Genomic DNA, 72,089 nt, shown 5'->3' on the forward strand with positions numbered 1-72,089 from the left:
TATTTTTCTTTTTTTATATTATTTTGCCATTGAATTGAAATTCTCCGTGCCACTTTCGATCCCTTTCAATCTACCACTGCAGTGGTTTTATAGAAGGTCAGACATCGACACAAACAGTATAAAAACTTCCCCCTTGTAATTTTGGCTGAGTCATTCAGCCAACAAGGCAAAATGACCAATTACTGTTCCCGGAGATATCGGTAGGCCTAGATTTCAAAACTGTGATTAAATTTAGCGATTTTGTGAAGTTTTAACGTTTTATATGAACACACCATTCATTTTGCTGATTCACTGTACACTATTCCTCCCTGTTTGATTAGATACTAATAAAGGAAACCAACACTTTCCTAGTGGCTACATTTTCACTTTAGCAGATGTTTTCTTTAGCAGATGTAGAAATACTTCATACCAGTCTGGTATCCTCCTAAACAGCAGAAGTATCAGGGTTCGTCTTGCAGAATAAAGACAAAATGATTCATCATAATGTTGTGTTCAATATTCCAAAATGAGACAATGGTTGTCCAGCCTCCAAACAGATCTATACGCAAATCTTCAATCTAAACAGACAAAGCAAAGATAAGGAAACATAAACACAGCCCTAACATGATGCAGAGTATCATGTCTATAATCATTGTGGGCTTCTTTAAGAATGGACAGCATGACCCTGAATCAACAGTGTTCATTACAGTAACTAGAGAGTCAAAACTCACTGTCTCAGGGACAAATCCACACAGACAGAGGATCCAATATCCACAGCAGACAACATCTGAATACTGTCTACTGAATACTACTGAAATGCTTTGCAGTATATTGATATACGTTTTAATTACTGGGTGGTCTGACAATCACACTGGAGTTAGATCTTTTGTACAAGTTTTATACTGTATTGAATTATTGCCAAAGAAACCCGTCGTATCTATGTAGGACAGTGCAGTTTAGCCTCCCATTGTTCATGTAGGTGTAGTGTTCTATATTTATAGGCTTGTTCAGCGGTTCATTATTAGAGGTTATTTATCATAGAAAAAAGAGAGAAATACTTTGTGCATAAATTATGTGTGACATTTCCCCTACTTCATCCTTGAGTGAAGTAGCAAAGTCTCCAAACCATTTGTCCCTGTTAGTCAAGATTACTAGATATACTTACAGTTCAGACTTCATCTGGGAAGATTGAAATATTACTGCAGCAAATACATTTCTTTGTAGTTAAATTTCAATGTTTGGTCCTTTTAATTAGGAGATTTTTAAATGTCAGTATTCATTTTGTAATTGTTCTCCATCACACCTGCATTCCATAATAATTACGCACTCAACGAGTCTCTAATGTTGGCACACTACAGCTTTGATAGAGCGGAAGAGACCAGATAAACTGAAAATGCCACATTAGCATTAAGCTAAATTCACAGAGAACATATATTGTAGTAACAGTAGAGACCTGACTGAATATGTTCTTATAAAACTTAGTCTAACCGCATTGTCAGTGTGTGGCAGTAAACCTGTTTCATACCGTAGACGACCTGCTATTCTTTTTACATTTTGTATGACATGGAAGGGGGTCCTTCATAAATCTATATGTGTCTGTTTTTCTGATGCCACTTTACCTCCATTTGTTGACACTAGTGAAGGGCTATATCAGAGGCTTACTTTGTGGTTTTTCCAAATGTTGTCAAGCTAGGACAATTGCAAAGCAATTCTGGCCATGCAAGGACAGGGTTTGAAAGGTGCCATTATCGCGTCCAATAAACAACAGCAATTATGTATAATTTCATGTCTTGCCAATGGTGTTGAGACTGAAAAGCATATAAACAAGGTGAGGTGGAAGGAAAAGGGATTTTCTTATTTATACTCTATATGGGATTTTAGCTTTGTCTTGATATTGTCTCAAAGAGGAGGCACACAATCAGCAACTAACCAGTTGCTTCTACTGAAATATCCCTGGCTCTCCAGTACTGAAAACAAGAGAGTAGGTGATTGATATACTGATCACTGGGTACTGTAGGCCTGGACATGGACATGCCATTTGGAGAAATAGACAGGATGGCAAGAGAGCTCCAAAATGTAATTGCAACATCTTGAAACTACATTTGATTAGTAAATTTGAGTATTGCTATATTTGGAACTTTGACAGAATACAACACATATAGGGAGACGACTATCAGGACCATACTCTACAGAAGTGTAGAATATAGCTTTTCACATTGTGAGAGTAATGGTGAAGACAGCAGGTTTACATGCACCCGTTTTGGACATGGACACAATATGGCCACTAAACGGAACAAGTTTCACAACTTTCGCTTCAACATTTCAAACATAATGCGGGAAATTTGCATTAAACCTATTTCTCAGATGTGCGTGTGTGTGTGTGTGTGTGTGTGTGTGATGGTCAAGTGTGAGCAGTTATTTGTTGTACACTGCCTATGGGTGAAAAGGAGGCACTGTATATCACTCCATGTACAGCATCTCTATATATCCTCACATCAGTCGTCATCACACCAACAGCACAGTTGGGCCGGTTCATACAACTCGCCCGATGCCTTAGTCCAAAAAGAGAACACCTCTTTGGCTTAGTGAGAGCTTAATCACAGAAGTGAACTGTGAACAAATTCTAACATACTTCACGTCATGTCCTTTCTACTGTGGGATGTTCAAAAGCCCGATACAAAAAAAATAAAATAATACATTTTTATAACATACCAACAGCTGTATAGAAAGTAACATACAATCAACTAGCAATCATTTACAGACAAAACTAAACTAAAATCTTTTAATTGTATAACACATGCTCTATATAAGAATGAAATCCCCTGATAATACCTGAGCCTGAGTTTGTTTCCGGAGTGAAAGCAGGTTGTCGCATCTAAACCTCTATACCCCCATGTTTCCTGTAACACTCTACTAAAAGGTTAAACACAATAAGAATACACAATAAAAATACCCCCATGTTTCCTGTAACACTCTACTAAAAGGTTAAACACCATAAAAATACAGTAAAATATGTACAATACTTTAGCTTCATCAACAGTATCTTATTTTCTATCTTAAATCACAATACACTTCTGCTGGCCTTCTTTCAGATGTGTATTAAAGTGACACCTTCTAAAAGTATTACTGCAAAGGTGTCTGCAAGTTTTCTCAAGTATAGATATGTGTGTGTCTGTGTGTGTGTGTGTGTGTGTGTGTGTGTGTGTGTGTGTGTGTGTGTGTGTGTGTGTGTGTGTGTGTGTGTGTGTAAAAGATTTGAGCATACAATCAATTTTTATATGATTCGTCTGAGGATACTGCTGATTTAAAAAAAAAAAAAAAAAAAGATTTAAGCCACATTATATACTATAGCACCACCAGGTGGCTCCAACAACGAATTGCATCTGAAGGAGTCTATAGCCAGACTGTACAGTACACGGGGGCATGGGGTGCGCCTATGCAGTACTGGCGACTCTGTTCCACCGGGCAGAACTGCTGTAGGTCAAACTAAGCCAGTGCGCGATAAATATAACATATTATATCCACCAAGGCCCACATATGTCTACTGTACTATATCAAGTTGACTTGGGGGCTTTTGGCCCTGACTGGCCTTGGTGTTGGCCGCTCCACCCAGTAGAGGCCCCGGCGGAGCAGCAATTCTAAAGGCCGACTGCCGTTGACGAGGGAAGGGGGCGTGTGGCCCCACGGTAAGGTGAAGCGGGCGGGTTAAGGAGCACGAAGCGGTCGTGGTGAGGAGAGGCCCCCTGGCCCCGTGCAGCGGCGGACAAAACTGGACAACGGGCAGAGCTCGAACGGTTGGACTGTGGACGCTAGGCCTTCACAACTTCTATGAGGGATATAGATAAATAACATATAGATATAGTGGGAACACATTTACATGCATTTATACTCAAGAATTTGGATTAAATTAGATTATTATTACTGTTATACATATATAACCATTTAATCCATACATCTATATCATACATTTCCCTCGCTTTTAATTGTCTCAGCAAGAGACGTGCCGCTTGACAATAATGTGCAAAAGGACATAGAGTACCGACCTCCGTGTTGTCGCGCAGCACAATTATAGTTCAGAAAACAAACATGTTTTTTTGTCCCGCTTTCGGGCTATCACCGGCAACCCGTGTTTTCCAATTGCTCCCTTGATGCCCAATTAACTTTCTCGCATGGCAGTATGAGTGTTTCACACCGCGCAAGTGTTGCAAATCGGTCTCCCACCCCCACACACCCACCCCCCCGCTCACACAGCTCATCGCGCGTCTTCGCGTATGCTTCCTTCACACTCACAATGTGCATTTGATTAAATAAGGCTTTTTATTTTTTATTTTTTTTTATCTTAATCAGCTAATGATTGACTACCTGTTGATGACGACCGGGTGAGGTCCGGTGCCTGGTGATCGGTGAGAGAACAGCGGCGGGTTCCCATAGATACGTCCCAACAGATGAGCTCCCGTGAGACTCAGCCCTACGTCGTGGGGAAACTACAGAGAGCCATTTGGCTTTTGCCGTCACCTGCTGCGCGGCGGGCAACTCGGCACCGTTTCCGTTGGAGCGGATCGAGACTCAGCAAAACTGAGGCTGCGGGTAGTGGCCGTTTGTGACACTTGGATCACAACAACAGTTACATGCTCGTGGTTCTGCTTTTATTCATTTACCTCCTACTCAACCTGAGAGTAGCATTTGGCCCTGGGCGCTTTTCTATGCAAACCACTGACCTCCTCGAACATCTGCGTGCCGCGTTCAGCTCCACTCGACCCTACACGTTTGCCCAGGATGGACCAGCTCTAATGTCATTATAATGGCCAGTAAGCTTTTGTCTCGCAGTTGGGATCAGCCTGTTGCAAGTTTATTATAAGAAAGATCTCCCTCCGCCGCGCGCCAGCCCTGCTGTTCCGCGCAAGGATGAGCTCGCAGAAGCCAAACTTCCTGGCACAGCCGGTCGTCAAGAACATTTTCATGTTCCGGAACGGTGATCCGTATTATGAGGCGCGTCGGATAGTGATAAACCAAAAGAGGGTGTCCAACTTTGAGACTTTGCTGAGAGAGGTGACCGGCGGGATACAAGCCCCGTTTGGAGCGGTGAGAAACATCTACACACCGAGAGGAGGCCACAAGGTGGACTGTTTGGAGAGCCTGCGGAGCGGGGAGCAGTACGTCGCCGCTGGGAGGGAGAGATTCAAAAAGCTGGAGTAAGACTAAATTACAGTTTGCCCTAATGATAACTACTTTCAAATGGCTTTCGCGCAGCTCTAAGTATAATGCAACAATGCGTAAATGCCGGCCTGCTAAGTTTTAAAATGCAACTGTGGCTGTTCCAGCAGTGGACTACTGCCCGCATGGGAAGCGTGCTGGTCAGTTGTGATTACTGTCAACTGTACCTAATTAAAATCTCAGCTGAACCATATTGCACACACTGACTGGGCTCCACAGTCAATGTTGTCGACCGGCCGCTGTCCTCATGCAGTACATAAAATCAGGCACTAATGGTCAGACCTGTTAACTGAGCCATGGTCGCGAAGTTTATGTGACTCAACAGTTTTGCACCAATGCCGAGTCACAGCATGAGGCAGAGGAGCTCAGCCCTGTAGAGAAGTGCGCTGTGCCGCGGCTTAAAAAAAGGTGGACTTATACAGCAGGTAATGAGATTTGTGCAGTCAGTTATTTATAGATTGCAGTGGTGAAGCATTTGAGTGCGCTGTGAATGGTTAACTTAGGCATTCACTTCACTTTATGTTTTATTTGCAGTTACCTAACGATTGGCTCCAGGAAGAGAAGGATGCTGCAGAGTCTTCCAGTGCAGGTAAGAAGAAAAGCTTGCTCTCGTTCAGTTTTTCAGAAAGTTCTTTCTGTCATAAAGTTAGTCCCGAAAGGTAAGTTCCTGTGGAATGCAATAAAATGCCTGAGCTCTACTTGCTCTGTTTGCTCTCTATGGAGCGCAGTACCTGTGGCTGTGTTGTGCAGCAGTGCCAGCAGCAGCAATTGCTGTGCCTGCAATTCCCAGTCATTCTGATCTTTGGCATCACATGAACACAGTCTGCAGAGATGGAACCTGTTTTTTTCTTAGTTTCCAGCCGTGCTAGTTTTTTGAGGGCTTACTAGCCACATGAGAATGAATACCTTAATCACGGACACATTGTTTAAATTGCTTTTATTTTCTTGCCTTAGTTTTCTTGCCCTTCAGCTGCTATGTTTTCCAGGCAGGGTTTCAGACACAATAGCCTTACTCGATCCAGCTCTTCAACATCTGAAACTGCCACGACATGCAAGATACATAAGGATTTGGGGACATCACCTCTGCACTCTTGCCCCCACCCGCAGTGTAAAGGTTTTAGAAAGATCATTGAAGCAACGTGTACTGTTTAGCATTCCTCCCTATTGTTCTCTGTGAGGAATCACTTTGTTGTTGTCTCAATGGCCATGAATTATTAATTTATGGATCATAGTCATCCCTCCTTTCAATGCATCTTTAATCACCAGCTATGAAGTCACAGCCAAAACAAGAGCAGCTTAAAGTCAGGCTCGTCTATTTTAAAAGTCAACTGCAGGTCGTCTTTCCAAATGAGAGGGTTTTTTTTATATTCTGTGGAGGGCACAGATATGTGTACCATACCTAATATACCAAACCTTATTAACTCCATCCACACTTTATAGGGACAGTATGGCAAAAAAACCCCAAATAGGTGCTAATTATAGCCAGAGAAAAAAATGCATCACACAAGGTCTTCGTCAGGATACTCGATACTAAAAGTGTGCAGCCCATTTTTTTCTTTGTCTTTTTGCACCCTTTGTGCACCCTGCCCCGCATCAACATGTTAACCGTACAAGCAGAATCATGAATTACTCTCTGTGCTGTTGATTTTGTCTTATCACCCACCAGCAAGAGGCTTTTCCATCACAGATAACCTCAAAGACGTGTTGCTGCTGATGTGATTGGCGAGCATAAAAAGAACCAATCAATTTTACAAGGACCCTGCTTCCTCCTCCTTATGCCTCGTGCTGATTGCGTTGTTTAATGATGAGAACTCTTACCTGCTAGATGCTTGGCAAGTTTGTTTCCTGCCTGTATTGATTTTAGGGCAGTTATAGGATGGACCAATGAAATTTTTTGGTCACTACCTTTGGTGTACCGTTCCGTATGTGACTCATTTTGACCACAGGGCAGGATCCACCTTCTGACAATAGTCCTTAATACACAAAAATGCTTCCAATTTGCACACAGTAGATCTTCTGTTGTTTTTACATCTCCCTTTCACCTTGAAATTGACGTTTGTGTTGCTCTATGTTTGATTGGATATGCTTTAGAGGACCCACTTCAAGGGGTCCTCAAACCTGCTGGTTTTCATAAACAGTGATGTAAGTATACCAAGTGAGTGTTTAAATCAAATCAAAATTGGTCATAGAGATTTCCGCCAGCAGTCAAGATGTAGTACCTTGTTATACAGAAAATCCTAACGTCAGAAACAAAGATCACTTATTTTACTTATGAACTTTGCTGAATCTAGCATCTGCCCTCTGTGGATGGAATCAAGTGGGTGTGAGGTGTCAAGTTTATGAGCTGTATTGAAAGTAAAAATCGTTTCCTTGGGTTTCGGTTTTCGGCTAAAGGTGCAATGGGTTTGATCATTTGAGTTATTAAAGCTGTGTAAGCTTAGCATCACTCAGTGATGCTGTTGCTGACACTGAAAACGGGTTGAGTGCGCTGATAAAAATAATTTTCAACGGAAAAACAAATCTAGCACAATGTAGTAGCTCCCTAGAGACTGATTCGTGCCTCACATTCCTCCTGGTTGGACTGGTTAACAGCAGTGTGGTTTATACTAGTCTCTGTGCTTTGTAGCATACATAAAAGGCAAATGGTTCAAATGGAAGTGGAATTACATTTTGATTATTTCAGCAATTATGTGAATTTAAATGCATTTTAATGTTTTATCATATCTGTTATTTGTACAGTTTTTAGCCAGAGACAAGGGGCTTAAACTCAATAAAACGAGCTTGACCTTATGCAGGGTAGCTGCTATACCTCTGAATATGTCTTACAGCTTGTTTTATGAAGCACATTTTGTAATTCTACTTTTGGCCTTCAAACCACCGTTACCAGGGTGCACTCACAGATCCCAGAGGACTTTTAATATGCCTCCTCCTTTATCTCTTTATCTCACAGTATCCAAATCTCAATCAGGTGTTGTGGGACAGGACTGGCAGGGCTCACACTTTGCAACCTCACAAACTCAAAGGATTACAGAGGGATCCTTCTTTTGCCGTCACAGATATGAGAGACATATTCTTTCTTGTGTACGATAGCTCTTTTCCCTTTGTTTTAGGGGTAAAAGCTTTTGATGTCACACAAGCATGTTTTCTTGGACTGTTAACTGAAATTTCTCACAGCGAAAGGAGAGAAAAAAATACCAAAACAAATTTAAAAAGTGAATGGATTTAAAAACAAGTGTAAGAGTATACATAACATTGTCTACAATAAACGGATAACGCTACATCAAACTGCTGCTACCCTTCGTGGCTCTGATTCTTAAAGCACTCCCGGCTCTAGGGGATGCACGATATTAGCCCCGTTGACTGACCTGACATGGGCAGCTATATTAAGGAGATGGAGTTAGCTTAAAGGTTGTCCTCACCAACTGGTATATCAATACTGACTCCAGTCTTAGCCTTGGCCCCTAACGCAAAAGTACCTAACGTTTGCACAGGTCTGTTTTCCTGTTGCTCCCCTGGGAAACAAGAGCTGTCCCTTAAATCCCGACTTAACAAACTTTCAAAGCATTGATAGATTCATGACATATTTCATTCTTTCTCATCCCTCTTTTCCAGGCCAAACCACTGCCACAGAATCGAATTATTGTGTCAGCTCGATTCCTGAAACCCATCAAGGAGCCATGTACAATATTGTAAGTTCAAGTTCCCCTATTTTCCACTATTTACACCATTTTTCCACAATCCTAACCTATTAATTTTTCCTGCAGAGTTTTTACATTCACTTATATATACTATATACAGATTATACAATAATGTAACTGTCTTTGACTGTGTACCCAAGTGGGAAATAATGTGACAGACTGCCGATTCCTGATGTCATAGGGAGACACTTGAACTCAGAGGGATTCCCTTCACCATGGAGAACCCTCAGTGTCACTGTTAAAAGCCACTTTCAGCTTGTGTATTTTCTTCACTTAGTGTGGTAGCAAATGGCGATGTCTTAAACCCCGCAATGAGGCTGTTGATCCACCAGAGGATGCTGGGCCAGTTTGAGAGAATACTAGAGATGATCACAGAGAAGATGGGTTTGAGAGTCCTGGGGGGTGTTCGAAGGTACCATTTAAAAAAAAGTGCACACACTTAACATAAGGACTGTATTTTTTTCTACCCACATTATGATATGTCTATACTTGATAGCAAAATAAATCAAGAACAATACATAACAAAACCTTCAGAATTCCACCTTATTCCATTACAACAGATTACCTCATATGATTTTCTAGCACCTTGCTGCATTAATTTGCATATAAATGAAAAAGAATTTTCATGAAACTGCATCAAGTCCTTTATGTTAACGTAGAATTTCACTTGTTGTATGTAATACACACATACACACACACAGTATATACATATATATAGACATATAGACAAAATAATATGCTTTTTAGTGGATCATCTAAATTAATAAATGACCACATGATGATTATGGGAGGGCATTCAGCAATTTAAATCCATCTTGTTCTGACTAACTGGTACAAATACATGATGGAAACCGTGGGGCTTTTGACTCTCTTTGTGTGTTCTAGTCTCTGCACATATGAAGGCCACCAGGTGACGGATGGGAATCAGCTGGAGAGCGGTCAGCTTTATGTGGCTGTGGGAAGAGAAAAGTTTAAGAAGCTGTCCTACAGTGACCTACTCTTCGCTAAACCAAGAGGGACAAGGAGGGTCAATGGGTAAGCACCACACTACAGAAAATATACTGGAGTAACGTTTCTGAAGACTGACATTTTGCCTGTCATAATAACCTGTGCCTTTGTAGCTTTGAAATTTCCAATGTCTTCCCATGCTTACAGTATCTGCACTCACACCTATCCTGCAATACAGACACGAAAACCTCAAACTGATATAGACGCCTGAAATTTAGCATGTAAGTAGATCCTGCATGAAACTAGCAGCGGTCCATTTTGTGCTTATGTCTTCTTCTAAACTGACTACACTCTTTAAACAGTTACTTTATGTTAAACAAGGTATCTCAAATTATTAATGTAACATACAGTAAACAACACTGACCAATGATACCCATCGTTAGGACCTATCAGTATGTAGAGTCTTGATTTCTTCATCAAGAGTTTTGGAAATTTAAAAGTGGAATGCTATGGCTACGAGAGATGGTTCTTGGAGACCGTTCAGTTTGTGTTTGTACAGCACGGTAACTAACTAATCCTCCAGGGCTAATATCTTCTTTCAAATCTCCTGAAAGCTACATCCCTTAGCTCCAAATATTACTTTCAAGATGAGTAATTTGTGAATGAATAAAAGTCAGAAAAAATAAATAAAAATCAGGACAAACATTTATAATGTTTACTGTTGTTCATGCACATATTGAACGCAAAGCTACGTAAGTAGTTTTTCAGATTTGAAAATCTTGCATCTACATAATATGCTTTTTCATATTACAAGTATTTGGTAGATTAGAGCATTGCTGATTAATCAAATATTACACAGTATAGTGTTTAAACCCCACAATTATCAATCAACCCTCCAATTTTTCCTTTTCAGAAGGCCTTAAGTTGTACTGGGGTTTACAAAATTACATGGCTTATTTCAGGTGCATGTGCTAATGAATTAAGTGTTGTAAGGGAGGCTTTTCATATCATGTATTTATGTAAATTACCTCTTTCTGTCTGTTTTGTCTACAGAATGAAAGCTTACTCTCTTCCACCTATCTACAGATATTCCAAGCAAAATGGAAATGTAAGAATTGCATGCTTTTTGCATGAAATATTTAGATGATCAAGATTTGAATTTAATGTTTCACAAAGCCTTAAAGCAGAGCTGAGAACAGTGTTTCCCCAAGTTTTTTTTTTTAGCTGCGGTCCCTTTGTGCATGCATCCACAAGTGCATGACGCTGGACCCGTATTCAGATGCATTGGTGGAGGAATACCTTAAAACAGCCTTGTTATGTGTATGGTAATTTACCAGGATCTTTGAAGGGCTCTAGAGGCCCAGATAGTTGTAGTAATATTATTTTATTGAACATAAATAGAAATAGATTTAAAAAAACTTAATGAGCCAGTCTTTCAGACTCATCTGGAAATTCAGATATAATTTGACTAACAAGATAAGTGTACAGGACAAAATTGCAACAGTTTACTGTTTGTTTGTACCTTTTTGAAGTTGGTCTCTCACACGATGAGGGAATTAATAACACCAGTTTGAGATGTTTGTGCACAGTTGTGCAGGCAAAATAAACTTTTTTGCTTCATCAATCAGTGCTCAATGGACATTTGAGAATGTTTACTTTGTTTAACTCAATTGTGTACTTATGTTATATTTCTACTACTTTTGCCAAAGAAGTAAGCCAAGTAAAAAAAATTACGGTAGGGGAGATAGGTATGTCTACCTTTTAGCACTGGCCCAAAATGAACAACCGAGTATTTTATATTGGTATTTTTTGCAAGTTCCATACAAATTTAGTTTACACTGGTACATACTGCCTCCAGGAAATAGCATATGCCCACACTCTAAGTCCATCACTGACAACAGCTCTGGCCTTCTCCTGCCTACTCGCCTTTTAAATGTTTCCAAACTGACTGCGAGCCATATAATTGAAAGTGTTACAACCCGAAATAGTGCTACAAACTCACTTAACTACTGTGTAGAGGTTAAGCTTTAAACAGTGCAGGTACTTACTGACTGACACGTTTTCTCCTCGGGACTTAGTTTAGCTGTGTGCACTAGCTGCTGTGACTGTTCAGTGCTACAAACCCGTACAAACTTTACAAACATGACTCGACCCGGCTGATGCTGATGCCAGCTCTCTTACAGACTCACTGCCCTCAACACTTCCGGAACGTGTAGAACTGCAGTCCGTATGCCGGGAAATACCGAAGAGACCGCTTGGAAGCTTTGGGGCTCACATGATATGTTCATGTACCAAAGTCAGACAGTAGACTCAGTGCTTGTTAGCCTGATTTCCTGCTGCCTGCACTCTCTGGCCTGAAAGGTGCACATCAACCAAAACAGGAAAACTCAAAATACTTGAAATACTCAATTACATTTACGTTCCTTCGATCCATACCAAGGGAAAAAAACAGGCTGCACAATATTGTAGAATATACACAAAGTAGTTACAGGGAGTGGGTTTTTTTTCGATCATGTAGTTGTTTTAAGTTAATGAGGGATAGCTATAAAAAGAAAGATAGGAACACAGTTGCCAGTCTTCAAGTGTTAAAACTTAGCCAAGGTAAACAGATCATTATTTGGGCCTGTTTTATGAATACTTCATACACTTCATTCATACTTCATTCATTTCCTCAGCCCGAGCCACTATAAATAACAACATAAATATTGTAAGCACTCGCTCATGTCAAAATGCCGGGGCCATGAGCTTTAGATAAACAGATGCATCAAAGTTAAACAAATTGATTTCAATAGGAAGATGTTCCTGATATTTTATACATTCTCTTCTTATTTCATACTGTAGATAACTTTATTATTGGTCATGGCTTTCACAAGTCTCTCATCAACTGACTAGACTTCCATTTCCCCCAGATTAAGTCCACAGTTCAGTGCAGTGATAGCGGCGATCGAGACTCCAAGGCCTACCTTCCCAGCCACAACAGAAACCACAAGGAACACCTGTCCTCCATTGTCAGAGAAATCTCTCAGGCCAGACTCATCTCCCTCAGGAAGAAGAGGAGCGGGCAAGGAATGACCTTCAGCATCTCTGACAATGGTAACGTAGGGGGAAATAGAACAGTATGAAAAGGAATTGAACAAAATGCATATAAACCTCCTCCATGGGGCTCAACAGCACCATATTCAAAGACAGAAGAGTGTGTTTTTTGGTTTTTTTTTAGTATTTAGGAGAGATTTGTTGAAAAACCCAGCAGTGGTTTATTTCTGTAGGAGCTCTGCTTTAATTAGCTGACTTGCTTATCTCCCTATTGTCATTTATATTAGCAAAGGATAATAATAGGGAGGTATGTATGTTCTATATTAGTAATACAATTATAATAAACAATATTCATAAAATTTACTTCTTGCAGCTCTTTACTAGTCACCCCCGAAAAGGATGTGATAGATGGGATGTGTGGACATTTTCAAAAGGGGCTACTGAAGTAAAAAGAGTTAAAAACATAAGTTTATCTGTGACACACTGTAATCTGCCACAAGCTGTTGTACCGTGGCTGCCACTGAGTATCAAGCCCATGTGATTCTAACATTTATCATCACTGTTTTCTGTTAGTAATTGTCTATATGCATTATACGGAATCTGTGCAGAGTGAGCTTGTGTGTGTGTGTGTGTGTGTGTGTGTGTGTGTGTGTGTGTGTGTGTGTGTGTGTGTGTGCGTGCGTGCGTGCGTGCGTGCGTGCGTGCGTGCGTGCGTGCGTGCGTGTGTGTGTGTGTGTGTGTGTGTGTGTGTGTGTGTGTGTGTGTGTGTGTGTGTGTGTGTGTGTGTGAGTGTGCGTGTTTGTGTGTGTGTGTGTGTGTGTGTGTGTGTGTGTTTATGTGTGCCTTTGCGCATGATAAATTGAATATCCTTGTGGGTCTCTGCATACGTGTGTGATTGCATGTGCCAGTGCAATTCAGGACATGAGTGCCTGGCTTGAAAGATATTCCCTCTAATACACTGACATTTAGTAATAGGTACCTGGCCTTTGAATGTATTTATGTCTGAATTGCCACACTCATAAATAATTACTATAACATGTGGCACAAACAGGGCTATATAGCCTACAGTTAGGAGTATAAGATGTAGTGACATATGATGTAATGCATGGTCTGTGAAATCTTATGTAACCTGCTCCATTCTTAAATGCCCACATAGTGGCACTGTTGCTCTTCAGGAAATATAACAAGAAAAAACTGAAAGTAGGTCTAGTATGATGACATTAACCACTGTTACAAGAAACACATTACGTCAACTTCTGGGCTTATGATCAGTCTGTTATAATATCCTGCAGAAACTCTGTACCTTCAGTTAAACTTTACTTTTGTGCCTTGTGGCAGCTGGCCCTCCTCCCAACTAACAGATATTTTTCCAGGAATGGCATATGCATTGTAGACAATGACAATGGAAAAGGGAATTGAGAGCATTTTTTTCTAATTTTTTAATGAAAGTTTTACAGGAATTTGTGCCTAGATTTTCTGTAGACTGCTGCTGACCTTAATGTAACTCCTACTGCGGTATGAACCACATTACGTCATCTTGTGGCTCATGATAGATGTTGCCTGTTTTCTCCACTGGCAGGAGAGTTGACAGCAGAAGCCCAAAGGAGCATGGAGAATTGTGTCTATGGTTCAGGGGAGCTGGCATTTTGCATCAAAAGAGAGGAATAAGGAATGTGTGTGTGTGTGTGTGTCTGTGTGTGTGTGTGTGTTTGTTCTGCCTTTGTCTGTGCGTGCATGTGTGCGTGTGAGATCCATAATGTCACCCTCAGAATCCTCTGTACATCAGATTGTGTGGCATGTCGTATTATTGGCACAGAAAACCATGTTGCGTTATTGGTCCCCTTGGGTGACATTGACCAAAGATTAAATTAACAGACAGACAGCTCGGAAAACAAGATCAGGCATTAGACAAGATCGTTTGAATGACTCAGAGAGCATATCACAGTCTCATGCGCCCTCCACTGTTTGACTGAGTATGTCAGTTACTTTGTCTCTGTCCATGGTGCTGAGCAGATTTTATATAAGATACAGTAGGTTGGGGTTTCTCAAAGGCATCTTTACTCTTTTTATCCGTTGCCTTTTGCCAGAGAAAATCCATGCTGAGATGTTATTTGTTCATTTCGAAAGTAAACATGAGCTGAAATTATAGCTGCTCATTGGCTTACCGCAAACCAATTAGTTCTATGCCCATTAGCATTTCCTGGAGCAGGTACGTTAAGTATAGTGGACTTTTTTGACCAGTTTGGCTTTTCAGTAGGAACATAGTGTTCATATTACCTCTGTTTAGTGATTCACAGCAGAGCAGAGGTGTTTTTGGTGTTATTTTCCCCTCGGGAAAATCCTGCCCTGGCTGGGTATGAAGTAAACACATCCCGTTCTGCTGCCAAAAGGAACACAGCCAAAAAAATTGGCAGCGGCTTTGGAAAGAACACAGCATGAAACCCACACTTCAGATCTCTGGTGTGCTGGAACATTAGAATGAAAACAAAATATATTTATAAAGGTGTCATGTCATTATAAATGTATTTGTGAGAGAGGGACGGGGTAGGAAGAGATAGAGAGATGTGCAGAGAGGAGAAAACAGACAAGTGAGACAGAGTGACCCCGTAACTTGAGATTCGGCCTCTGTTCTGTGCTGACTCTGTTGTGCCAGGAAGGTTAGTTTTTGCGTGTGATACTATGTGTGTGTGTTGGTGCGCCAGTCCCCATTATTCACTGTCTATCAGCTGCTGGTAGCCAGACTGAGGATGACTACAGTAGTTTCTGTCTGGTGTATTGTAAAGCTTCTGACTTTTCTGCTTCATCAGAGTGAACACAGCGGAGAGTGACAGCGAAGACAAGGGGGAGGCAGTGTGACAAGTCATGCAGCAAAGGTCACAGAATGAATTTGAACTTACTATAACAGAGACATTTGGCTTAAAAGACTTAACCAACAAGACACATTGCCTGTCGTACGCTTCACCCAACAGAGTTATACTTTATAGTAGCTCTTTTAAATTGGGTAAAATTAATGGTACAGTTTGGCCACCGTTAGCTTTTTTTCCTTCAAAAACACATTCATGTTCAGTGTGTAACCAACTAGCAGTTGTTGATAACCTCAAAATAGAATTAGGATGTTTGTCAGTGTTCTTTTTCTTAAAGGGCCTTTCTGGTCAGTTCAGTTGTATGGCTCCCTTGAGAGGAGAGGAGAGAAGAAGTAAAGAGAGCACCAGGAATGGGAAAAAGGGAGAAGAATAAAAGATAGGAGGAAGAAGAAAAAATGTGTCTGGACAGGTGTGGTGAGAGAGGAGGCAAAGAGAAGGGATGATAAAAGAGAAGGTTAAAGAAGACGGAATAAAAGGTTGAGATGATGAAGGGAAGAGAACATTATCAGGAAGCAGAAGAGAAGGAAAAAAAAGAACACAGCTTGAATCAAATAGTGAATATGATGAATTGGGGGTAAAGAAAGGCACAGAGAGACATTGAAGGGTAGAGGGATGGGTGGGGTTTGGATAATTGCCTTTCATTTGGATAATCTCTTCATTTAGAGTCATCGAAGCAGAATTTGACTGTCTGCCCCTTGCTGGGGCCAAATTGCTGTTCGAAAAATCAACAACTGAACCTTGTACGTCAGGAAGGAAGGACGGGCAGAAAGGTATGGACAAGAGGAGAGAGAGGAAAGGCAATGAGAGAGGGAGAGAAGAGGGTCTGCTGACAGAGAGGGAAGTGTGTCTACTGATTAGCTGGACTCTTACATGGGTTGTACATGTCTCTGTGCTTGCATTGAAGAGGCACTGCACACTTAAACATGTTTTTTGAGCTGTAAACTAAATGACATGACTGTACTGTGATGAAATACATCAGCGCTGGTGTTGATGTTGACATTTCTTACCCAAGTTGTAAAAGCCGGCATTTCATGGGTTAAAAATGGCTCAACACACCATCTATTGTTTTGAATCATCCTGAACCTTGCAAGACCAATGCTGAAATAGAGTCAACCATTTGGGACATCTTTGCCTCATGAAATTTATATCAAGAAAAAGAAAAGAATGTTTACGCCGTCTAATCATAGATGGGCGGCCCATCACCTCCCCCAACACCTGTCCGTGAGTGGGCGTCTGTGAGACTGCGCTCATTTTCATATATATATGTACGTGTATATATACTGATCGAGACTCAACATTCACAGAAGTTAACGCTATTTTTTGCTAACCCTCCGCTAAGTATTTTTCAATTTTGGTGCAATGGTTCAAACTTGTGCTTTTGATGGCCGTAGAAGCATCAGCGGTCTGCATACTTGCCCTTCAGACCCTCATATGGCTCGGCAGTGGTTGCAGACAGCAGCAGGTCCCTCGATAGCAACGCACTGCTATATACATTTGCAACTGGTGTTTTTCATGCTCAGCCCTGAAGCTCCGGTTTTGGGCATTAATGGGGCTGGAGCCAGCAGCTCGAATTGATATTGCTCAGGACCACCGTGGTCCTCCACACGCAATGTCCGCTTCAAGGGATTCTGGAGTGGAAAAGACCTCCACTTCCAAAGAGCCCTCTAGCATAGGTGCCTTGCAGACACTGACAAACTCCCGCGTCACACACATCCATACACCCCCCCATTAGCCCCTTGCCCACTTTTTAGCATTTTGCTAAATTATGGTGTGGGTACATTTTAATGAGGGGGCACACTATCGTCAGCTTTTGAATTTGCAAAAATTATGTGTGTTCTTTTCAGGTCTACCCCGGCCAAGAGTTACAGTACTGATATAAGACATACAAGTGCTGCTTTTAAATATATGAGTTTGTTCAATGGAAGAAAATTCTAGCTAAACAAAATCATTTCACGCTCTTTGATGCTATGGGAAATTCTTTGAAAAATTCCTTGCAGTCTCAGCAGCCCGGAACCCAGTGACACTCTAAAACTGGCTGCTTCAGAGAGTCTATAAGTAGTACCTGTTTATAGTCAGTTTTAGCATTGAAATCTCAAGGGCATCCATGTTACACAAAACCTCATGTGAATAGCCTCTTACTTCCTTTTCATGTACTACGCCACATCTTTGAATGTACTGTAGCAGGAGCAGACTCAATTTATGATACATGACAGATCCACATTATGTCTGTTCCTATTATTTTCCTTGAAGGGGCTTTGAATTGAAGTAAAGAAAGTTTTAAGTTGAAGTATTTTTCAGGAAAAAAAAATAATTAAAAAAAATCAAAATGGAAATGCTCTTGGTCTTATTTACAAGTTGAATGTGAAAAAAATGGAGATTGTTGCATACGTGCGAGTGTGTGTGTGTGTGTGTGTGTGTGTGTGTGTGTGTGTGTGTGTGTGTGTGTGTGTGTGTGTGTGTGTGTCTGTGTGTGTTTATGTGTGCCTTTGCACATGCACAAGTCATCCAGCCAGATCAACATTCTGCCTCCGGTGTCATAAAATGTGCTGCTGCCTTGGGGAATTAGCCCTGTTAGCATATGTTTCTATAATGCCTGTCAGCGTGAAATAGGGTTCAAAACAGCCTTGGGAGGCAGGAGACATGTACACAAAGAGGCAGCGTGTCTTTATTCGTGTGCCTGTGTCAAAAAAAGAGGCTAAGCAGCAAAGGATGAGAGATGGCAATATTTAAAAGAAGTTTTTTTTTCCCTTGCCAAGTTCTTGGAAAGTGTGGTTTGTGAGCACTGTTTAATGTATTTATGTGTGTGTTATGCGCGTGCCTGTGTTTCCGCGCATTTACGCACAGGCTCGTATGCCACATCTCAGACATGACCATCCTTCCCTATCCCTCCTTCATTCTTCCTCTCCTTTCATCTCCCCATTTTCACTGCGGCAGAAAAAGGTTCGTCATGACCCTTTGATGCAGGATTACTGGATTAAAGAGCAGGGTAGCTGTACTAATCTGTCACATTAATCTGTTAACAAGAGTTTCAGCGGTGACATACAACAGCGCCAGCTATGACATAAGGTTAGGGTAATGTGTGACACTTTCAATGACATAAACTTTCTTAATGTCTGTCACTTCTAATCTAGCCTGCTTTGCACGTTAGGGCCTTTTTGAGGTTGAGCTTGTAGACGTGCATCTGAAGTAGTTGTGATAGGAGCATCAGCATCTGCAGGATTTGTATCAGCCTGAGACACTGAAACAACTTTGACATACAGCCTAAATGGCATGAGTAAATATGACGTTTGTGGAGATCTGAAGTTTAGGGCATCTGAAGCTGCTGTGTTGCCAAAGCAAAATGCTCTGTGTCCATCATTTAATGCGCTCACACATGCATTTTCAAAAGTTTTTGTCCAAATAATGTACTTTAGGGGGTCAAAGACAACATGAAAACATATTGCGCAGGATGTACATCACATCGGCAAAATACAAAATTTAGACGATAAATGAGAATTATTTCACAGAGGCCGTCATAGAACTTGAATTATAAGAAAAAAATATTACTTTCAGTGTATCTTGGAATTAATAATCAAATACCAAACCATTTCAATGATAGCAAAGTTATTGGTTAGTAAGACTTTAGAACATCAAATAGCTGCATATAGCTGCATTTTAGAGAATGCAGTCTGTGTGTGTGTCTGTGTGTGTTGAGAAGAAAGAAAAATCCAATTTCAATATCTGTTCCTATTACACTGATCAGACAGAAGCCATTTGGAATAAAACCTTCATGTAATGGACACACTGGATGGTACAGTTTCAGGCAACTTTGAGAAAAGTGAGAGAGGACAAATTCCATGAATTATTAAAATATTTAACCGAAGCCATGACCTTTATAAATATTACTCGGCCTGTCTGACTGCAAAATGGTTAAGCAGAGCTTTGCTCTGATTTAATGTCAAAGCTATTTAAGATGGGGGCTGCACATAAGAGGCATTTTCTACACGAATGAAAAGGTTCCCTCTAGGGATAATGTATGGTGTTTTTTTTATATGCATACATCTCGGACACAAACCCAAATGTAAAGGATGTTATACACCAGAATTACTTTACACAATACATTTCATATGCTTATGATGATATTTTAGTCCTAACCACAGTTTCCATCAGGCTAATTGATTTTGATTGAGCTTTTAAAGGGACACTCCAGGAATTTAACATTTCACTTCCATAATGTTGGGGGACTCGAGGCAGATTAAAAAAAAAAAAAATTAAAAATGGAGGGATAAACTCAAAAGCAGCAGAAGCTGAGATATCATGACTTTTAGTTTGTAGAATGGGTCAAGCTCCAGAAAGTCTGGATCTGACATTTCCCATAATGCACTTCAGTAGCATCTGTCATTATAAAAAGCTTCCTTTTTACAGGCTAAATAGTCCTCCTTGTCATAAGTAAATTGAACTTCATGTGTAAAATTGATGGTGTACCCCTTCGATAGAATTGTTGTGCCTTTTGAGTCACGAAGTCATCATTTACAAAGCAATAACATTACAACTATGATCTGTTGGATATGTTGTTCTATAATGTGGTGGATTGTTGACTGTAAACTTTTTGCACACTTGTTGTTGTGTTTGTATGATGTAAGAGAATGTAATGACTGCGGTATGTTTAAAGCTATGAATTACATGAAAATATACTGTGTCTATGCATGAGAGAGAGAGAGAGAGAGAGACAGCAACAGATGAACGAGCAAAGTATACAGTCATCAGATTTTATTTTAAGCAGCTGGACCCGTTTCTCTATTTCACATCACTATAAACTCAATACCAACTGGGCCTCTCTCGTGGTAGCTGGCCATACAGTCATTAAATGTTTTAACAGGATCTTGGTCAGTGACTGGAGCACACTTGCTGAGTGGCAACATTTCATAATTGCCATTTAGAGTTACTGCCCGTGTTGTTTTACACCCCACGGTATGTGCTGACTGGAGTAAATCAGCTGGATGTATATAAGCAATATACTGTACTGTATGGTGATATGCAGGGAGTCTTGAGTAGAGTGATTTAGGTGCATAAAGTAGTGTGTCAAGGCTTGAGTGTTTATTTAACACTACAGAGCTAATCCACTGAAAGTAGAATTGGCTTGTGGAGGCCATGTCAACAATTTTTTTCCATGCTTTGGTTTAAAAGCATAAATGCACTGTGTATTAAAACGGTGATTTGGATTTGTTAGAGCAGCAACCTCTGCCATTTAGAAATTGATTTTTCAGAAGTGGTTCTGAAAGAATAAAGATTCTGCTCTTGTGCAGCCAGAAAAAAACAAAAAACGAAAAAAACCCTCACTATTGACCATGACATCCAAAGCATTTCCAGGAAAATGTCTTTTTTAATATGCTTGTAACTCAGATGTCAGCCTGTCAGAGGTAATAACGCCTGAGTGTCTCATGGTGCATATTGACTACAAAAGGGATGCATTAACAATTGTGTATTCCATTAGGCTGTGGTAATAGAGCTTGATTTTTTTCAGCATTCCTTTCCATTCAAGGAATACATTGGCAAAAAACCCACTATGATTAACCTACTGTGGATGTTGGGTGGTAAATAAACTTTGCATAGTAAACGCTGGAAACATTTTTCAGATGATTTTCTTATAAGCAGTGCACTAAGTGCAATAAATACAGAACAGGGGAATACCAATTGTTTGCCATTATTTCATGTTTTGTTATTTTTATAAGATTTTCAGTAAACTTTCTCCCTAATATGGTTTTCTTGTCGTGTCTCAACTCTAGGGAAAGCTTTATTCAGTTCAGTAGGTTTTCCCAGAAGTGTCACAGCTCTGAAGACATCTTCTAATCCTAGAAAAATGACATAACAGATTCTAGAGAAACTAGAATAAATGGTTTGCACAGCATTAAAACAGCAGGTTTCTCCAGCACAGTGACTTCACGGCCGTTAAAAGCATCGTACATCCTCAATGAACCAATCATGGTTCAATTTCCAATGAAAAAAAAATGTATTCTTGAACTTGTCTGCCATGGATTTCCTGTGGAGTCAAGAACTTGATTGCACTGTATGGCTTTTACACAGAAATGCTTCCTGGAGGGGTGCAAAAGCTTTTAGACAGGATATTAGACTCCACAAATCTCTGTGAGGCATGGCTGCCCAGTCCAACTCTGCAGTGGAGATACAAGAAAACACTGATATAATGCGCATCGTCTCTTTTGCCATTAGAATTGCATGTTCTTGATAAACAAATATGGTGATAAAATATACAATGTGGTTCTTTTATTTTATCCAACGAACGAAAAGCTTTATGCACATAAAGCAATTGTCCAACTCCCTGTTGAGTTTAAACTCATTGTTAAAAAGTCTGTAAACAAGAGATGATTGGTAACACTCCCTTATATCCTGTGGAAGAAATTGGAGGATGGACCTGTTTGCTTACTCTGTGCCAGGACCTTAATAGAAAAACCTTCCATTGGAGTTTGTTGACAATGTAGTTCGGGCTCAGGGCTCAGCTGAGGACAGGGAACCACAGGGGGTTGTTTCTTTCTGCGATACATGTTGTTTTATTAATTAAGTTGATTGATATAATCCTTACATATTTAATGGAATAGTATGTACATCATTATACCTGGTGTAAATTTCACCCTGGATTCCCCCAGTGTGTTAGGGTTACTAGAAGTGGATGAGCACATCAAATGGAAAAACAGATCAAAGACATCCTGCACCATGTTACTGTATGCATGAATCTGAGGTGTTGAGACAGAAATCACAAAAGTCCTGTTTTTTCTTTTATAAGGGAGTCTCCTAAAACTAAAATCCTGCAGAGAGGCAGAATGTATGTGTGTGTGTGTGTGTGTGTGTGTGTGTGTGTGTGTGTGTGTGTGTGTGTGTGTGTGTGTGTGTGTGTTGTGCACGGTCAAAGAGAGAGTTGCTTGTTGAGGAGTGAGAGGTTATAATAGTTTACTACCTGCTATCACTTCATCTTCAGTTGTGTTTTATTACATTTCCCTAAAACACCAGTCATTTGTAACCTTAGCTTTCATAAGAATGGCAGCGAGAGCCATTTATGTGAGTAATTATACCCGCTTACCATTGCATCCTTGTTTTACCTCACACTGATGGATGACATATAGCATTACCTCAGAAATCTGGGTGTGCTCTGTCCGTGTTTTTGCGCCAATAATGCATAAGTCGAAAGAGGGAATGTGTGTGTGTGTGTGTGTGTGTGTGTGTGTGTGTGTGTGTGTGTGTGTGTGTGTGTGTGGGTGTGTGTGTGTGGGATGTTTGCCTGATTATGACGGAAGAAAGAGACAGACACATTTCATACACACTTGCACACACATACACAAAACTGTCCAACCAATTGTATTTACCAGAACCCAAATCTACTGGATTTAATGATGAGCAGGAAGGGGAGATTCTAAATATTGTATTTAATTTGATTTAGCATTTTCATGAGCCTGTACCTCGTCCTCAAATCGCATTAAGATGTTTAGAGTTGTAGGGGCTCATCCACTGCTTACTGCTTATACCTAATCGTTCAGCCCTCTCTGTTAATGAATGCAGGCGATTTCCATAAAATATTCTTAAAGAGGTCCGTTGTTATTACCCTAACGTTTCATCTCCTACCATAGCTAAACTTCAATCAGTTTTGCATTTGAAATGCATTAAATGTCTCCATAAACTCTTCTAATCTCTACCCGAGTCATTTTTCTTCTTTAACTGGTATGTGTAGAAAGGGAAACTAATATTAAAGACATTAATTACACTGCCCCCCCCCTTATGCCGCTTATTTCTGATTAGAAATTTCAGTCTCATCCAGTGTTTCAAAACAAGTGTGTAATTATGTTGTTTATCGGAGCGTATAGTTGTATTCCTCTTATGATGTTTAGGGTTAATTACTCCAAGGCCTTTGATGCACATGCTCACATGAAAAGTGAAAATCCCCGTATTAATTTTGTACTCCAACTCTCTGCCTTGCTTAGCTGATTACGTCAATAGAAATGAGTGTGTAGTGGGTATTGAGTATGACGTCTTCATTTAAAAACCAGGATTCACAATATCCCTTTGCAGCTGTATAGACCGTAGGTGATGACAGGGGGCCAGTGGAAGATATTTCCCATAGCGAAAACTAATGTTGGACTATTTCTTTTTTTTTTTTTTTTTTTTGCTGCCATGCAACTAGCTTTAAATACTTAGTCTGCCTCACACATTGTGTGTTGGGCAGAATATTCTTGACAGTAGCTTGCAACTTGCAACATAAACACCAGCGCCGGAACCTCTTTAATAGATCTGGTTTGTGTGTGGGTATGTGCAATAAAAGCAATGGTTAGGGTAGAACAACCTCTACCTGTGGTGATAATGAGGATGATTCCTGTGGTGGTGATAGTAGTAATGATGATCTAATTTGAAATTTGTATTCTGAATCATCTTATTACAACCAATGTTTACTGTCTCTCTCTGGCACACATCCATTGTCTGGGGAAGTTGTTTACATCCCTGAAAAAAATATGGGTGCTTTTGCCCTTTACCACCAGGTGTCACTGTTGTGCTGTGTTTGTTTAAGCCCGAAAACACAGCTGCTGAATAAAAGCTGTATAATTTCAACAAGTCACTTACTGGAGGATGATTAAAAGCTCCCTTATTTATAGGAGAGGTTTTATGGATTCCTGAAATGATGTAATGGGATCTGAGTGAGGGATTCAGGTTTTAGGGTCTTGAAAAGTAGTCAGCACATGAAGGAATATTTAACCTGTTTAAATTAATAAGGGATGAAAAACAAACTGATGTGGACACGCTTTAAATTCATCAGAAATAACCAGCATATAGCCTATTTGTGATTTTTAAAAATATATATATTTTTCATGGACATACACAGTGCAGTGTATTCTGCTCTATGTAGTTGTGTTGAGCCTCTTGAAAACAGAATGTCATTCAATGAATCAAAATATTATTCATGTCTTTGATTCGATTCATATGATAAAATTACCCCTTCTGCCTCTTTTTTTTCTGATTTGGCTCAGACAAGTCTACTTGCGCCTGTGCGAGACAGAATAAATGTCTCATATTTACACAAGGATCACACCTATCACTTTACCTTCAAATTATATTGCCCCTGACAAGCCCATTCAAGACACAATAAAACACATTAGGATCAAAAGCACAATGAAACATATTTTGAATTATTATTACTATTTTTTTTACTTTAAAGAAACAGCCAACTTTCTGTAAAATCATTCTCACTTAATTGTTATGCTCAGTGCACCCAGTTAAAAGTTCCCCCCCATGTATTTCCAGATGACCAGGAATCAAAGGCTGATGATGGAAACAGTGACAACAAAACCCATGAAGACCAGCCAGCTGAAGAGGTATAAACATAAGTTAGTGTACATAATAGACTGTTGCAGGAACCAACAATGACGACTTTATAAAGAGACATAGCTATGCATTCTTTTTGATGTGACCTATCATTAGGGGGCACAGCATAATGTTGCTGCCATACTGTTGTTTGGTTCTTTGTCACATGCTCAAGTGCCTGTTTTTTTTCTCCACTACTTGTTGCATATTGATTGACATTCAACAAAAAGGTTCTTGAAAAAAATAAATAATGCTGCACTTGATTTGTAAGAGCTCATGACTCTACAGCGCTGTCACTCAATTTTAGGAAAGTTTGGGTCACATGAAGAATTATTGTAAACAATCCAATTATACTGTACGTATATCTGTTAAAATATTTAGAGCTACAAGTTGTTCGTTTGGTATTATTCCGTTACAGAAACCTGCAGATGATGATGCAAAAGCCACAGAGGCAAATGGTGAAAAGGCAGGAGAGCAGGAGGAGGCTACTGCTGAAAACACCACAGAAGAAGACACTTCCACCTGCAAAGAAGAGAAGGAGGAAAAGCAGGACACAACCGGTGAAAAAGAGGGAGGGGAAGAGAAGAAGGAAAATGAAGAGCCAAGTAATGAAAAAGAGAATGAGGCAACAGCAGGACCTGAGGAGAAAGAGGAGGTGGTAAAAGAAGAAGTGAAGGAGGAGGTCATGGATGAGAGTAAGGAGGAAGTTAAGAGTGAGGAGCAGGAGTCCAGCAGTAGCAACATTGATAAGAGCCAGGACAATAAAGAGCAAGAGGATGGAAGCCATACATTTTCTGAGAGTGAAAAGGATGAACAGGGTGAAAATACAGAAGAAGAGAAGCAAGATAAAGACAGTGGAAAGGGGGAGAAAAACAGTGAAGACCAAAATAACGATGTAGACTCAAAGGAGGAACAGAAAGAGACAGAAAACAGCAATGAGCCAGAGAAGACTCAGTCAGATAACGAGACAAAAGACAATGATAACAGCAGATGTAATAGTAGCAACAGTAACCAGGAGGAAGATATGAGCAAAACAAAAGAGGGAGCTCCCAAAGAGTCAGGGGAAGAGGAGAGAAAGGTGAATGGAGAGGTCAGTGGAGAAGATGATGAGGTGGAATGTGAAGCAGAGCTGGACATGAAGGAGAAAAATTCAGCCAGTCGCAAAGATACCACAGCAAGTGGAAAGAAAGGGGAGGAGGCTGATAAAGAGAATCAAGATAACAGCAAGAAAGAGAAGGATTAGGAAAGAAAGACAAAATGTCAAAGATATTGGATGAGCAGTACTAAAAACAGGAAGCAATACTTATTTACAATACAATGTAAAAATACAGAAGGTGGCAGAGCAGATTCACAGAAAGCAAACAACACTTGATTGCACTCAGAGATATTTACTAGATGGCCTTATAGAAGTTGCACTGAAAAAAAATCATTACACAAGCAAGCAAGTAATTTGCCAAGCAAGTCAGAGAATCTTTGAATGGTTGACTGCTAAATGATGCTAAGTACAAAAACATCAAAATTTCGGGTTTATATTCAAACGCTATTCATCAAAACATTATCCATGTCTAAGAGACAAATCAAATAGAAGCTATAATATATATAGACACACACACATATATATATATATAATTATTATTTATTTTTTTCCCCAATAATACATACTGTTAGCTATTGGGCTGCTTTATTGTCTCAGTATAAACTTTGAGCTGCTAGTTTTGAAAGATCATTTTTGTATGTATGGAAGTTTTGTCTATTTCCCAAAGTAAGCGATGCAAATGAGCTTTTTAAGTGAGTACAATAAGCTATATGTAATGCTGTTTGTGTCTGAATGTTGATCTAAATTGCATGATAATGAACTCTTCTCTGTAGACCTATTCCAAATCATAATCCTTCCTTATTTAGTCATTATGTCTCATGAATATTTGTTTATTTGTATTTATCTTCTACCAAATAAATAAATAAATAAATAAGGAAATTACAGTTAGGGACCTTTAAAACATGCTTTATTGTAACAGACTTTTCTGCCTTTTCCCTTAATCCCTTTCAATTCATTATAAAATGACTCTACTCAAATTTGTCAATAAATAAATGAATAAAAATACTTCAGCTCAATCTAATGTATGCAATATGGATGCAAGGTAAGTATTTATGTTTGCTTTAGTGAAGGGAAAATGTTTAATGCTTCTTGGGTAAGTTTTTTACCATGTTTTCACCATGTTTCTCTCATGCTCAGCTCATCTCTCGTATTCTTCTCAGCTGGTCTTTCCATGCATACCAGTAATTTGTTGAACTGCATAAAAGCATGAACAACTTTTGTGTGATATGATAAAGTATGCACAAAAAATTAAGTGCTTACAATAATATTTTGACACAGCGTTTTTCAAAATCAAAAAATTTCAGGCCAAATATACGTATATTAGGCGGAATTTCATCAGGTACTTTCACAGTAAAATATTTGGCTCTACTTATCGTCCCAATTAACGTTATTATAATTGCGTTAACCATTAGTTTTTTTGGCCTGCAATCTTAATTTAAGGAACCTAGATGCAAATGTTAGCAAGTAAGTCTCGAGTCCTCAAAAGCTTTAATCATGGGAGAAAGGCAGGTGAAAGAAGATTTAGAATGGGATGTAGCTTACACTCTTCAAGTTCATTCAGTCATTTCACCTCTCTGTTTTCCCATGAAACAAGGTTTTATAAAGCAACTATGAACTGCCTCCCACAGGCAGGAAACTATAGTCTGAATTGTGGTCTATTTCAGTGTCTATGATGGCCCCACTGCTCTGTGATCCCTGCAGCTGCTCCAGTTGGGATTCATGCAGTCAATGTGTTTGTGAGTCACCATCCCACGAGAGAGGGAGAACATGGGTGAGAGCGAGACTGAGGCAGAAGGAGAGAGCAGAGAGCAAGAGATGCAGCGAAAGGCAGAGGAGGCGGGGGCCTGTGTGTGCGTGAGTCATGCAGCCTGACTGGTTGGGGTGATGATCCTCAAGGTGCTATTTTTGGAGTTACCATCAATTCTCTCTTATCTCCTCCACTGGCCCCTTGCAGTGTGTGTGTGTGTGTGTGTGTGTGTGTGTGTGTGTGCACGTGCGCGTGTGTTAGTTAATAAGGCCCTGAATAGCACGGACACTCTTCTGCACTTCCCCTACCTAAATGACTCTCCTGATTGATTACAAGCTCCTACACAGTGTAATGAAGGCTTAGTATGTTGGGAAACCACTGACAGTTTGGAATCTTTTATTAATGAAAACCAAATCATTTAATTACTCATTTTCTCTCTGTGAAGAGGATATGCTATCTTTAATAACAAAAAAGACCCTGCTTAGACATGTACAGTTTATTGAACTAACACTATCTCAGATACTTAAAAAATTAAAAGCAGATAAAAAGTGTCAGTTGTTGGGGAAATTCAAAACAGCAAAGCAGTGATTTTACAAGGGGGAAAAGGCTAAAAAAGTAGGGAAGTACAAGAATAAAAGTACATAAAAAAACGAGGACTATTCTCTATAAAAATACTCATTTGGGCCATTCAGCTTAATGGCCCATGTGATGTTCTAAGTATCATTAGCTATAAAGTATAATCAATCATGAAAGTATCATTCTGAAAGTATATAATGTGTGTACAACTTCAGTGGGGATGGGGAAATCATTTTTCTGTCTTTTTGCTATTGACAGTTTAGGGAGTATGTTTTGATATAAGGATACACAGAATCTTCACACATTTTGGGCTGTGGATATTTCAGTTTTATATTGTTCTTTGAAAAATAGACATAATTTATAGACATTAATATATATTTGTTCTTTATCCAATCCAACCTTCATGAGTACAGTATACTGTTTTATTTACTGGGAGAATCTACTGTTACATCTGGAGACAATTAAAGATAAAATCAGAGGAAATTCGATCAACAGTAGGGGAGCATCTGTCAGATTCAGAGCAGAAGTTGGATTGTAATGAAGAACTCAACTTTGGTCAATTAAAGGATAAAAATAAAATCACAATTCACAGCATGTAACTATAAGTCATCACATTTATTGACCACTTACTAAAGTTCTGACCACACTGGAGGATTTGTTTATAGGAGCTTGTTTTTTCTTCTTGTACTGAGGGTTTGCAGCTTAACAGTGGTTGAGAAAGTTCCTTTAAAATGTCTTAATTATTCCTATGTTGTTCTTCCTAGTTATAGCTATTTGTTTATGTTGAATCTGAGACCAAATGTGTTGAAATGAGATTGCAGAATTTTTTAAAGTAAAAAAAGAGAGACAATAAAGAGGAAAGAGCAGGTTGTGAGAATGATATTAAAAGGTCAACTTACATGGACATAACCAGCACAGTAATTCGTTATTTTATACAGTAAGTATCCAGTATTGTTGCTGCATGGATTTGATGAGAATACATTGTTTGGAAGGACTTGCTGCATTGATGCACAGTAGGAATCATGTAGCTTGATGGTACTTGGACAGTAACTACCACTGTAACCCTGTTCTAACCAAGCATAGTAGGTTGTATCTCTGTGTAATTAATTCAAAAGATAAAAAAAAAAGAAAAAAAAACAACAATTTAAAGTGGCATGGTCACAATATTTAAAAATACTGTATATTAATGATACATTTAGACAAAAAGTTTTAAAAAGCAGCAAAACATGACCGTTAACAGCTTATTGTGCTTCTAAGTTACAGTTTCAGTATGTAAGCTTGAGCTTGTGCCAAGCTTGTATAGAATTAAAAAAAAAAAAAACCTTCTTGATATAACGGCTGTTTCACATATAGTGTGCAAGTCAAAATGCAACTTGTAAAAATCTTTGATGAAGCAACATTTCACCATTTCTACAGTATCACATACTGTATATTGTTCAGCATCCATGAATCCTCACAGACTGAAAATAATGAGAGCTGTCAAACGCGATGTAGCTAATGTGAGCTCACTGGAGAACTGAAAACGCTCTCTTCATCCCCCTGTTATGCAACATATCTGTCCTGTTGTTTGTCCCTCTCCCGGCACCCTTGTATCTCCATTTAGACACTCAGCACCTGCACATTTATTTATTTTTTACCAACTCATGACTAGTAAGTGACGACATCTGCATTCAAAGTATTGCAAAAATGTGCATGTTTCATTGGATAGGTGTTTGTTTACATGCCTCCTTTTCTCATACGGAGAGAAGGAGACACAGAAAGGATGAGCATAGGTAATGAAGTATTTAGGAAAACAACATTTTTTTTCAAAGATAGAAGGCATGATGAATGCCTTATTTATCTGCCTTTATTTATGTATCTGCTCTAAATGTTCTGTCTGGCTCAATGTGCCTTTCGTCAGTCTGTCTGGTCTCGTCTATCGATCCTGTCTGAAGATTTACTGACGAAGACAAGGTCAGAGCCTTACAAGACAGAAGAAAAAATGTCAGTGTGAAATGTACCCTTAAGGTATGTTCCTGTTTGTTTGTGTCTAATTTGTTCGGATGATGTGTGAACTTCTAGCAAAAGAACTGTCAAGACTGTCTCTTGGCTTGTTGTTGCATGTAAACAGTACTTACAAGAAGTATTCACAAGCTAAAGCACACGTATTCATGTTGTGTGGTTGTGATTGACAGCTCTGGCAGTCAGTGTAGGGATGAGCTGCATATACATGTACACACAGTACACACAAAGTATTCTGTTATACAAACACACATCCTCTGATGTTCTTTTAGACACCACGCAGGCATAATGGTTGTTGTGTTCAGAGCTTCTTTTGATCATTTCTGTGAATGGGGCCCAATCACCTATAACTTCAAACAACACTGCATCTGCTGCTTTACACCCTCCAGCAGTAACACCCTTCTTTCTCGCAAAATGTGAATCCTCTCGACAGAAAATTGCTCTGTGGAAAATAAGATGATGTTGTTCAGCAGCTGTGTTCTCTTGATTTGTTTCCGTGGTTTGTGAATACGTCGGTTTCATACAAGTGATGTTCAAAAACAAAAGCAAAAAACAAAAGCAAATAAAAAATTAAATTTTGTTCAACTATATCAACCCTGCACTTATACAACCCTCAATGTCAAACACAGCAAATAAAGATGAAGAACCAATACTATCAGACATGTAAGCTGACCTTTCAAAAGAGAAAATGCACATGTATTTCGACATACACACATGTGTACGCACTCACACGCGGTCTGCTCTCTAATCAATCCTCGTACACACTTCTTCACTTTATGCCCTCATCTGGACTTCCGTCAGGTTTCTGACTTTGTGGTTGCTGGCTGGATGTTCTGGACCTTGGAAAGTGTGACTGGCACCTTTCCCTCTCCGGGGGTGGGTGCTCTCATTATGGGGGTACCTATGACAAAAGCAGTTCTGCTATGTGGGACACTCATACAAAACACAAGGAGTATAGTATAGAAGTAAAAAGTGCCAACAAACAAAAAAAGAAACCTTTCATTTACTCTACTTACTGTTTGGCAAATGTAAATTTCAACATTTAATCCATATTGTGTTATAATAAGACAGAGCAGAATGAAACCTTACCAACTGTGGCGTGCAGATCTGCCAGCCTCTCCTTAAACTTCTGCTGCAGATACAATTCTTCTTTGGAGTAGCTTTTGGCAAAGGCAGACAGCAGGAGGCCCACAGCCATGGAAGTTCCTCCCACGCAGAACAGCACAGCACCAGTCAGTTTACAGACATCCAGGGCGCGGTTGAAACTGACAGCGTGGCTGTTCAAGAAAAAGTCCGTAGCTTAGAGCTTCAGTTAGAAGTCTAACATCAATTTTTGTGCAACTAATAACCGTGAACCTGAGAAATCTAAACACTGAAACCAAAAAGTAACCTGGTGGAAAACTGTTTTTCACCTTTTTTTACTATACTTTCCAGGATTAGAGTGCTGAGTTTGGGTTTACAATCTTTGCAAAGTTACTCCAGTTTCATTCTAGTTTAGGCAGAAATAACGGCTTTCATTCAGTGTGTGATCAAAGACTTTCATAATGGCTACACTTATATAGAACCTACAGTCTACTGTATGTCCCACTAAAACCCCATATTCTTCATGATGATCAAGTCTTGGAGGCCAATGAATGCAACTACAGCACAGATTACAGCTGACGATTGAATACATTTTAAAATTAAACTTTTAATCAACAATATTGTTCCTATACCTGTCAACAAAAAGGAGATCATCCTCGCCAAATGCCTCGATCCTGGCCGGAGTGGCATAACCCACCAAAACAACGATTAGGCCTGTGAACAAGATCAGGGCGCCAAACGCGAGACAGACCTGGACGAGAAAAGAGGTTGCAGGATAAAAGAGAGACTGTGTTGTTCTGTATCACAGAACCCAAATCAGATCATCGCTTGCAGTCTCTTGCGATTGCAGTGTGATAATAACAGCAGGTAAGATGTGGTTTTGTTTGAGCAATCTGAAGGTTAACCTCACCTTCCAGAGTAAAGAGCTCCACCTGCTAGGCGATCTCTGAATCTGAAAATCTTCATCACGTTCCCAGATAGAAGCTGTGCACTCCTCATAAAACTGGATAAGGGATCAAAGAGACGTTTTTATTACATTTCAAATACAGAAACTGAAAACCACAAGAGATAAAGATCTAAAACCCCAAGTTTCAAAAAGAAACAGTCAAGTGATTACGAAATGAGACTGTGAAGATGAAGGGTTTGTGTTAGAGAATTGTTGATATTTGTAGAAGGATGCCCTATACTTTTTTTTGTATGAGTATATATGTGTGTGTGTCTGTGTTGTACCTGGTGTAGGTAGGAGCGGACCCCATACTGCTGGTAGTTCCCACTGGCTTGAGCCTGCTCACCATACTCCGACCCACAGATCTCTGAGCATGAAGTCATCCTTCACATCTGTCTACCTGCTTGAGGACACACACGTGCACACACACACACACACACACACACACACACACACACACACACACACACACAGGCATGAATGCATGACTGCACACTTGCTTTGAGAAGCCACCTACCCGATTTGCGGACAAAGTCTGCATAAAACATGTACATACACATATACTGTACATTTAAACATTCATACACACAAGCATGTACCCTCACACACAGTGCCAGGGAGTTATGTAACATGGTACTGAAGGCAATGGTGGATCAGTACATTGAGATTAATGATGCATTCTCCTTGTCTGCAATTATGAAATAAACCATGAAACATTACATCGATCCTCCTCTTTAGATTCAATATTGTGTTGGCTGAATACAGAGTGCTGACACACACAGAATTAACCTTCTTTTTTCTCTTTTCATATTGTGTTCCATGTAAAAATCAAAACCTATTTTTGTGCTGTGCATCCGAAATTAGGCGATATATTTAGTATATTGCAGTTTGCACGTTTTCGTAGAAGATGCAAATTAAAGACATGCTGTGTAAGGTTTACCGTGCTTTTTGTTTTACATGACATATAAAAACAGCTTTTCCATTTACAATCACAGAACAAATATAACAACAGCAATAACTATTGTAATTTATAGGTTCTGTAAACATAAAACTATTCCTTGATGGGTCAGTAACCTGCAGTAGAAACTCATTTACCCAAACTTAATTGTTACCGTTCTCTTTGTTTTTTTTTCTTTAAAAGTAACCCTTGCATCTTCATTAAAAAAAAATGAAAAGACAAGTAAACATCTGCTCTTGGAAATGTTTTTTACAATTCCCTCAGTACCAAAAATCCAGATGCATTACACAGCTCAATGCCTCTAAAAAAACACAGAACTATGTTTCAAGTTTATGGCAGCTAGCACTAAATCTCAACTGCTGTTTCTGTTTCACCACAACAGAAATAGACTGGGGAAAAGAAGTGGGAATAAAATATTGATCCTAGTGTTGGCAATATTTCTTGGAAATGCTAAAAGAAGTAAAGGGGCAAGACATACATCCCAGTAACACATTATTTTATAATATATTATGGTTCCACAGCAGCAGTTTTGTGCTCTCCTGATACATGTGACAAATGGACAACAAAATACCCTTTAAACAAAACCAGTGGCTTAATTGTCTTTGTGATTCACCAGGGTAGGTATGTAAATCAACTAGATCTACTGTAGAGGGTGATGTAATGTTAAATAAAGTAGCAACGGTTACACACCACCTGTTCCAGGCTTGTATCTAAAAACACTATTAAACTAAACAGGAAACTAGTTATGCAATTGCATGTAGGTGAGTATTAGACTAAACAGTATTAGTGCAATTCTCTGATGCAAGGTGTTCAGTAATAATGTTACATAAAAGGGTTTTGTGTCACATGGGAGGACATTTCAGGGAGCCTATACACAAAAGAACATCTTGAACCTCCAGACCATATTGCCATTAATGTCATTACACAACTCGTGTGTTGCAAGAGAGGCAGTACTTTGTAGGCCCAAGTATCAATTAATCTATAAAGGCTTTGCCGATGGTCTTTGCCATCTGTCTGACATACAACACCCCCAATTCTTAGGACTGATCTATTTCACTGGATTGATCAAATGTCAATCAGCACAAAGGTAAAATCATCGGGGATTATAATTTTCATGTCAGCAGGGCACAGCCAGTATGTCGTCGTTGAATTATACACCCCCTGTCTTTGCCGCCTGAAAGTCCTTATAGATGTTCAGGCTATAAAGATGAGGAGATGGAGAGCATCTCGCCTCTGGAAATGACTAAACATGAATTCAGACAGGGTACTATGGTAAATGACATATTTTCAGTCAGTGAAAGGCTGCGCTTGAGATGAGACATGATGTTCCCTGGTACGTCATGTTAATCCTATTACTGTTTAATTTGTACCTGCTGACAACTCTCATGAACATCTGGCTCCTCCCAGATGTTGTGAAGTCTCTCTGTGCCCATATCTGCATATATCCCAGAAAGTTTAAATATTCATCATCCAGCCATATAATCAAAAATTAAAATATGGAATTATGAGAGATTGATGATCTCCATCGAGGCCTAATCTCTTAAAACTGGCTACTTTTTTTCATTATAAGAATTGAATTTACAATTGCAGGTTTGTCAAACAACAATTAACTGACTTTGGTTTGCACTGAATTGATTCCTGCCCTTGACCTTAGGAGGCCCAGGACACAGCCATGCAACCCACCTAAAGGGTTAAACCCGACGTACACACAGGGGTATTTGCTTGACTGAATAAGAATCAGCTGTGGCTAGATCAAAACATCATTACCAAAACGAGCTGTGAAAATCGTGAAATACTAATTTCAGATAAGCTAACAGCTGACAGATGTACCGCCTGATTCTTGTAAGGTCATTTTCGTTCTTAGCCGGTCACATCCTCTTGTATTTTGACATTTTCCCCCCCCAGCCCACAACACCCAAGACCAGCTGTAACTGAAATGAAACCAAACCTCCCAAATCCAACCAACTACACAAACCTCGATCTGGCTTGGCCCAAATAAAAACTAGGTTTCGAAAAATAAGACCCGGAATACGTCGACACAGGCATCGAGATGGACATGTCAACGCTCAGAAGGTGCACTAACCCTGCCTACAGCCGGGAGCTGGCCGCGGTGCTGAACGCCATTATTGCCATCCGGCTCTCATCCCCGCAGGAAAACACACAGACGTAACATGTGACGCCAGTCTGGAGACAGATTTCATCCGTTCGTCCTCCCAACCCCCCACGAGACGCCGACGGACACCCAGCACGTTTTTCCAATTGAACTCAGAGAGGTGGACTTTGTATTAGAGCCTTTTGACTAAACCAGGTCGACTGACGTCCTGACCACCTGGAAATAATTCAGTATCTGGGAAAAAAAAAGACACCTACAGGTCCAAGTGTTATGGTAAAGTTTTATTTTTATTTGATTATGATGCCGACGCCCGAGACGCTTATAAATTACTATAGACATTATCGAATTTGGTAAAAGGTGATAAAACAGGTGGAAAAAAGTTTACAACAAAGGTTTGTTCGACATTATTCCCTACATGGAAGCTACTTCCAGATGTGCAAGCTGATACCGTGTGCACGGATGACACCGTTGTGAGAATCGTTGCAGGAAATGGGAATCTCTGGCAAGTTATTTACAGGAGCAACAGCCAAAAGCAGCCGCCATAGGGTCCGAAATATTAAAAAGAAAATCATTCAAATCGCCATTTACCTGTCATAACCAGCCCGGAGAGTGATCGCTCGCTGCTGTTCCCTCAGCCGGGTCCCATCACTCTACGGTCACCTCTCTCTCTCTCTCTCTCTCTCTCTCTCTCTCTCTCCTTCCTTCGATGATTCAGATTTTCACGCTGTCTACTGCGCAAGCGTCACATCCATGACAATATATTATGATTCAATGGCGGATATAAATAACCAGGCAGGAAGGATGGAAGTACTAGCTGAACAGGAGGATATTCATTCAAGATTCAACAGTCACTGACGGATTAACGGCTGAATGAATTCACGTATGGATAAAATAGTATAGATAGATAGACAGATATATAGATAGATAGATGGACAATTAAGTCGTACATGTTTCTATAGGAACAGAGGGCACTCCGGTCCCCAAACTAAAACATGCATTGTGTACCAATATGTGCACACGTGTACACACAGATATGCATTCAACTAAACCCACATGCTGCAAAAAAACGTAAATATGAAATGGCACAGTCACCGGCTGAAAATACAGTGAAGTGTACATAAAGCCAGCCTCAGTGCGATGCCATACCACCTACAGAAACACAAATGAAGACCTGCAGTGAACAAAGTCAGAGGAGAAACACGGCCATACGTCCAAGTCCACAGCAGGTACACAATAGTGCAAAACATACACACATACATGTGTTCTCTCTCTCTCTTTCTCTCTCTCTCTCTCACACACACACACACACCATTTTCCAGAATTCCAGTAGCATTCCACGACACTCTATTTTTAGCACTGTCAGTGACGCACACTGTTGAAGACAGTGTTAGTCACCATCTCAGTGCTCCTCTTGAAGAAGGTATGACCTAAAGAAACAAACCACATCACAACTCAAATGTGAACACTGTTCAGAAAGGAAAGGGAACGCGTTTGCTGCTCAGTCAAAGTCGTTTTCATGATTTATTCATCAAGTCATCACCTCAGACTGAAAGAGACTTTTCACGGTTTTTAAAAATCTTTAAAAAAAAAAAAAAAAATGTAGGAACTGCAGCACCACATGTTAACAAAATTAGTTACTTCTTTACATTGATAGTGGCAAGCCAGCAGGGTTTTGATGCATTGTGCATTAGTTTGCAACTGTCAAATAATTTAATATTTCAAGAAAAAAATCCTCTACCCACATAGAGTAGCGCTGGCCGTAAGGTAAGGCAGGAATTTATCACTCTATACTGCCCAAAGGAATACCTGGAATTCACTATAAGCAGTTCAGTTTTAGAAATTGTTTGATAATATCTTCAGGAACATATTGGCTTCTTTTGACTCTGTCTTTTGAATTTAAGCCACTTCAATAGGGCTGGGATTCATTACCAGTCCCATCACTATTCCCCGCTCTGAGGTTGTGACAATGTGTGTGACAGCTAAAATAAGTGAGTCCCACTTGCACTGAGGCAACATCAGTCAACATTTATTAATTTTCAGTGGCTGTTAAGAGAGAGGAAATATTCCAGGATGAGAGATATGCAACCCCAAAATAGATAAATAGATTTAGGAAGCAGAACAGACTGGTAAAGTTCATCTTTACTTGGTCAGTCTAGGTAGAATATATATGTATATATGTATATAGTAGAGGTTAATATTATTGTATATATAAATGCTGAGGCAAGACACTCAGGACTGACAGCTGGTGAGCAGGTGTGAAATGGCAGGTAGGTCTGCCTTGGCAGGCAAATCGGGAGTGGTTAGTATGCAAAAAACATTAGCAGGAAAGGGAAGACAGAGAGAGCTGTCGCCATGACAGTGATCTCAGGGACACTCCTGAGGTGAGATGCTGCTATGTCTCAAAGGAGAGGTTTTGTTCCTTTGTGCTCCAAATGAGCATTTAATTTCACCTGCATGAGGACAGGTGCAGCAACATGTTGTGTTGCTTTGTAAATTTGTTTATTAGGTACTTGAGATTAAATGAAAATGATATATCTCTAAGTTACATTATTATATATTTTGTGTATATTAGTAATGAGTATGAGAGTTTGCAGTCATGGGTCTTCAATAAGTTGCTTTTTGAGGTGTAAGGTTAAATGAGGGAAACTGAATTTACTGTAAGTGTATAATTCATTTTTTTCATTTGTTATATTTTCTAAATAACATATGACGACTTTGACCTTTCCATGACTTATGATAAGCCCAGACCCCTGTATTATAATAAAGTTAGACTAATGTCATTGGTGAGTGTACAATGACCCTGCATCTCACCCTACTTGCAATTACTTGAGTGGGATGTACATATTTATTGTACTGCCTATGAGCCACATGCAGATGATGATATATTCAGGTGTTAAATCAAAATAGGCCTATTTGAGACATGAACCTGTAACATATTTCAGAGCTCTTGTGTCTTATTGTTTCTTGAGTGGTTTTGTAGCGTATTTTTAGACAGCCAAGAATACCTCTCACAGCATTCTTTTAACTAACAATTGTAGACACATTGCATGCATTCCTGTGTTAAATCACAAAAAAAGTATAGCACGCACATATCACATACAAATACAACTGAAAATGTTTTTTTCACTGAGGCCTTTGCATCTTACATTCACAGCTGTTGTTGTTGCTTGTTTGGTGCCAAATTTACATATTAAGAAAAAAAAAGGAAAGTAAAAAATGTAGACAAACACTCTATAGTAAAATTAATGTTCAGCACCAGACTATTTAGTGTAAATAAGTTTCTTAAGTGCACCAGTGGTCATTAATTATATGTTGTAAAGCACTACTGGAAGCCCAATTCTTCATGTAGATTAAGGGCATGGGTTTAAATTACCTCAAACATTAGTGACTTTGTTTGTGAGAACTGCCTTCAGGGCAGAGGCCAGAGAGAAAAAAATGGACCTTCACTGTCCTATTTTTAAGAAATATTAGATGCAATTAAGTACAAGAAATGGAAGCCTGTGAATGCCCTATGTTTAATAATAGGTGGGTTCATGTCTATTTATTATTGTTTAACTACAATCTCTGTACTTCCACATCACAAAATGATTTTTGATGAAATTGTGAATGTGCCATCGCACTGCAGCATACTAATGCACTTTTGTTTGGAAGAAAATGTAATCTCTCTCTCTCTTTTTTCGCTCTCACTCTGTGTACAAGCAGAGCATCTCCGAGCAGAGAGAGGTGGTTTCTATGGCAACGTGAAAAGGTCACCTTCAGGAAGTTCTCTGTTAGCGTGTGCAGAATGCCAGTTGGATAATCAAGCTTCCTGTAATGACTGATAAGAGACCATAGCTCATTAGAGAGAAAGAGAGAGATGGGGTTGGGGGGATCGGGAGAGATTATTAGTCATAGAGCAAAGAAACAATAGAGCATTTATACTAATTTTATGCCACACTTACACCCCGTGTGTACGCGTGAATGTGTTTGGCTCACAGTTTGCTCTCCCATGCTACATAATTAGCTAAATTCCTGGCAGGATTCTTACTTTATTCTAAAGTGATACAAATCTGTATAGTAGAGGTAGCAAAGCAACCAGGCAGAAATGACTATAACTTTGACCTAAGTAACTAAGTGTTCACTGTTCCCTCTGATTCAGGTTAATGGTGATACTGTAGGTAAGCGGCAAACCTGATAGCTAATGACGGGAATAAAAATTATTTTGCAAACTAATCCGCAAAAATGTCTGTGGTCTCATGTCTCACAGTGCCATCTGCCCTCTCCCTGAATATGTATTTTTATAAAGTACAGCTTTATGTCTATTTAATCATGACTAAAAAGAAGCATAACCTTGGTTTCCATATGCATCTGTGATAGAATTTTTTTCATTACTGTCTTGGAATAAGGTATGGGTTTAATCCAAGTCTGTTGTCATTAATTTTCTTTTATTGTTTGCTGTAGGCTACTATTTGGATTACGTATGGGCATGGTTCCTTTAACTATGTGTGTGTCTAAGTTAAAACGTATTATTAAGCCTTCTCCCTGAGATTCGGTCCATCAGAGAATAAAAACAATTACTACAAACACCCACCGAATCCATGATCATAAAAGTGTACAGGCTCAAGCTACCTTGGCAGATTGTGGTATGAAACCCTGCTAGTGAAGCATTTAAAACATCATATTTTGCCACAAACCATTAATTTCATAAAACAGTACGTTGAAGTGGTATTGATCTTAAAATTCTTAATATTACACTGATATTTTTAATTATTTAAACAGATCTGTTTGTAAAATTGCTTACATTTTCTCCCCAATTCACTGAGAAGTATCTTCTTAAGATTTTGTGTTCTCTGATAATGGACTCAATAGGCACGGTATTATGCCAGCAGTGATGCTGCCATAAATTAGATTAACTGATAAATCATTCAAGGAGCTCAACACAGCACATTATTTGCTATTTGCGTACCACTGTAAACACCAGCACTGGAGTCAGTAATGACTTCCCGCTAACAAGGGTGACATCTACTGGACATAATGGGTTCTACATCAACAGTAAACACATGCCGTGCAGATCATCATTCTGTATTATCTATACTTTGCCCCATATGTATCACAAATGTGTAATTCAGGAATTTCAGGACTATTCCATTTTCTGCACTGTTTGCAGTCAATTTTAAAAAAGAGTGTGGTGTTAATACATAAAATAGCTTCAAAATGCAGGTGTAACTTACAAAACTCAACCCAACTTGTAGAACATTCTGTGCAAGGAGTGTTAATAAGATCAGCTCAGACAATAAGTGGAGCCTTAGTCCTTAAGGTCAAGGCTTGTGCAATAGCGTTTTGAAATTTTTATTTCACGTTATTTATTTACTTTAACATTATAATGAGAATGAAAGACGTGAAGACAGTGACAGTTAACTGTTATAAAAGGAATTTCTCAAATGAGACAAAAGGTTTATGAAATTTTGCACCTCTAGACGTGATTTTGGCTGTCTTGCTTAAGCGCCCCCCCCCAAAAAAAAAAAAAAGAAGCTGTTATATTGTATGATAGATGAGAGGGAGGGACAACAGATCTATCCATCTCAGGAATCTTAGCCTCTGTGTTTCTGTCGATTCTTCATCCTATTGATTCCTCAGTCATTCCGCCACACCCGAGGTGGAAGCTCGGACTTTCCACTTGGGCCATGCTGTATTTCATAAACCACTGACCGGAGGGGGCAAAAAAAGTGTCGCTCCAATGGAAGTGATTATTCTTTGTAGGACAAAGCTGTCAAAGTTATCATTGTACAGACATTGAACTGTATCAACATGTACAGAGTCTCAAAGAATGGTGGTACATGTGAGGAAACCTAGAACCTCTATTGTGTACTTTGAAAAACTGACATAAGAGGTCAGCTTTGGTGAAATTAATTGGTTTAAATTCATCCTTATCTTTGCCATGTGCCCTGTTTAAGAATAATGGAGACATCGTACCACAGAGCACTGGCATGACACAATTATTATTCAGCTCCTTCCAGTGATACATGGGAAATCTGGGACCCGAGATCTAATTTCTCAATAATTCCGAGTACTTTAAGCAAGTGAGAGGACCCGTTTTCTTTTACGTTACATGAGGAAAAATAACATACACATAACTCTTGTGCAAATTTAATTAGAATCCTAACACATGCTTCCGCCATCACTAATGATATCCATATAATAAGACTGTGGCCAAAGGCTTTCTGTTTTATTTGGGCTCCTGCAGATCTAGTTATGAGAACACATCACTTATGTTTGTTGCAATCATTTATTAACAAACTGAAAAGCTTCAGGGGGGATACAGGGAATCAGGTTAGGCTAGTAAAGCCTCAGTTCGAGATTTCTAAACAGATCAGTCATGTAAATATTTGGGTAGGGCTATATGGGCAAAAATGTAATTTTGCAATATTTTTCTTTATTATGAGGTAAAACAGCGTTAGACATTTGGGCTTCCAATACAAATAAAACTATTTTTGTTATAAAATTGTCTAGGACCAGTTTTATATTAATATAGATTTTTTTTTTTTTTAAGAAAACAGGAGTGAAAGTGGAAGGCATGATTAAGTAATTAGGTTAAGAAAATATCTGAATAAAGAAACCAGAAAATATTTATCTCACAGCATTTATTTCAGGGTACACAGCCATCAAGTGTTGAGATTAGTTGAAGTTAGGTAAGGAATTGTTTAGCCATGTTAAGTACTACTTTTTTAGTCTACTAATTTTAGTTACAAGTAAGCCTGATAGAAAGTAAATGTTTCTATTTGAAAAAAAAGAAGCGTAAGTGTACAGGTATTAATCATACATCAAACATCAAACATAAATAATGTCAAGTGATTTGTTTAAGCTTTGTGACGAGTCTTTACCTACAGGCTTGACCACACATACATAAACACACACACATACACAGTTTCTGGGGCTATAGCCTGTTGTTCCTCCATGATCCTCTGCTACCCCCATATTTTAATTGTGCAATTTCAAACATTTGTGCCGAGCGGTCATCAGTCACCGGTCTATGGGGGTTGATGTATGGGTCAGAGCTGTAATAGTCTCTGCTTTGCTCTCCAAGCACAACATCACTTATGAGAGACATACTTAAAAGCAATTAATCATGCTAGATCACACCCCACAGACTCTCTCTCTCACACACACACACACCTCTTCCTATTCTGTGTTTCAAGCCATTTAGGTGAGCATAAGGTGATCTGAAGTGATCTGAAGAATGTCAGGCTTTAGGGAAAGAAGCTAGATATGTTCACGTTAAATGAGACATGGTTAGGATTTGGAAGGACTTTGGTGTATTAGTAAGGTCAGAATCTGGGGATCTGTCAATTGATGCCTATAACTACAGAATCTATAAGAAGGCAGTATTTTCTCAAAATTTAAGATTTTTGATTGCCAATAGTATGTTTGCAGTATGTTTTGTCCTTACTGGCGTCCAAGCTTCTTTTGTTTTCAACCACAAAAAAAAAGAAAGACCCTCAACTGCAAACAGTCCCAGCTTAAAAGCTTCATAAACACATCTAGTTTCCGAATATATACACTGTATGAAGTCTTTGTAGAAGAGTCCTTCAATGTGAAATTAAACTTAACTTGAACCCGAGCTGCTACATGCCACCTTGCACCTGCCCCTCACAGTGGGGTTAGGGTGAGGTTGGATTTTAAACATGACAAACACTGCAGTACCTCTCCATCTACAGTACTGCTCTTTTTGTATTCTGTAGTTCCATCTGCCGTTCAGTTCTTTCTACTTCTCTTCCTTTCTCTTTCTCCCTGTGTCTCTGTAATTGGCCATTTAAATGAAAAAGCCTCAAATTGGAGGATTAGAGGTGCCTGCCCCCCCCTCTGTCTCTCTCTCTCTGTGCGAAATAGAGAGAAAGAGAGAGAGAGAGAGAGAGAGAGAGGGAGAGAGAGTCCCTTGGTGATATGGCAGACAATCTCCAAGGGCTGTCCTTAAGAACAAAAGCTTCTGGAAGAGGCCTCCTTTGCACTCTCTGTTACCGTGGTTACAAACTGGCAGCTTGAGTGTTTGTATAGCATGTGAGTCTGTAATGTAAGTATTAATTATGTTGTGCAGTTGAAATGTCCCGATTGAAAAAATCCCCTGGTGTTAAATTTCATGACAAAAAAGGTTGTGTTTAATTACAGAGATGAAGTTGAGAATCACAGTCTAGGTTATGATAAAGACAATATTTGTTGAGGGATGAATCAGGAACGGATTAGAACAAATGCTAGTCAGTGGAAGACACTCAATAATTTAAACGTCTGCCTGAGTGTGTAATTGTGTTTCTGTGTACATGAAAGTGTGTATGTACATGTGTACAGACAGGCCGGCTGGCGAGCAACTGTCACCACGTGGCAACAGCCAACCACGCTTCACTTCTGGCCATGCCAAGCTCTCCAATTACAGAAACCTGCTCTGCCAGAAGCCCCCTCTTTTCCTCTCAATAGACGGGATGACTGGGCTGCATCCTCTGACACACACACACATGCCTCTCTCCCCTTCTCTCTTCTCGTGGTGCACCTGCCTCCCTGCTCTCCAGGCCAGCTCAACTCCTATCAAAGGAGCTGAGCTCTTTTCTTCCAGAAAGCTAATCCAACACCTGTCTCCAGGCTTTATACTGGGAATAGAGGAGTGTGTGCTGACTGAGTGTGAATGCACGAGTACAGTGTGTGTATGGGAGAGTGGAATGGAGGGAGTGTGTTTTTCAGAGAAGGAGACAGTTTGTGTGTCTGTGAGATCAAGAGAAAAAATAAAGAAATAGTGAGTACGTGACTCTTTTGTATGAGGATTTGAGAGCGGACATATGGGGACCACAAGGCAGACTGTATTCTTTTCAGTGGTAATGGAGTATCAAAGGACATTTTGGGAATAGATGGAGTTTTATTTTGCAGGGGGTCAGATTAGTAGTAACACAAAGATCAAGAGAGCTTTCATTGTACTGTGAATGCTACCCACTGTAACTGTTGAACGTCTGTTGGCAGAACTGGCTTGGCTGAAGATATACAGTATATGTCCTAGACACATTATGCAACAAATAATGTTACACAAAAGGCATTTAACACATACACAAAGAGCAGACTTTAACTTTTACACCCCTAACATCCCTATTTAAGGGATTTACTTGTCACATTAGGGCTCTTCAGTTAACATTCAAATCAGGGTTTTTCGTGACTTTTTAGCACTGGGCCCATTTCTGGGAACTCGACAGTAATGGGCCCTGAGTCGTAGAGCCCTAGAAACCATGACGGTAAGTGATGCATACTGCTCTGTGTACAGAACATTGATGGTGGTCTGGTTTTGTTGCTCTATTTAGAAACATGGGGAGCCATCGAAATATTTTGCCATTTTTTACAGACTTTAATTTAACAGGACGACTCACATCAGGCCCTCTGAAGATTCGCCTCCAGCAGCAGGGGTCCCTCAAATTGGAAATTGGAGGTAAAAAAAATCTAAGATTGCTTCCCTCCCTGTAGAGTCCCAAAAATGGCTGCAGGGGAGACTTTAGAGAGGGGGCTGAGAAGGAGAGTTAGATGGATAGAAGGCAGGGACAATGAAGAAAAGAAGGAGGAGGAGAGAGGAAGAAAGAAAGAGCGAAGGAAGGAAATAAACAAAGAAAGTGAGGGAGAAAATTATGAAAAGTGTAGAGAGAAGGAGAGAGAAAGATGGAGTTAATCGAGCTTTATTCACCTTAGCCCCCGGGGCATTTAAACAGTAGAAGGGCTTTGAAATCTCTAATGTGTGTATGTGTGTCTGTGTGTGTTAGTGTCTCTGTGTGTGTGTGTGTGTCTGTGTGTGTTAGTGTCTCTGTGTGTGTGTGTGTGTGTGTGTGTGTGTGTGTGTGTGTGTGTGTGTGTGTGTGTGTGTGTGTGTGTGCGTGTGTGTGCGTGTGTGCGTGTTTGCTTGTGCATGTCAGTGAACATGCATGTGCCCGGGTGCATGTCTGTGCTTGCAGATGTGTCGTGGATTTCACAGCATGTGGGTACATATATACACGGATTTATACTTTGTTATGTATTCTTCCAGTCATCAGAGGAGAGCGGTGATTGGATACACCTAACCACGGCACGCCAAAGTCACATGAACATGTGTCACTGCGAATGAAACAGTTTATTTGAATCAGACTTGCCAGTGTGGCAGCAGCTGATCGGTCACACTACACACATGTCAACACAGCAGTGACAGTTTTTCTCTGCCTAGACATGTCCTTACATGAAAAGTACTAGTTAGATTATGTTCTAAATGTGTTACTAGGTCAAGTCTCAGAGATAGCAGGATGCATGTCAAATTGATTGGTCACAAGAATGGAAGATAAACCCACAGCCATGTGATACGAAATTACATTGTCTATGGGCTGTCAGATCTCAAAGCTCTGATATTTATGGAACCCTTTCACACAAATTTGCCAAGGATTTTGCATAATATTTGACACAAAACATGCTTTGTATAACATTCAGAACACCTATAAGGGAGGTTTGTAGGAGCTATAAGTCAAACCGTCACAGTCGACACATCAAAATTCGTGCCTATTTTGAAATATTTTAAAATTGTAATAAGACCTCTCCCAGAGTGGATCAGTAATGTATCATGTCTTAAAACAAAGTTTACAGTCTGTCTGAATGGGTCAGTGCATATCATCCTGATGACCCTGCTTATTGGACACTACTTGGCTTTGTTGAACAGGTATTCATATGTTGTTCCCTCTCAGGCAACATTTAATGGGCTTCCCAAGACTGACATAAATAGAGAGAGAAGACGCTTAAGTGAACACAAGCCAAGATAATTAGTGATTCATTGTTTTAATCTAGTAATTATTGTATGCAATCTAATTAGTGAATTAGGGTGGTTTATGGGTACCTGTCAAATCCAAGGCGAAGAAAGATGCCGACACCATCGCTAGCGGTGGATGCCAGGATGCCATCATTTCCAGGTGGACTGTATTAACTTCCAGTGGGGTGCTGATTACTGCACCAACCCCCGGAAGGGGTGTCGGGACCGCTCCCTCCCATCAGATGGGACAGGGAGTCCAAGACCTGCGACAGCGGTGCTGTACGGATCTTCCTCTTTCCACGTGTTCTCAGGAAATATCCTTCTAAAGGGAGGATTGTCATATAATTTACTAAGCATATTCATGAGCCCCAGAAGAGGAATCCTGTATATTCTGGACACTCTAACATGATCTAACAGATTATAAATTTGCTTACAGCATATATGCTCCAAAGAGGATAAACCCCTTTAGTTTTAATGAGTCCATGACATTTCCTCTAAAGACACCCTCAGGACAAACTATAGAACTTTAGATTCACTACTTGTTAGGCTTTAAGCAAAATTAAATGTTTTTGTTCTCATTTGAAACTTTAATTTTATGGGGTATAAAGAAAATTGTAGCCTATAGGGGCTATAAACCCAACATGGTGATTTTAGTCATCTTTTTATGTGCACTCATGCGGTTCTCTAAGGAGCCCTATGGACTTTAAGGTGGCGATAAATGGGTAAAAGAAAGAGGCAACGTAAAAGAGGTTTGTTTTACAGAAATGCACAATAATTTCTGTTTTCTTACACATAAACACATGCCATTGCAGCAAACAACCAATGCTGTTGTTCTGGGATGGACATCTTCCATTAAGCTAATGTATATGTGTGTTTCTCTCAGATGTGCCTGCTCTCTGCTTAAAAGCATATTTACTTAGTAAAATGGATTCTTTCTAAGGTCAGTATTTTGCATTTTAATCCATCTAAATATTTGGGAATATTGCTGAATTTTTATGTCTATACCATTGTGTCAAATATCAAGCTCAAGAGTCAGAGAGTAAATCTTTCATATGGAACAAGCTAATCTAAATGTGTTAGTGTTGCTGAAGCAACACCTTTGCCTTGATGACATAAAGATATACACAAGCATAAATGACCTTGCCCTTATACTCTGAATATGTATATTTGCCAATTGTTGCTTTGCATCTGATTACCAGAAACCCGTTAGCACGGATACTCTCATCCCTCTGTTGCATATTCACATGCATGCACGCACATATTAATCCTTTCCTCTATAAACTGAACACACTTCTACTCTCTTTTAGCTCCTTCCACGCACACAAATGCATGTTCCGAACCCATATACGCTATAGCCATGTTTACCCTTTGCCTTAACACACACACACACACACACACACACACACACACACACACACACACACACACACACACACACACAGTCACATTTTGCTGAGTGCCTTGGAGGTAATTTATACTCACTTTTCCATTGCAATGAGATTATAACTGTGTCATTTGGTACTGGCTAAGCAGAGCTGGTGTAACGGGAAGCATGATGAAAAACTGGGTCTTTTCTCACTCTTTAGCTCTCTCTCTCTCACACACACACACAGACACACACACACCAGCCAGGCTGTTAAACTCATATCAGCAGAGGCTCACTGGATTAGCATATCTGGGTGAGATAAAGAAGCAGACGATGGTTACTTAACTTTGACTTAATGTCCCCCATCTGCCTCTTTCTATCTCTTGCTCCTGCTGTCTGGCTGTCTTTGTCATTCCTTCTTTCTGTATAACTGACATTTTTTTTTAATTTTTTTTTTTTATTCCTTCCAGTGCTCATTCTGTCTCAATTTATGGCTAATTGTCTTAGTGTCTGTCTTTCTCTGTGTTTCTCTGTGTGTGCTGTTCTATTTCTCTCTCGCTTTCCCTCTCGTGCTCTGCTGCTTTTGGCAGCTGATGATATCAATGAAAGCAAATTCGTATGACAATACATTTCTTATCATATTGCATCCACCATGAGGTTGGGGATTATCTACTTGTGCATTAAACTGCTCTGTCTCTCAATGCACACCACTGACACTGTAAATCAAGGACATCTACCAAAAAGTAAATTTACAAAGTCCACCTGCAAACACAGACAAACATAACACAACAAAGAACATATATGCAATAAACACATACGATTAAACAGACTAAAATCCACACATGCAAATGCATAGACACATGCACCAAAGATACAATGATAAACAAAGTTTATACCTCATGCTAAAGAAATGTCACGGGTATGTACATGAGATAGAGGACCATGACATTTTATTCCCGTTTTTGGAATTTTGGATTATCCAGATAAGGATGAGATGGAAAAACGTTGCATGGTGTCTACCCAGCATATCAGCATGGTTTAAATGGGATATTCCTTACGCCCCTAGTTTCCACACATGTGTAAAATAGAAATTGCTTTTCTGAGGTTATATACTGCATTTTATTTCCATCACTGAACACTTTAATATGGTTTATTCTGTATACAACTTGTATTTCAAAGATGTACAAATATATAAATATTAAAAAAATATATAGAAAAAAGACAGTTCTCAGTGAAATAGATACAGTAACACTCTTTTGTACAAAAGGTAACCATCATGCCCATCATGTATTTATCCCCTATCCTGTGAGACTAAACCTCGACCTTTGTTAAAAGTATGACAAAACTGCATGTAAAAATATTTTTTAAATGATACTTAATCAGTTTACTGTAGCAGGATTCACTGGTAGATGCATTAGAATTTGGCAGTTCTTAAGTACAGTATGGAGAAGTTACTCATATTTGTTTGGGTACAAAGGGTACCAACTTCCACTGTTTTTGTGAATCAATGTGCCCATATTTATAATGGCTAGTCTGTGTTTCATTTCGAGTTCAGTTAAATTAGATAACGTCCATCATAGCCTAATAAAATATCGGTATTTGAAAGTCAGAGTTAGAGTAGAGTTAACCTTCCCTGACTGTCTGATCATGGAAGACTTTATTCTGTATTAGAGCTGGATATTACCAATCACCTATGATAATGAAATCAGCCCACATTACATTCCACAATTTCACCTCCCGTACAACCTGAATAACAGTGATCCGTGGACATGAATGTTCCATTTGAATCAACTGCAGTTCAAAAAGTCACAGCCATACATAATCATAAGACTGACACAGGAATGATGGTTAAGAAAGAAACTGCACAGAAACCCATGAATCTCTATTTTAGAGTAAGTTAGTGTTTTCATTTGTCAGAACCTAATGGTACTATTAGGCAGCTCATTGGCATTTGCTGCCCTACAGGATGAATTCATACATATGGCTGTTCATCCCAAAAGGGGACACGCGGTGCACGGGCACCCACACAAATAAATGGATAGACACACTTACAGTCAGTAACACATTTGGTTGTACTGTGTAGGCATCATGATAATTTATTATCATTTATTTATTTATATAATTATTTATAGTAATTGAGATCTGCTTGCTACTGACCACCCATACCGTCTGTCTGACTGAGTCCCGAGGGTAAAATAGTGATTGTGGATGCGGCTAGATACAGTAATTCAAATAGATAGTTACTTATTATGAAGGGTATACAGGCATGTTCTGTTCAGAGTAAAATATGCATGCATGCAAATATGATTAGATCAACAAAAATGTATACAGTTACACATATACACACCTATGCACTCACACAGAGAAACAATAATGACTAGTAATTTAATAATTCAGTTGGACAGCTGCACAGTGACACAAATAAACACTGACATACTCTATGCAAATGCATAAAAAACACTTTCATTCACTGTCATACGGTGTAAACATGGCAGCTTCCATGGCAACAAGGAGAAGTCATTGTTGGCAATCTGAAATGATCTACAATAATTTCAACAATGATGTAATTCCCAGTGGAGGATAGTGAATGCAAAATGGAAAGCTTTGCATTAAGGGCACATTGTGGTGGAACTCATTCTCTAAGTTGAATTGCAATTATTTTAAATAACAGATAAATATGCTTAAAAATAAGTGTAGCTCCACCTGTCTTACCTACTGTCACTATGAAAACCTGTGTCCTGTGTTTTCTTGTCTTAACATCTCTTACTTCCTGTCTTTGCCCTTATCCTCTTCATTCTCTCCAATTTCAAGGTTCCTATCTTACTTGTCTCTGTCTCCTCCATTTTTTCCCTTTCCATCTCACTCCTTCTCTCTCTCTTCTCTAATTTAGCTCAATGACAGATCCCCCACCGGCCTCACATAATAAGATACTCCCACTGGCCTGCAAGACTCATTCCCCCAGCATCCATCACGCCATGAGTCACATTACTGCCCTTTACAAGCACCAGGATGTTTTTCTCCTTAATTGTAGCCATATACATACCTCACCCCCTAGTAATAATAAATGGTCTTGTCCTCCATTATGGCCATTAGGGATCTCACACTGAGAGTAGCATGCCGCCCACAGTGAGGAGGGCTTGTTTGAAGTTGGGTGTTGTAGCCAAGGGGAGGAAGAATGTCCCTGCATTCTGGAAACACATGTTAACACATTCACTGTCTTGACTAGGAGGGTGCTGCAGAGATGGTCTCAGTCTTTCAGTTCCATTCCAGGCAAACACACAAGCAAATAGAAACACCAGGTTGGACAGGAGAAGAGCAAAGGGAAGACTGAGGCTCCAGGGACTGAGCAACATTATGTGTCTGCAACCAGATGTCTCAGACATTATGCCATGATTAATTTCTTTCCAAGAAAATGACAGTACCCACTTGGGTCAGAAGATGGCAGTATGTTCTCATTATATTGCAAACACCCTGCCGTATACTGTAGTCATAGAAAGGCAGGATGCTTCACAAAAAACAATCAGGATTAGATGCAAAGTAGGACTTGAATTAAAAGGTAGAGGTTGAATGACTGACTCTTTAAAAGCCTGTGTTTTTTTTTACTGTTCTGGCATTTATACAGTGTTAGCACTCATCCTTGATTGTAGATGGTGATGTTACATTTCAGACTGAGTTTTTTTTTAATATATATAACTTATTTACTTATTGAACATTAAGTCAACAACAGAAAATGTAATTTGAAAAGCTGAAAAAACACAGCAGTGTGCCTCAGTAATTTTATGTGTTGCTCACTATGGTGTACACTTTAAAAGCATAACGTGTCATTGCTGTTTTTTTTCTTTGTTTTTTTTACTCTTGCACATGTGGCAGATGGAAATTTATGAATGAAGTCACTGCGATTAGAGTAGTTACAGTAGATGTCTGCAGTGTCCCCGTTCTCTGCTATTGTGAGGTAGAAAACCAGTGATGTCATCCTCTCCTGTGAAGAGCAAACAGGTGCTGGCTGGCTATGATGTCTCGGCATAGCATGTTGCACTTACTGTTTATTGATAACACTTCTGCCAAAGGTGTCTTTACTTGGGGGCAGTAATTAAAGATAATTTTTGAATGCATATCAGTAGCCCAGAGAAACTGCATCTCTTCTCCAGCAATTTTGATGATGACACTTTGTTCTGTGTTTTGTTAATGACCCTAAAACTACATTAATATATTGAATGGTTCTGAATTCCTTCTGACTTTTTTTTTTTAATTGTAATTTGCTTTTTCCATCTCATCTTTGAAAAGTAAACAACATAAGAAACAACATAAATGATACTGGACTATTCAAATAAACTTGACTTGACATTTATAGAATATCAAAACCCAAAAGGCATCAATTGAAAAAACAATCAACTTTCCTAATTTAAAAAAAAGCTGCCTTTTTGAAAGAATACGATTTGCAGAACACATTCTGTAGTAACCTAGCAGTTATTTTATGTTTTGCTTTTCTTTAGCACACACTACTTGGTGTTGTGTTCTTGTCCCCTTTTTTCTTTACTAACACCCCCACTTTCTCTACAGATTGATTTCATGTGTTACACTGAAACATTTCATCTCTTTTTCAGCAGTCTGCTGTCTTGTCTGTCGCTATATGTGCCTGATACCAACAGGCCAATTTACAGATGGCGACACGAGAAACAGACAAGGAAATCATTACGGACAGATTCATAAATATCAGCTGCTCTGTTTCTTTTAATGGTCAGGAGTCAGAAGTTTAAGGTATGGGAGTCCTGGAGCTAAAAGACTCAAGGATAGATCAATGTCAGTCGTCAGGGGGAATGAAAGCCAGTCTGGTGGAAAAAGACGGCAAGAAGGAAGGAGCTTCAGGCACTGAAAAGTCATATCATAGAGTCGTCAGGGTGGGCTGTGGTGGTTTCAAATCATGAATTCTTTAATGTACTAAGTCCAAATGGTCCCTTGTGCCCCTACAGTGCCTTGCCTGGCAGTCTGAAAATAATTGAGGACTTGAGCTAGAGCAAAGGGAGGGGTGAGTAAAGAGAGGGAGTGAGGATGCGGGACAGGGAGAAGAGGAAGAGGCAGAGTGCGAGAATAAATAAATGACAGAAAGAGAGAGATGGAGACTCTGCTTTTTGCAAAAATTACCTTACCTCTACACTTACACAGCTCTCTTGTGACTCAGGGGCCGTCATTTGTTCGGTTCCCCTGCCCCTGTATCACTCACACTGATGATAAAGCTCTGGTGGAAGGTGGAAGGTAATCTAGTGGCATTTCAGGGAATGGACCTCAGAGGAATACTTCTTTCATCTGAGGTCATTAATCGCAACGTCCAATCACGTTGCTCGTAGATCAATAGCACAGTCCTGTGCTAAAAATGAAGGCATGAAAAGTGAGGCTGAAGTATAAAACATGTGGTATATGTTCCCCCTCAGCAAGTTTACAGCTGGCAGGGTCAGTGAGTTGGTGCTGTGTGGCCTTTCAGATCATCAAGAAGGAGCTGATCTAGAGGTTTGGTTGCTTAGGCTGTGATTAAGGACTCAAAACTGCTTGCATGTGAACTTTGGATAAGCCTATATTGGAAACTATTTTTTTGTGAGTGTTTCGTTTTTACTTCTGATTTACAGCTGCTTTGGAGGATCAGATTTTGGCAGATATGTCCCAAATAAGAGTGTAATGGCATTTGTGTAATAATGAAAACTGCCACAGGGCTGCTACAGTAAAACCAGGATTCTAAAAATCAAGGTTAAAAACATCGCTCTGGGCAGCAATCCTCGATCACCGCTGTTTGGGAACCTTGATAATTGCCTTTCCTGGTTTCTCAGTTCAGTGAGTACTGGCCACTAACTCTCTTAGCTGGTTGGGTGTTCATTAGAAGTCCTCATTCAGTAGTTAGAAGGGATATGGGTTTTCAGCCAGCCCATTAAAGGCCAAATGTCACCAATTTAACTGTGTGCAAGGCTCATAAAAGAAGTCATGCATGCTATTGATGTTCAGTACCTTTCCATTCTTCATAACGAGCTGCCTGCACAGAACTGCAGTGTGTAGAATGGATATCTCTGACTTTAAATGAACAGATAATGAGCATGACTATTCCATTACAATTGTGTATCTGTCTGCTATAGATAGAGAATTATGTTAACCCTTGTTTGTCAGATTTGCAGTCACTTGGCTTGGTAAGATATCGCAACAATTTATGTTGTTGAAGGTGTAAACATTATCCTGGATCACCCTCTCTATTTTTCTACATTTATTTGATTTGATTGTTTATTGTGTATATCTAGTAAATCTACAACAGGTAGGATTTTCTTTTCACCTTTATGTCTTTACACTCACAGTATTTATTGGTATTTTTCCATGCTATTAGCGCCTTAATAACAATATTACTTGATACAGTAATATAGTCCAGGTCTATGGTTGCAAAGTTCTGTGAAATCCTAACACGGCTAAGAGTCTACAGCCACGTTAGTGGCTCTGTGAGCGGTACTTTGAGCTAAACTTGCTGATGCTAAGCTGGTTGAATGGAAGGATTCAACCTCTGGTGACCATGAATGATGGCAATCCATCATGTACTTGCTGAGATATTTCAATGTGGGCCAAAGTAGTGGACTGACCAACCCACCGACATCCCTAACACCATGCCGTTAGCATGTCTAAAAACATTAGCAAGCAGCATAGAAAAACCTAGCTTTTTTTTCGTTGTATGTCTTCCAGTCTTCTGTAATAGTGTCGAGCATAGTGCAACAGCATCAACTCAAATATACTTACTCCATGTGTTCAGCATGAGGGGACAAATAACCCACATCAGCGAGGCTCTCAACATAGCCACAAGGGGAGAAAGAAAGAAAGGGATTGGGTTATTCCAAAGATGAATGTGCCTTGCAGCTTTTGGGCACACAACACAAAACCAGCGAAAGGGAACATCGGCATCATCTGATGAGGCATTCCAAATGTCTCGAGGGGACTGAATTGCCAAGGGCTAAATGATAAATATATGTTGTTGGTGGTGGAGAGTGATTCTGCTGGCTGCCCCAAGGTGCTCTGTGGCTGCCAGCACTATTCCATTTGTCCTTGAAGATGCTGGCAGAAAATGTTGTCATCTGCTTGGGTTGTCTTTTGTGCCTACTGAGTGTGTACTGTTACCTACTCTAAATCTCTCTTCTCTTGGACTTGGACTTGTGAGTTTCACTTCTTTAACTGTCTATGAGACAGTTTTTTCTCCATCTTTACACCTCTCTATATTTTCCTCTTTTTTTTGTCTGGCTTGGGGTAGTTCTAATCTTTGTATCTCATTAGCCAGTACAGTATATGAATATGCAAAGGTAGACAAGCCAAACATATTTCTATATAAGATTGTCCACTAAGTTCCCCAAATCTAAACAAATCCGATGTAGCTAATCACTTAAATCTACTTGTCTGTGCTGCAGTTACAGAATAGATTCTGCAAATATACAGTGAAATATATACTACATAGTCAAAGGCGACACTATAAACTTCAGGAAAGTCTTCAAGTCAAAGTGTGCCACAGAAATTAAATGAAATTCTTATGAAACAGTTTCAGCATAATGTAATACAGTTGCCTACACTCATAATATCTACCATTTTCATAAATGTCACCCGCTATACTATGCAAGACTTCATGCCCCTTTCAAATTTTCATAAATCCAAAAGGTTCTCATTTACAAAATACATGTAAATGAATAATTCTACATGGGACAAGACTTACGTATGCCTTTCATTTTTACCTACCTATATGCCTGAATTATTGATATAAGTCTCAGAGAATTTTTTCTCCATGCACAACGTGGATTATCTATGCATACGCCTAAAGACAAAACAACATTGTAAAAACCTCCATCAGAGAGTGAGAGCGAGAGAGATGGAGTTTGAATATTTACAGTCAGTTAATGACATTTCCATTCTTTGGGCTTGTCAGAAATAACAAAGCCCTGCATTTACCCTCTGCATCTGCTTAAGTCTCTTTTCCTCCTCCCTGTGCCCCAAGTGGCTCAGAAATCCTACTTTATAGCGAAGAGGTGTCAGAATTTTAAACAGGCCCTGTCTTTATCCCCTGCTTCCCCGAGCTCTTTCCCTTTAATTCCTGGAAGACTAGGCCATGGTTGCCTTTTAACCCTCACCTGCTCCTCTGCTACAATAATGTTGGCTTCTCTCTCAATTCTGTGGGGGAGGAGGGGAACGAGGGGGAGGGGAAATGATGGAGAGAGAGGGAAAGGGGAGGTATGGGGGAGAGGAGAGTGTTCCAGACCGAAAAGAGAGACAGGGTTAAGATGGCTGGGAAAGGGTGGGAGGTGTGTGTGTTGAGGTGTTGAGGTAGGGGAGTGTCTGATGGAGACAGCAAGTTAAAAAAAAAAAAAAAAGAAAGAAAAAAGGAAGTAGGGACAGGAGGCATGGACAGACAGCAAGAGCTTGAGTTATATTATTTTCTGGTGGGACGCTGACTAGCCATTTATCACGCCTCACTGTGAAAACAAAAGAAGGAGGGAGAAGAATGGTGGAGAGTTTTTTCCATCTCTTGTCAGACAAACCTGATGACAAAGCACTATCCACACACCAGGTAACTTCCACATTGTGAAATTGGAACAACTTTATACAAAACCAAAATAAAATACTGTGTGTGTGTGTGTGTGTGTGTGTGTGTGTGTGTGTGTGTGTGTGGGGGGGTGGGTTGGGTGAATGGCCTACATGTTGGGCCAAATAGATGTATAACAGTAAGTATATTTGGCTGCATGAGGGAGTTATGTGAATGTGGGTTATGCATGGAGTATTTACTATTTAAATGACCATTCATAAAAGATTTTGTTTAATTTTGTTTAATTTACACATAATTTGACAACTGCTCTATTCAGTTGACTATTCTATTGTTCTGATCTTGACACGTGTTGAGAGGAAATAACACTAATATAAGTGTAAATATTATTATACCTGAGACATTTTTAAAAAAAAAAGACATTTATACTTTGCGTTGTCTAGAATTTGCTTGGCACTAAAAGGAATAAACCAGCAGAAGTTTCAAAATGAATTGTCTATAAATGATATTCTGCTGTATGAGTAATTGCCTGCAATTCACTCCCCTTTGAGTCAATCTCATGTGTGAAGTCAACGCTGTTAATTAGACCTGTTTTTATGTTCAGGGAACCAGCTGAGCCTGCCTCTTTCTCTTTCTCTCCGTCTCTCGATCTCTTTCTCTCTCTAGCATTTGTACTTAATTACTGAGGGACTGCTGTCTGCACCAGCGAGGCATAACAAAGAGATGTAATGCCATTAGCAAGCACAAAAAAAGGAGAGAAATTTAATCATTTCTCTTATTCTCAAGAGAGTAGAGTGGTTAAGATACACTTTGTTACTAGCTGTAATATTTCCCTATTTGTACTATTAGAATTGGTCGTTTAATTACTTGAAATTCTTTAGTCTGATTTGTGTACTGTATGTATTAAATGTGCAGAGCTTGCTCAAACTGAATGATAAAAACACTAACAGTGCTATAAATCCTTGGCATACTATTTTCTCAGAGGTTTGAACTTAATAAATCACAGAAAATGTATGTATTAATGATATATTAATGTTGACACAGTCGTTTGTCTGCTTGAAAGATGTAAACAAATGCTCTGTAGCAGTAAAAAACATTTTTGACAGTATTATAATATAAGATTAGATGTTGCTTTTTGAAAGGAACATGTGTACATGTGGACAATCATCCAATAAGTCTAGAGTTTGATATCCTCATTGGTGCGCTATTATACAGTATATGATGTCGGAAAAAGGGTGTTGCTAGTTTCGCAATATCCAGCAGGGATGAAACCCTCTGCTTTCTGATATTACATATGATTACTTTAAGTGAAAGTAATGCTTAAATTATAATGACCAAAGTGAAATGTGAAATGTAGAAAGATTGACATAAGGCACATAATGACACCTACTGGGTATTGAAAGTTGAATTCACACCACAGTGATTAGTTCCATTTGTTGATCAAAGAGCAGTGAGCGATAGTGCTGATATTGAGTGGCAAGATGAAGTGCACACGTGCACACTCTCCGTGCGCACACACGCTCGCACATACACACAGTGTGAGAGGAAGTTTTACAGGTTTTGACACTTTTGATTGCATTTCACACCACATAAGTCCACAGGACATGTAACGTGGAAATTATCCATTGATTACAAGCCCCTGCTCAAGGTTTTTATATGTAGTGAATTGAATCAGCCATAGCTTTGCTAAGCTCTGCAATACCTGCGGTTATGAAAGAGAGTTCATAATTTAATGCAGCCATAACAGCTTGAACAGCAAAAGCAAAGGCAATCATGTAGTTTGAACTCATATGTTTGGCTCACTCAATTCCCAGAGGTCCATGGCAATAGGTTTATTTTCTTGATTACAATAATGGCATTGATTTCTAAAAGATCATAGTTTTCTTTATTACATCTAGCTAGCTTTTATGTGATTTAATACATTTAAGTACAAAGATTGGATACATGTGTCATTATTGCACATTACTCAACAGTCTGTGATCTGAGATTTACACTGCAACTGAGAGCTTGTCCCTATGTCATCAGTCACAACATTAAGTAAATCAGTTACCAGTTTTAATGTTGTGAGTGATCAGTTTAAATACCAATGTATATATGTAATATATGTGAGTGTAAATACCAAGCGTTACAAATTGTGACAGTTCTGCATTTTTTTTACCAACTACTCTGTTTTTGGATAGATTAAGGTATGGGGCATTTTTCTAAATCTACAATCTTCTTTTTTGGACATTTATTACCTTTCTCTCTTTTGTAAAAAGCAAACCAAATTTTTTCTTGCATGTTCATACTCTTCCAAGACTTAATGGCTCATGATCAGCAATTTAACGGCTTTTGGTATGTAATATCTATGGTACCAACTAAATATACTGTAGCTGAGCTCACTTCTGGCTTTAGGCTGGACTCACTCCTTTTTCTGGTGTTGTTCAGGGTGGCAGGCAATGACGAGGTGGTGAATATACTCACAAGGCCCCAGCTGAGCTCTAGGTGTTGGAGATTGTCCAATCTGAGAAAGGTTCCCTCAATGCTAATGTGTGTTGCGGGGGTCTTAGGAAACCCTCCATCTCTGGACTCTAAACAGTAATTCTACAGTTAGCTTTCAGTGCTCACATTGACAACACAGCAGGAAAAATTTCGAGGTGAATGACAAGAACATCCTACCTCAGTATGCCTTGTTATTGCACCTCTGTCTGTAGCATGATTGTCTAATGGGATTAAATGTAAATGGTTAATTAGTCTACTTTGGCATCAAAACCTTACACCAAATTTTATCAGGGACTAGTGTTTGATCAGATGGCTGATGAGCACACATGGTAAAACTAAACATGCAGTGAGGGTGAACTGTGAAATGAAGAAGTAGGCTTTTTGGGCTTGTACTTAGTACTAGATCAGGTGTAGTTAATTATCAGTGGGCGTTGGACAGTGGCCAGTGGTGATGCACCCGTTGGTGATTTTCATGAACAGGACAAAGACTTTGGGACTGTCCTGGTTCAGGCCATTGTTGTGTTGCGGAGGGAGTTAAGACAGAAGGCAAAGTTGATCTGCGTTGTATTCCAACCTCCAATCAAATATATAATCACAAAACTTGGGTAGTGATTCAATGAAGAAATAAGCAGATCATATACAGTATGCAAGTTGTCAAAATGCCGGGGGCCTGGGCTCACCTTCCAGGATAGGATGAGGGGCTCAGATCTCCAGGAGGAGTTCAAAGTAGACCTATGGCACCGTCTCACTGAAAGAGATAAGCTCAAGGATGAAGTGAGTGAGTGCAGAAAACCTATGGATTTCCTGGAGAGAGCTTGAGGGATGTATAAGGCTACTAAGGCACATACTGTACGATTAGTAGTACGCACTACTATTAACGGTCAAATCATGGACAAACGCCTAATAATCTTTAGTCATGGGACATGCATATTCCTTAATAGCAACTTAAAATTAAAGGCTTAATCAGTAACTTTTTGACAACATTACTTACTATTTTGACGGAAAGACTGTGGCCTTGCTTTTTTAATGATGGTAAACCAATAATTTGAGGCTGAAGCACAGTGACTTTGGCATCTCCAGGGATTTTTTTATTCACACACTCATACAAACATGTACATACTGTGCTGGTAGACAATAACACATACATTTCAGCGCTATATAGTCATAACATCAAAATATCTTATGTCCAAACCTTTTGATTGATGGTCCACAGTAAAATAAAGCTATTTTAATTTTGGAGGCATCATGCAAGCTATATTAAAATTAGGGATTCCATTGATTTTGCTCCGAAAGTGTTTGAGGCAAATTCTATAAGTGTCTATGTTCCATATAAAGTGACAGTCCTACCATGCATGACTGCATTTTTACACTTTCGAATGTGTGACAGATTTCCATTCATCAAATGCTAAAATAGTACAACCTGCCAAAGGCAACAAAGGATCTAATGGATCAATCTGATCACACGTTTGAAGAGACACTTCAGGGTATGCTTTGTATGAATCGTTTGCATACATAAATGGTTAAGTTGAGTCCCAAGGATATTATTACAATCAGAATTAAAAGAAGGAGGAGAATTTTCATAATCTGTAAATGCTGGTGCTGGGGGATCGCCACCTACATGTAACTTGTGGAATGAGACATCAGGCTATGAATTAAAATAATGTTTGATTAGTAATGAATATTGCCTCTTAATTTACAAAAAAATAGCTGGAATGAGTTACTCAGAATCCGAGGCTATTTCTGACTAATATATTTTCATTGGAACAATTACGACTATAAAATTTGTTTCATTCTAATTCATGAAAAGTATCAGATATTAGGAATAAATTATAAACCATCAAACCAGATTAGAGACCTAATCACTATTCCATATTAATCAGAAACACCTGCTATTTAATATTTGCAGCATTATTAAAGATCTTACAAGTCTCACATTAGTTTTGTCAGAAGTCAGTGTCAATCATACTCATTCTGTTCTAGAAAAAAAAGGTGATCCACCACTACGACGAGTGCACCTAAATGCTAATACCAGACTGTATACTTTTACATCAATGCACTCCTTTGAGAAAAGACAGCTTAAATTATCAGTAGTAGAAGTAACTGACAAACTATCACTACAGTGCAGTTGATGCTGGTTCAGGCAGTCCTTTTCCTGTTTTGATTGAGGCCCTCCTTCATGCTTTAAGTCAGTCCTCCTTCCAGAAATTGAGCCTGGGGACAGATAGAATTAACACATGGAAGAAAAAAAAAAGAAAAGACATACACTTTGCCAATTTTCTCAGTAATCATCCAGTTTTTCCACCAGTCCACAGCCATTATACTATCATATCAAAAATAAGCAGCAAATGCTATATTGAGGTAAACCCTTTAAATCTGTTTCTTCATTATGTTGATTGGTCCCTGCCTATCGCTTTACATTGTTTATAAAGATGTTGGATCTGGATTGCATTCAGACTATACAGAAAATTATACACAGTGTCAGCCTGATTACATCCATATCTTCCCTCCAGATCTAACGCTGCATGTGAAAACAACATGCAAGTCAGCCTTACTGTACAGCCTCTTTCTAGACGTAAAATGTAACAGTTTAGATCATATGATGAGGTGGGTCATGGTCAGTGTCTCAAACTGCTGGATGGCTGCTGCTGTGTATTACATTAGCATATATTGAAACACCTCATTTTTCATTTAATAGGCATTAGTAAGGGTGACCTTTCACTCTAAACTACTAACGGGCAGTTTGATGATCTCGATTGCATGATAATTAGAGTAACAATAAATGACTCTGTAAGAGCATTAAATCATACCCATGTTACATGTCCATGGTAAACCATGTAAAATTCCCATAATGCCATCAGCAGTCATGCTGCTCTTTTAGTGTTAAAGTATGGACTATGAAGTTGCGGTCATGCAGTGAAAATTTGTTTCAAATTTGCCAGCAAGCCAGTAAGCAAAGTCAGTGACACGACACAGAGTGTTTACTACATTTCTGTGTCACAGAATACAAAAGAAATAACTTATTTTGGTGACCACAATGAGGTACATAGATTAAATAATCGGACTGACCTGAAGAATTACCCTTACTGCATGAGTCTGAGGTGGAGTGTGTCACTTGCAGTATGTTAAGAAATCAGGTGCATTTAGGTCAACCAGCACTAAAGCTGCACAGAATGACAGGAAACATTTTCCGTGTGTATGTGTGTGTGTGTGTGTGTGTGTGTGTGTGTGTGTGTGTGTGTGTGTGTGTGTGTGTGTGTGTGTGTGTGTGTGTGTGTGTGTGTGTGTGTGTGTGTGTGTGTGTGTGTGTGTGACTTTGTGTGTCTGTCTACTTTCACTTCCACATGTAAGATGTATAAGTTACTGGATGTTTAAAAGGCACAATGTATTCATTCAACTGCATTTCATTCAACCATACAATAAGTTCTTACAGTAAAGGCAGCAGTACAGTATAGTATAATGTACTTTGGAACAGCTTCGAAATGGGTGTGTTTCAACTGTATCTGTCCTTCCAGCTGAATTACAACCCTGAAGGAACAACAGTTCTTTGTGTGGAGTTGTCACAGAATGTGAGTGATGGTGTTTGGGCAAAACACACTCCTGCGTTAAACATGAGAGCACACACTTACACATGACTGTGTGCATATTGTGTGTACAGACGCTAGTCTTCGCCATAGTCTGCATCCTAGCTTAATCTGATTTTTGAGTAGGTCCATAAAGAGCTTCATTACTTATTATAATGGTACTAGTAGCAACTGAGCCAAACAGTGACTAACTTACAACCATAGTATTCTTTTTAGCCAATTTTTCCAAAATTGTATAACTTTCAAATATAACTTCAAATCTATCTATCTATCTATCTATCTATCTATCTATCTATCTATCTATCTATATGATATATACACACATACTTACAGTACTGTTATACCAGTGAAAAGAGACATCATTTTAGCTGTAGACCTAAAGTTATTATAAATGTAACTCTCATATCGACCGCAGTGAGTTGAAGTTGTGTCGTAACGGTAAAACCAATATGGTCCTGTACATCAATTTTGTGGGAAATATATAATGGCAAAAGCATTATTTATTTATAGAAAAATGATGCATACTGCTGTGTACAGTTTATTGTTACAGTCATGAGGTAAAACCCATAAAACAACCGCAGCTATGTATAGCCAATTTACTTACAGATTTATTAAAAATGAAACTTCAAAAAAAAAAAAAAAAACACAGTTCTCATTGAGACTAGTAGCCTATGGTCCTACAAAGAGCCTCTGTGTGTAGCATGGAGTGACGGTAAAAGGCATCCTTAGGAGGGTATCTTAAGGTCATCACCATCCCTCGCAGCTCACTGGAGCCATAAGTTGATAAATTCAGAGGGGCATTTGCCCTTCAAGCCGCACAATTTGCTAGCGGCCCTGCCTCTGTTAGGCCTGCCCTAATCTAATGCCAACTGTCTGCCTGTGAAGAAAAATGGAAAAATTGTTTGTGAAAAATGAGCGTCAAATCCTTTCCTCCGCCCCCAGCCCCTAATCAGAAATACGGTCAGCAGCAGCATTTATTGGGCCTGGGAGAATTTCTTATGTTTGGCCCTCTAAGGAGAAGTAAATGCAGGCAATTATAGATGAAGTGATTTAACATGCCAGCGCTCCTTTTCTACATAAGTGGCTCATTGTAAAGAGCAGGCTAAGGGTCCAGAGCATGCTAAGCACCCTATAGCAGTGCTGCTGTTATGACTTTGGCCATAGCAATAATTTTTGACAATTTCTTTAAATGGAATGTGACAAAGGACATTTTTATTCTGTACCATATTTCTTGGCTGGTATATGGAAATGGCTAGTAGAGAGACTGAAAATACGAACATCTCCACTTTCAGCTGAAGAAAAACCTTTGCAACTCCTTCTATCTGCCAGCAGACTCCATCTGTCCTCATCTGTGTGGGCTTCAAAATTTGTACTTAAAGAATCTAATTAATACAATATTTAGCAGGAAAGAATCTAGACAGCATATTAAAGATAGTCTCTCTTGCCGTTGCCATAATCATCCAGTAATTTCTAGTAAAATCAATTTGATATAGCGTAATGTTTGAGTGCTTATCCTGTGCACGTATGAGTGAATATTGACAAATGTGTGCTGTGTTGTTCTTTCTCCAAGAGCAAAGTCTCACAGCACGGCAGTGGCTTTGCCTCATGTCTGCCTTGGACATGCTTCACACAAACACACATGCAGACACACAGGGCAGGAAACATACACCAGACACACAGTTGCAGACAGACCAATACACTCTCACACGTACACACAAACACCCTTACACTATAACTTAACACCCCAATAAGCGCCTCTTCTGCATGCCTCTGCCATAACTAACTGGATTAGTCAGCCACAATCGATTTGGCACATGCTATCAAAACCAAACAGCCAATCTCCTCTCCCCCGTCCATCTCAGCACCCCACTCTTACTTCCCCTCTCTCCCCACCCCTCATCCCCTCCTGTCTTTTGCTCCATGCCTACTTTCCTTTCCCTCTCCTCACTCCATCTGTCCTCCCCCCACTCTCCCTCCATCCCTCCTTTATTGGTTCAATAGCACTATTTCTCCACCTCCCCATCGCTCATTTCCCTCCATGCCTTGCCCCATCCTTCCTTCTTTTGTCCCAACACAAACTATCAGTCTAAGCAGCCATATGCTTCTTTTTAACCCTCCTTTCATTTCTTGATTCCTCCTCTCCTTTCCTTCCCTCAGTGCTTCCATTACTCGTGTATCCTTCTTCAACTCATACCATTCCTCTACCTGTTTTAACATTTTCACACATCCATGCATCATTACTTTCTTTTCTCCATCCACTCTTCTGCCTATTGTCCTCTCACACTCATCCTCTCCCATCTCCTACCTTTTAAAAAAAACTTTTCCTCCCTCCCTCTTTTCCCTCATCTGTCCTTCACCATGACTTCTCTTCCTGTTCTCAATCCTTCCATGCCAGTGTGCCACTGCTCCTCTCCTCTTCACCACACATTCATCCATCCTTTCTTTCACTTCACCAGCCAAATCACTCTCTAACAGATGCCACACTCATTCAGTTGGTCTCCCAAGTGTATGGGTGTGTGCCTGAATGAGTGTCTGTTGTGTCTTCATAATTATGCATGTGTCTGCGAGGGAGCACGTGTGGGCATGTGTGCATGTGTGTGTCTCAGTGGAACAGGCCTGGCCAAGGCTAATTGCTGCCTCCTACCTGGTGGTGACAGGCCTAATCAAGGATGATGAGCTCACTGCTGGTCTCTCTCTCTCCTTCTCTTTCAGTTACTCTCTCGTTCTCTCTCCCCTCTTTTGGCAGAAAAATAGATAGACAGCCTCCAGTCCCCCATTATGGGTTGTTTTTGGAGAGCAGAGGAGGATGGGAGGATGATGGCAGGGGGGAGGAGAGCAGGAGGGAGAAAGAAGGACAAGGCTTTTCATTTCAGCTCTCTCCTCTTAAGGGGACAGCATGGAAGCAAAAATTGGCCCGAGTGCTTGAGGGGTTGAGGTACATAGGTTGCAGCACAATGGGCCTATTCACCTCCTCTCAAATAGTGAAGAGGCCAAAATTATTGGATGAATGAATAAATGAATGAATACATTTTGTTTCAGGGTGTTTTGGGGGCAAGGTGAGGAGATGGGACGAGAAGGGGTGTATATGCATGCATGTACATGTGTGTGTGTGTGTGTGTGTGTGTGTGTGTGTGCATGTGTATGTGAGAGACAGACTGTGCGTCACTGGCTTTAAGGGTATGGCTATCCAACAACTGCCTCTTGTTGTCCAGAACTGCTTGAGTCTAGGATAATGGCATTTGGCCTCAACAGCACCATAACAGATGTGTGTGTGTGTGTGTCTTTCTGAGTGCATGAGTAAGTGTATGTATGAAACTGATTGCAAAGCACCTAAAACTGTATATGTGCGGATGATGTGTCAGCTCAGAATAACCACACAAATATAACAATTTGCAGGCTTATAAGGAGTCATACAGTCTCTCTTTTTCCCTCTCACCCTCTCTGTAAGACAGTCATATACAGAATTGCTGATACACTTGTGCATGTATCTAATAATGGTCAGAGGTCAAGGTCAGGTGGAGACATGGTTTAGATACAATGTTGAACTTGACCTAGTTTGAGGAATCATCTCTGGAAATATCCTGATGCCCACTGAAAACGAGTATGGACATAATGTGTAAGACAAAAAAGAGAAAATTAAATTAAATTTAAGTAAATGATAATGAACCAAAAAATGTTCATTTCCTTTTTTTTCATTCATTAAAAGAAATATCAACAACTGTATTTGTTTATTTATTTAGTTTTCAATTTACTGCATTTGATAACCGTTTCCTGGATGTTACAAAAGTTTGAACCTCACAAAAACACTACATATAATGATCAAACATGTACATTCACGGGAATTTTTTTTTTTCTATAAATTGCAAATGGCTGACTTTTTTATTTAAAGAAAATTTCTGTGGGGCAGTAATGAGTCACATAGTACGTCTTCCACTCATCCAATTTTGTTATCTATTACAATACAAATCTATTGAGACTTGTTAGAATCTTTCCAAAATCCTGGCCTATCGTTTTCCTAAAGCTCAGAACAACAGGACTGTGTATACTTATCCACGAAATGAGATCACAAATCATTAAAAAACTAATCAAAGATGGGGAATTTTTTTACCTTGACAGCACATTTCGTCTTTTTTAGACTCTTGTTTGATTTTGTTTTAAACAGCTAGTTCTGTCCCTTCTTTCTGTCAGGGCTATATTTGCACAGAACCAAACAAGACTCATTATTATTAAACCATTTCCAAGAGATTCATTTTTTAACATTTCTGTGAAGACCTTTAGTGGAAACTTTGAAGAAACAATCATAAAAAACATTTAGAATTTTTCCAAAAAGATATATTTAGTCACAATTCGGAGATGTATCACGAAAAGAAGCATTAACCATAAATATATTACATTCTGACTATATCCCACACCCAAGGAATTACATCAGATTCAGGTTCTTTATTAATTTCTCCAATATCCAAACATCAAAACCTGGAAAAATCCCATTCCCGTTTTTACACGTTTTGAGAGTAATATGTTTAGACCTTTAAAATGATTCCTGGTGGAAGGAAGAACTTCATCGTGATGGATTTGGCTGGAAGCTCTTCATCCAAGTATATCTGTCATGTGTGTGGTGCTCTCTTTCTTTCTTTCTTTCTCTTTTTTCTCCCCGTCTGCTATTTATCTGACCTCTCCTTCTCATATGCTGCTTTTCTGTCTTTCCTCCTTTCCCTTTTTTGTGCTTTTTCGATCTCTTTCTATGAAATTCCTTCTCTCATGATCTCTTTCTCTCTCCCCCTCTCTCAGACCACCTTCCATTTTCTTATGTATCTCTTGCTCTCTGGCGCTTGTTAAGTAGGAGCAGGATTCACATGGATGAGTATCTTTAAGTATAGGCCACCCCTGCATATTGAGGTATTATCTGGCCTCTTTGAATCAAAGGTAATCGGTGATTGCATAGATCTGTGTGGAGTGATCTGCTGGAAACTTTTAATTTATATTCCAGACTATCTTAGTTGAAAGAATATTACTTATGCTGTGTGTTTAGGTGGTGTATGAAGAAGAGTGAATGTGGTGTATGGTGAGGATACATGCAATGGAATTTACATGGATTGCATACTGACATTTGCCACAGTCATGACGTGGTTGATATTGTTTAGATGCCCCAAAATTACAGCCTTTAAGCCTCGTTGCTTATTCTATTACTGTTTTACTGTTCTTAGTATATCAATTTTTGACTTTTCTCAGTATGTTAAGGTGCTAATCAGTAGACCGTTTTCTTTTCTGCTCTTTTCTTTTGCAAGAAAGTGGGTAAATCAAACCTTTGTTCTGTCTGACACAACAATGAAATATTTTTTTGATATATATTCTGACAAATAGCTTTAGACTGAGATTTAGATTTAGCTCATTTAGATCATGGAAAAAATAAGATTCACAACAGATTACTGTATATAGCAGACCACAATATATGTCAGTAGCTACTGACCCTTTCTTCCTGTTGTTGTGTAATAATTTTTACTGTTTTAATTATATGATTAATGCCCCTCCAATGGAAGTGAATCATTTTTAGACCTTGAAGCACAAAGAAATAATGTTTATGACCTAATCAAATATATGACTGTGGTTGTAATAAAAATTCATAATTTCCCCAGTGCATGATATTAGAGAGACATACACTTGGAATCATAATTTCTGGTTTGCATATGAATAATGTGACTGTGGCTTTGAAGCTGGCCTGTAACTCATCAGATAATTTAGGAGAGACCAGGCAAGAATTGTGAAAAGATGACTTCATCTCTAATATGCAAACATGCTAATGCAGTAACACTGGAAAATATTTAAGTAAAACAACTTACAATATCTTTCTTTCATGCTAAATTAATATCATGCACAGTGACCATTTATCCCTAGTGACTGGTATGGAACCAAGCTTAGTTTAACTGTTTTTAATTTTATGTTGGTGAGCTGATATCACTAGTTTATGTCTGACTGTAAACATTGTTTCAATGTCATTTGTTTCTATAAACCTCTATAAAAGGTTTTGGTAAAGGCAAGTGTCTTTTCCCATGATGCTAGAATTAGAGAAGGGCAGACAAGTTTATTTTTGACTTCTCATAATCACATAGTCAAGCATGTGTTTGCAGAAAATAAAATAAAAGGAATAACTAAAACAACTCCACAGCGATGCAGTTTTCTGTGATACAGCGAATACTGGAAACAACAAACAAAAACATCATTCATACTTACCACATTTACTCTAATCCAGTTTATGTTTGACTATATGAATTCAGCTTGTAGATTTTTCCAGCAACTCACTGAAACCACAGGGACATCAGTGCAGCACATACTGAACGTGCACATCAGTGGTTCCCCATACATTCATCTGCAGAGCAGACGATGTGTGCATGGGCCCATTAGGAACTTTAGGACCTTAAGGGGTGTTTTTGATTGTCCATGGCACTTGATTTAGCTGCCTAATCTCTGCAGCTTTCAACAAAATGCAGTGACAATATTAGATGTGGGTGCGGTTTGTATATTTCCATGGTCAATAGATCTTTCCATTAATGGGAATCAGGGGCATAAGGGGGAAGTATACAGTGGTGTTCTCCCACAGGACACAAATCCACTTCCCTTTGAATGAGGGTGCTTTTTCCACACACCGAAAAACAATCATAAGAGTATCAGAGGGAGAGCGAAGGGGAAAGGTAGACTGGTCCAAATAGGAATTTAAAGTGCACTCTACTCCCATACATTTCACAGAGCTTTTTTTGATGTGTATAAAGTTGATGGTTGAAGACACTGACCGCAGTGAAACAGGCATTCATAGGAGTACTGGGTCTCCTCAAATATTACATTATGGAACACTCCAGTGATAATAAAACTTTCCTTTTTGCTCTCACAGCAATAACAGAATCTAAACTGCACCGCACATGAAAGACTACAGCAGAGTCAGGTCCATCAAACCTAATTGATTCTACTATGTCTTCATTTCCAAGGAAAAATTTGTTGGGTCGGTGAGAATGATAGAGGGCTTGATTTATGAAGCACAAAGCAAGGAGATGTGGGTGTTGCAGGTTTAGAAAATTTGATCTCGGATCAAGCCCCACCACTGTGGAGATAAAAGCAAAAAAGCAGAGGTTTTGTACTTAAATGGATCATGTTTATGGCTTGTGTCTCACAAACCACAGTGTGTGTGTGTGTGTGTGTGTGTGTGTGTGTGTGTGTGTGTGTGTGTGTGTGTGTGTGTGTGTGTGTGAGTGTCTGTATGTGTGTGTGTGTTTGTGTGTGTGTGTGTGTGTGCATGTCACCGAAGCTTTTCAAATACAGAGCTCAAATCAGTGGCCTGAATTGAAGTAACCTTGAACGGCTATCAAAAAGAGACCCTAATGATTTAAAGAGCTGTTTACATCATCAACATACTGACCTTCTCTTTCCACCACTGGAGCTTGTGTTTGTGCTTGTGTGTGTGTGTGTGTGTGTGTGTGAATGTGTGTGTGTTTCCTTGTAATGTGCATGCATGCATATGCGTCTACAGGTGTTTGTTATGCATATGTATGCATGCCTGCATGCAGGCACCATTTGCCACAATAACAGACAAAAATGAATTAACTTAGAAATGAATGAAATAAAAGTGTTGCCTACACAGAGATATTGTTTAGCCTCTGGCTAAAAGCTGGGACCTCAGCTGTGAGACCCAGAAGAGCCACTAATAGAGCAATTAATGGATGGGAAAAGGAATTGTCAGCCTCAGTTATTTTTTCCATGTGGTGATATAGTTAAAGGTAATAAATAATAATCCATTTCCACATGTGAAAGGTTTAAAATATTGCAGTAAATGATCATGAGTAATGTTATGAGGAAAAATGCCTATATATATTCCTAAAAAAAATAGAAAGTAAGCCAGACAAAAGGTGACATTTGATTTGACAGGCACATGACAAGGTGATGTTTGAAAGAGGCTAATGAAATGGAGGAAGTAAAACATGGCCGTAGTTTAGGCAGGATCATGGATTCCAACTGAGAACTTCCAGACTCCACACACACACACACCCCCACCCCCCACCTTTGATACACTGCCTCTGGTGATGCTTTTTATGACAGAGGCCAATAAAGCCTAAAGTACAGAATGCTAGTCTTTTTCAAGTCAGCCTTATGCCATAGGAATCCCGCACCTGCTTTCATGTCCTCTTCCTCTGTCCTCTCTGTTGGGCTCAGCCTGTGTGTGTACTGTCCGGCTGGGGGAAGTGATAACTCAGCCTAAGCCCAGTCAAACCAGCTTAATTCTCCCTGTGTCAGAGTAAAGCTTCAGAATCTTCCACTTTATGCTTAAAAAAATCTGAATGTTCATTTGGCTTCTAGCAGTGAGGTGGAGCATCATCTAAGGAAGGAGATTCTCTCTTACTCCCTTTCCCTTGCTTTCATTATAAATATTCCATGCTATTGGTCTTGTTCTTTGGTTTGACTTCTTTCCTTGCAGAAATTTTTTCTCACTCTCTGGTTTCAAACTTTCTTACATTTTTATTTTTCTGTCTTTCCTTTTCGCTTCCTGTCTAGTATCGACTTGCAGACATTAAATAAGGGCTAAAGCTTTGACTGGCATTTTCCAGCAGCTCCCAGCTTTGTGAATCCTGTCTGCCCATCAAAAAATAGTAAAATGAATTCCTCAGCATTTGATTTAGTCATTTCAAAAGGCAGATTAAATGAATCTCTGTGACACCAAATCCCTCTGTTCCAGGAAATTGGAGCTAAATTTATTTAATATTAACAGGAGCTTTTATATTGCATCCCCATATCCCCAATTCCCCTTTTTTGTTCACTTTGCAGCATTCTGCTTTGTAGAATCAGGGGATGTGTTCCTTTTTTCATAGGACCTGAATCGTTATCCCTTTTAAACTCTACTTTCACCCCTTGAGTGTAGGAACTGTGAAGATGTAGTTTACAACATATCTGCATTACATCGATTACATGTAATACATCAGTGGTAAATATTGAATATGTGCTTGGTCATTGTTATCTGCCATTTGTTCCACACCATGCCACTTCCCTAAGACGTGAATATAGAGGAACAGTGAAAAATCAAAAATGTTACAGCAGCTTTAATCACATTCAATACCTCTGAGTAAACATGTTTTGAATGAAGAGCATTCATTAGGGAATGACAACTATGAATTTTAACCCAACCCAAGCATTCATACTGGAAACAGCCCTGCGTTAAATCAGCGCGAGTGGCTGTGTTGGTGAGGGCATGTTGTTTCAGGTACCAGTGAGACAACAAAATACAATGCATGAAGTCCACTTAGAGTAGCAGATTAATCTGTTTAAAGGCATATCAGACACCAAAACACTGCACAATGATTTGTAATACTCACGGACAGGATTCTGCAAAAGTTATCACGACCGCAACATTTTATCTTTTGTCAGAATGATCACGAGGTCAACAGTAAAAATATGACCTTCACAAAGGCCAGCAAGTACACTCTACGTAGTTGATTTTCCAATGCAGAACTTTGCCAGTTGATCAATCAGGCTCAACCAGGCAAAAGTTGAACCTGGTACAACTCTTTTGCTGAACAATCCTGTTTTTTTTTCCGACAAAGCCCTCTGCACTAACAACCCCCCTGCACCTCCAGACTTGCTCCGTTCAAATGAATGCATATTTTTCCATAGAGAACTATCGTCACTCTGAACACAGCCTAACCCTATTAACACCGGAAAGATGCTCCAAAGGCTTCTTCAAAACTAGTGGTTGGTGTCTTACTTGGCACTAATGGCACCAAA

General features: G+C 39.4%; 2 protein-coding genes across 2 annotated transcripts; one reads left to right on the plus strand and one right to left on the minus strand.

Annotated features, from left to right (window-relative positions):
- Window positions 1-4,884: 4,884 nt before the first annotated feature.
- On the plus strand, window positions 4,885-26,647 carry LOC120784646 (doublecortin domain-containing protein 2-like). The gene is made up of 9 exons (XM_040118615.1): window positions 4,885-5,171; window positions 5,728-5,782; window positions 8,806-8,882; window positions 9,169-9,303; window positions 9,777-9,926; window positions 10,893-10,947; window positions 12,749-12,932; window positions 25,016-25,086; window positions 25,494-26,647. The coding sequence occupies exons 1-9, from the start codon at window positions 4,885-4,887 to the stop codon at window positions 26,316-26,318; spliced, it is 1,839 nt and encodes a 612-aa protein (XP_039974549.1). The 3' UTR covers window positions 26,319-26,647.
- A 4,616-nt stretch (window positions 26,648-31,263) lies between these two features.
- On the minus strand, window positions 31,264-36,230 carry nrsn1 (neurensin 1). The gene is made up of 6 exons (XM_040118624.1): window positions 36,184-36,230; window positions 32,809-32,927; window positions 32,489-32,581; window positions 32,211-32,329; window positions 31,585-31,772; window positions 31,264-31,396 (listed from the first exon to the last, which is right to left on the minus strand). Exons 2-6 carry the CDS (start codon window positions 32,905-32,907, stop codon window positions 31,293-31,295), a joined length of 603 nt encoding a protein of 200 aa, XP_039974558.1. The 5' UTR covers window positions 32,908-32,927; window positions 36,184-36,230; the 3' UTR covers window positions 31,264-31,292.
- Between the last annotated feature and the right edge of the window lie 35,859 nt (window positions 36,231-72,089).

Source organism: Xiphias gladius, chromosome 22 (genome assembly GCF_016859285.1).
Source record: "Xiphias gladius isolate SHS-SW01 ecotype Sanya breed wild chromosome 22, ASM1685928v1, whole genome shotgun sequence".
Classification (NCBI taxonomy): domain Eukaryota; kingdom Metazoa; phylum Chordata; class Actinopteri; order Istiophoriformes; family Xiphiidae; genus Xiphias; species Xiphias gladius.

Bases quoted from the DNA above. Each gene is read 5' to 3' on its own strand.
- LOC120784646 (XM_040118615.1), top strand. From the start codon at position 4,885: ATGAGCTCGCAGAAGCCAAACTTCCTGGCACAGCCGGTCGTCAAGAAC. The intron at 12,933-25,015 runs GTAACGTAGGGG...ATGTATTTCCAG, and splicing joins CTTCAGCATCTCTGACAATG to ATGACCAGGAATCAAAGGCT. The intron at 25,087-25,493 runs GTATAAACATAA...ATTCCGTTACAG, and splicing joins AAGACCAGCCAGCTGAAGAG to AAACCTGCAGATGATGATGC.
- nrsn1 (XM_040118624.1), bottom strand. From the start codon at position 32,907: ATGACTTCATGCTCAGAGATCTGTGGGTCGGAGTATGGTGAGCAGGCT. The intron at 32,330-32,488 runs GTGAGGTTAACC...TTTCTCGTCCAG, and splicing joins GGAGCTCTTTACTCTGGAAG to GTCTGTCTCGCGTTTGGCGC. The intron at 31,397-31,584 runs GTAAGGTTTCAT...CTTTTGTCATAG, and splicing joins AGATCTGCACGCCACAGTTG to GTACCCCCATAATGAGAGCA.